The 60,948-nt window shown below is 40.9% G+C and overlaps 7 protein-coding genes and 1 long non-coding RNA gene across 14 annotated transcripts in view; 6 read left to right on the top strand and 2 right to left on the bottom strand.

Moving 5' to 3' along the window:
* The first annotated feature begins 1,000 nt into the window (after nt 1-1,000).
* On the top strand, nt 1,001-4,529 carry LOC140994046 (uncharacterized). 2 transcript variants are annotated; one of them, XM_073463642.1, is made up of 4 exons: nt 1,001-1,040; nt 2,315-2,448; nt 3,164-3,436; nt 3,698-4,529. In XM_073463642.1, exons 2-4 carry the CDS (start codon nt 2,331-2,333, stop codon nt 4,312-4,314), a joined length of 1,008 nt encoding a protein of 335 aa, XP_073319743.1. In that variant the 5' UTR covers nt 1,001-1,040; nt 2,315-2,330; the 3' UTR covers nt 4,315-4,529. The 2 variants fall into 2 exon arrangements, with proteins under 2 accessions (XP_073319743.1, XP_073319736.1); XM_073463635.1 differs by lacking the exon at nt 1,001-1,040 and adding an exon at nt 1,096-1,225.
* Nucleotides 4,530-5,586: 1,057 nt separating this feature from the next.
* LOC140994064 (uncharacterized) lies at nt 5,587-9,800 on the top strand. The gene is made up of 4 exons (XM_073463651.1): nt 5,587-5,634; nt 7,271-7,404; nt 7,540-7,809; nt 8,960-9,800. The coding sequence occupies exons 2-4, from the start codon at nt 7,287-7,289 to the stop codon at nt 9,577-9,579; spliced, it is 1,008 nt and encodes a 335-aa protein (XP_073319752.1). The 5' UTR covers nt 5,587-5,634; nt 7,271-7,286; the 3' UTR covers nt 9,580-9,800.
* An 833-nt stretch (nt 9,801-10,633) lies between these two features.
* Nucleotides 10,634-14,475, top strand: LOC140994075 (uncharacterized). 2 transcript variants are annotated; one of them, XM_073463660.1, is made up of 4 exons: nt 10,634-10,661; nt 11,753-11,883; nt 12,411-12,674; nt 13,515-14,475. In XM_073463660.1, the coding sequence occupies exons 2-4, from the start codon at nt 11,769-11,771 to the stop codon at nt 14,114-14,116; spliced, it is 981 nt and encodes a 326-aa protein (XP_073319761.1). In that variant the 5' UTR covers nt 10,634-10,661; nt 11,753-11,768; the 3' UTR covers nt 14,117-14,475. The 2 variants fall into 2 exon arrangements, with proteins under 2 accessions (XP_073319761.1, XP_073319757.1); XM_073463656.1 differs by having other exon boundaries at nt 12,408-12,674.
* A 505-nt stretch (nt 14,476-14,980) lies between these two features.
* LOC140994029 (uncharacterized) lies at nt 14,981-21,005 on the top strand. Of its 3 annotated transcripts, none has more exons than XM_073463605.1 (6): nt 14,981-15,212; nt 16,355-16,488; nt 16,797-17,749; nt 17,869-18,052; nt 18,164-18,292; nt 19,379-21,005. In XM_073463605.1, the coding sequence occupies exons 2-6, from the start codon at nt 16,371-16,373 to the stop codon at nt 20,074-20,076; spliced, it is 2,082 nt and encodes a 693-aa protein (XP_073319706.1). In that variant the 5' UTR covers nt 14,981-15,212; nt 16,355-16,370; the 3' UTR covers nt 20,077-21,005. The 3 variants fall into 3 exon arrangements, with proteins under 3 accessions (XP_073319706.1, XP_073319723.1, XP_073319715.1); XM_073463622.1 differs by having other exon boundaries at nt 15,012-15,033; XM_073463614.1 differs by lacking the exon at nt 14,981-15,212 and adding an exon at nt 15,247-15,603.
* A 945-nt stretch (nt 21,006-21,950) lies between these two features.
* Nucleotides 21,951-33,527, top strand: gaa2 (alpha glucosidase 2). The gene is made up of 21 exons (XM_073463552.1): nt 21,951-22,066; nt 22,857-22,980; nt 23,335-23,910; nt 24,848-24,993; nt 25,118-25,283; nt 25,945-26,041; nt 26,579-26,698; nt 27,071-27,189; nt 27,289-27,420; nt 27,509-27,619; nt 27,722-27,835; nt 28,109-28,193; nt 28,291-28,408; nt 28,518-28,651; nt 29,399-29,550; nt 29,658-29,806; nt 29,893-30,034; nt 30,138-30,236; nt 30,805-30,969; nt 31,193-31,339; nt 32,054-33,527. Exons 2-21 carry the CDS (start codon nt 22,888-22,890, stop codon nt 32,114-32,116), a joined length of 2,928 nt encoding a protein of 975 aa, XP_073319653.1. The 5' UTR covers nt 21,951-22,066; nt 22,857-22,887; the 3' UTR covers nt 32,117-33,527.
* Nucleotides 30,520-39,799, bottom strand: LOC140994015 (uncharacterized). The gene is made up of 3 exons (XR_012178702.1): nt 39,662-39,799; nt 31,168-31,323; nt 30,520-30,993 (listed from the first exon to the last, which is right to left on the bottom strand). It is a non-coding gene; the product is annotated as an uncharacterized lncRNA (long non-coding RNA).
* On the top strand, nt 39,479-56,103 carry LOC140993993 (MICAL-like protein 2). 3 transcript variants are annotated; one of them, XM_073463569.1, is made up of 16 exons: nt 39,479-39,825; nt 42,760-42,808; nt 44,412-44,553; nt 44,638-44,825; nt 45,040-45,167; nt 45,389-46,099; nt 47,213-47,418; nt 47,988-48,051; nt 48,854-48,981; nt 49,213-49,277; nt 49,983-50,106; nt 50,223-50,325; nt 51,647-51,720; nt 51,804-51,918; nt 52,327-52,373; nt 54,371-56,103. In XM_073463569.1, exons 1-16 carry the CDS (start codon nt 39,683-39,685, stop codon nt 54,445-54,447), a joined length of 2,364 nt encoding a protein of 787 aa, XP_073319670.1. In that variant the 5' UTR covers nt 39,479-39,682; the 3' UTR covers nt 54,448-56,103. The 3 variants fall into 3 exon arrangements, with proteins under 3 accessions (XP_073319670.1, XP_073319663.1, XP_073319677.1); XM_073463562.1 differs by having other exon boundaries at nt 47,985-48,051; XM_073463576.1 differs by lacking the exon at nt 39,479-39,825 and adding an exon at nt 42,596-42,639 and having other exon boundaries at nt 47,985-48,051.
* Nucleotides 56,104-59,069: 2,966 nt separating this feature from the next.
* LOC140997469 (uncharacterized) overlaps nt 59,070-60,948 on the bottom strand; it is a 4,051-nt gene continuing 2,172 nt past the window's right edge. The window contains exon 2 of the mRNA XM_073467389.1: nt 59,070-60,948. This exon is cut by the window's right edge and continues 504 nt beyond it. Coding sequence (XP_073323490.1) covers nt 60,613-60,948 — 336 coding nt within the window. The 3' untranslated portion in view covers nt 59,070-60,612.

Below are 60,948 nucleotides of genomic sequence, written 5' to 3'. Positions count from 1 at the left end.
TACTACAGAGAGGGCTTCAACAACCATAAGAAGACTCACAGTGCCAAACCCATAGGGCCCACCAGGCAGCTGGGGGGGAACCAGACAGCAGGGGAGTACCAGGAACTTCGAGCAGGCCAGGGAGAGCTCTGCCGGATTCAGATGGTGTGGACCTGAACTGGGATCCTTCTGACCTCGGTAGGTGTTTTGATCAGCTGACTTTACCATTGAAATCAGAGCCTGTGCCTATTACTCTCAAGGGTATTGTGCACATCTGAAGATTCATGAAGCCAAAACAAACGGGGAGACCAAAGTAGTGGTAAATAATCAATAACATCAGCAAACTCTTTGTTTTCATGAGTGAATAAACAAACTGACCTTAAAGGACAACACAATTTCATACTGTTCTACTTTGTTTATATGTGGCGGAGCCTGCCACCTTTCTAGCTTCAAACAGTGTTCTGCAGACCTCATTTTCCTCTGAGAACAGCTTGTTTATTCAGTTATGTAAAAAATAAATTTTTATGAGTTTGTATTATTGCCTTGTTAATATTTTAAATATTAGAATTTGAGTTTGAATTTCTTCTCCAAAACTACATAGTGCCCCTTTAATACATGAATATAAGCTGCTTTATGCATAGGATTATCAAGAACATGCAGCAGTCTAAACATTCCTTCTATAATTGTTGGGAATTTATGATTAAATTCAAATTACTTTGCCCTTATTTGGATGTATGTCTGTTTGCAAAAAAGCTGTCAGAAACCAGACTACAATGTAAAAGTGGGGGCTTTTATTGTGATAAGAGACAACCGGAAGTCCCGACACCACTGAAGAACGGGTGCTTGTTGAGTATTTTAATTAATGCAAGCATTATGTCACGTTATGTATGCGTGTGTGTGTGCTTTTGTGTGTCTATGTTTGTGTTTACAAAAAAAAACTGTAGAACACGAGGATACAATATAATTTTATATTAGTGGTGCTTTTATTGTGATTTTTTTTTGGTACATGCTAACCGGAAGTCCTGACACTACTGTACGTTGCAGCAGCTGCAGCTCGACAGGTAACCATCAGACCCAAAAGCTTATTGAACTTAACTCATTAGTTAGTTGGCATTAATATGTCACGTTTTGTGAATGTGGTGAGCATGAAAACGAGAGAGAGGTGAAAACTATACATCAAGGTCGTTTCAATAAACTTCTCCCGAGCGACTACTTTGTTTACATGAGGTGGAAAATCTGTGCTGAGGTTGGTCAAAATGTCTATTGTCTTGTTTTAAACGTTAGCTAGCTTAGTCGGCGAGGGTCGTGCGAGCGGAGGTGACATTTACAGCAGAGATGACGCATTTTTCTCACGCTTGGATTAATGTAAATGTATCGTAGCTGTTATTTGTTATTGTTTGTTAGCATCTGTAGATTTGAAAGGGAGGGGGGGCTACTCGCTCGCGTTAGCTTAATTGCCAAGATCAGCAGCTGTGTCAGTGGCTAGCCGGCTAATGACAGCGTGTCTGAAGGCAGAGGTGGTCGTGGTCACCACTGAGACGTCTCAATCCGAGGTCAAACACTGGTGTCTGGGCTGCAGGGTGCGTCTGCTCCTGGTGACACAGATATTATGAGACCAACAGGTTAGTCAGATAGGTTGCTGCTCAACTCACATCACAGTTAATGTTAGATTTATGTGAATGGAGCAAAAAATGTGTCTCATCAAACTAATGCTGAAATGAAAAAAAAAAAACATCCCCTGAATGAATCCTGGACTACTGTCATAGCTGATCACAACAATATGAGGTGAATCACTTACCTCTATATTGAATTCTTGCAATTATCTTATCTTTGTAGTGATTTACCATTAGATTTAGCCTTTTTTCCAACTCCTAAGAAACTAAAATTGATTTAAATCACTGTCTATCTACAGGCTGGAATATGTTTTTGAGACCACAGCCCTTTTAGCAAAAGTTTGCAGCATTAAATAAATCAAATTGTTGCCACAGACGCTCAATGAATATGGGACCAGAACAGTTAAATTGATTTGATGGTCCCTTATAGTCTTATTCAATAAAATTGTTTGTAATGTATTTCATTAATAGATAGAAAGTAAGGCTGGATGACCTCTTTTGAATTAATTATCATATTTTTTTAAGCACATCCAATGTTGATTATCCTTAGCCCCCCTCTAATGTACCATTGGTCCACAGAGCAACAGTGGTTGTTGCTTAGTTGTCTGCCACAGCTGTGAAGCTTTTGGCCATGTTTTGCTTCATATACTGTATATTCAGTCACTAAGCTATAACCTGTAAGTTGTCTGTATATTGACTCTTTGATTGTTCGCCTCTCCAAGGCTGTACATTTGAGGGATGGACTCCGAAAACTCAGACGACTATGGACCAGATGTGATCCTCATTGAGGATGATGAGCAAGAAATTGGATGCCTGATCAACTCTGATGGAGAAGAAGTGGATTACCCAGATCTCAGTAAGCATATAGATTGTAATGACAAAGTCTACAGTGAGTGACTGGAAATATAGAGCCCCATTTATGTTGTCATTCAATTCAATATAACAGTCGTGTAATAAATGCTCTATGCATTCCCAGCAAAGCTTGACAGGTCAGTCTTATATGTGGGTTTGAATACATGAAGGTACCTGAATTCATCATGTCTGACTTGCAAACAGAGCAGAGATTTCTACCACTTAGTTATTGACATAACACAGAATTTGTTCTTTGAGCTTTTAACTAAAATCTTGATTTTTTAAAACCTTTTATTTTAATGCAAACAAAGTAACAAACTGCTTAAAGCCGCACCAGTCAATTATTTGGAATAACTGTAGATAGGTGTTGCTTGTTGTGATGAAAACACAGAGAAGCATCTTTCAGCTCCTTGTTTTTGTTTTACTGTCTGCAGCTTTAATGTTATGGTGCCCCCATCGGCGCAGCAGCAGGCTATTTCAACGAAAAATCTCTGTAGCAACCATTTTAATTGAGATTTCTAGAAACACAACACAAAATTAATGCTGGATGTGTAAATTGGCAACCGTTTGCTACCAAATTTGTTCGGCATATTAACTTTTTGAATTTATAATATGTCAATATTGTGTTCACAGCTTGTTTCTGCAGTCCCAAAATGACAAATCAGACCCACTACTATTAGAGTTGCTTAATAAAATGTTACCGTATGCTTTCCTTTTAGAGGAAACTGGAAGAGAGCCAGAACCTGAACACAGCAGCTCTTATGAAGAGCCTCATTCAGAGCCTGAGCCTGAGGAGCCGAAACAAGACCAGGCCCCTCACAGACCCAAGAAGAAATATGAATGTCTGGCCTGTGGAAAGGTGTTCTCTCACAACACCCATCTGCGGCGGCACCTTGTGATTCATTCTGGGAAAAAACCTTACAAATGCTTCATATGCGGAAGAGGATTCACCCAGAGTGGAAACCTCAAAACACACATGAAAGTTCACAGAGGTCAGAGGCAACAAGAAGCTCCTTTGTCTTCACTTAGATGCTTATCAAAAGAGTTTAAAGGGACATATTTTCAACTGGTTATACCACCTTAATACCTTGTTGCTTAATAGTTTTTTATCCGATTAAATGACAGATGAGTCATGTAGATCTTATCTTGTACTTTCAGTACAGTTTCGTATGCCAAGAACTGGTTTTTTTTTAGATATATAGTAGGGTCAAAAAGTCAAAAACTGAAAATGAATGTCTCTGTTTTTCTCACAGGAGAGCTACCAAAGTGGACATTAGTTAAAGAGAAGAGTCCTCCTGAAGAAACTCCTGTAGTTCATCTGTGTGGAGAGTGTGGGATGGACTTCCCTCAGAAACAACAGCTGGAGGAACATCGCAAGAGTCACAAAAAGCCTTTCGAGTGTCCTGACTGTGACAAGACATTTAAAAACGAATATTATTTTAAACTGCATAAACGTGTTCACACGGGAGAGTCATCTTTCATCTGTTCACAGTGTGGAAAGAGTTGTGTCACAGCAGATTCCCTTAAAAAACACGAGTTGAGACACACTGGACAAAAGAACTTTCACTGTGATCAGTGCGGGAGGTCGTTTTCACAATCCTACAACCTGAATGTGCATCTCAAGACTCACACCGGAGAGCGGCCTCACCTCTGCTCGATCTGCGGTAAAAGTTACTCCCAAGCACGTGTTCTGAAAGTTCATCTGCGAGTTCACACTGGAGAGAAACCGTATACTTGTGAGAAATGTGGAAAGTGCTTCTATTACTCGCAAGGGTATCGAGCGCATCTGAAGATTCACGACAAGAAGCCAAAACCTCCAACAAAACAGCTGGGGAGACCAAAACAACAGCTGTTATTGGTAAATGATTAATAATGTCACCTGGGAATTAACAGTATTATAGTATTATATAAAGAGGAAAGTAAATATATCACAGATTGCTTCTCTATTACCATGTGAAATAAACATCTTTCAGGTGAAAGGCTAAGTGACTGGCTAAGCAATATTATAAGGTGTACAGTCAGCTCCATTATTGCATACATGTAGTGGACTACAGTATTTAAGAAAATAAATCATGATATTGTGAATTGTGGTTAATTGTACTTTTTTGTTTGTGTGTTTCTATTTGTGATTGAACATTAGTTTGGTACAAAGGAAAAAGCTTTTGCTGCGTTCTTGATGAAGGAACTAAACAAAGGTTGTAACACAATAAGTTATAACTTTGTATTTTCTTGTTATTTTGGTCAGAAGTTTTATTATATATATGGTTTATTTTTGTAGGTGATATATAAAATATAAGTTGCTGTATGCATTGGGTTATAATAAGCGTACAGCTGTATAATAGAGTCAACGTTACTTATACCATTACTTATACCTGTCATGCCCCTATTTGAAAGCTAAAAATTGTGAAATTATGAGCTTTCATCTCCCACATGTGGAAAAGAAATGAATTTTAAAGAACAGTAACAACAAAAGTTTGAATATTATTGATAATAACATTATCCAGAACATGCACATGTTTTCTTCACACCATCTTGTTAGCCAGCCTTGTTAATATCAGAGCATTATTGTTTGTTTTTGATGTTACATTTTTGTATTGTCATAGCAAAAAGAGTACAAATAGATGTAATGACATTCATTTTGGCTCTGGTCCAACAATTTTTTCAGATAATGCAATTTTGTTCCACCAGTATTTCAAAAAACTCAAAATGTCTGCTGTGTAAAAGGTCAGATTTTCAATTTGGTAACCAGTGAGTCTTTGAACATAATCCACCAGTGCATCAATGCTCAGTACTTTATTTGGTCTCAGTAAGCAGAGCGGCCCAGATGTTGTTTATTCTTCAGCCATATTTCAGGATGAAGCTGAAGCCAGCGCTGGCTGAACGGCTGTACCATTCCTGAAGGTAAATCCAATGCCTTTCCCTAAAACAGGTAAGTGATACGGTTAGCCTCTCACTAATAACCGAGTAGAAACCCTATCACACAAACTTACAATATAACATACATTTACAATCCTACCAAAACAGATGACACTGCTCTCAAGAATTTACTTAATCTTATTTACTCCCCCCCCGCCCCCCATACTTGGTCTAACCCAGTGATTTCACTGGTGATGTCACCCAGTGTATAACTGCCGGAAGTAGTCGGGTACCTCAGGTCGGATACGCCACAAACGCACGTATAGCGGGAATGGTAAGGAGCAAAGACAGAAACTTACAGATGTAGAAACTGAACCGATGAACAATAAGTAAACTTAATGTGGCAGCGCGGACATTAAAAGCGGCGTGAATGAACTGTGATGTGCAGACCATCACTTTTTCAAGTGGCGGTGGGCAAATCCATCGCAAATCTTTCTGTCTCTGTGATTGGATGAAGGCAACGCCAACATTCCATTGCTAATCCTTCCGCCTCTGCGATTGGCTATAGGCAGCGCGAGCGTTCCATTGCGTATCCGTCCTCCTCTGCCATTGGCTAGTTAGATGCTAGCTAAGTTTATTTGTATAGCACAGTTCAGACACAGGGCAACTAAAAAGTGCTTTACAAAGGGCATAAAATTACAATAAAGGACATTAAAAATGGCATTTTACAAGCAAAAAATGGCGCACACACTTTTTAAAATTAAAATTAAATATTGTCTGTGACATACACTGCTCAATTTTCTTTTATTTCAGCCATAATAATCACCCAACCAGGTGCCCAGCAGCCATTACTACATTACGAACTACTTGAGTACTTGAGACCACACCCATCTTCAAACTCTGTCTTCATTATGACTAATAACCTGTAAAGTAGCCGCTGGTAATTAATATTGCCTAGTGCGGGAATAATTGTCCATGTTTTACCCAGAAATGTTGATATGCTAACTGTAAGGGTAATGCAAAACTAGAGACCATTTTGCAATGGGATTACAGTAGCCACGGCTACTACTTAATAGTCATTTCTCCATCACTCCATTATTGGATTAGTACTCAGAGGTGGGACCAAACCCATCTTCGAAATCAGCCTTAATTTTGATCTCATCTCCACAACTGTAAAGTTTGACTCCATCAAAACAAACGTTACCCAGGGCCGTAATATAGGGGGGAGCCACGCCCCTACTTTCCAGCCCCTCGCTCAGACCACACCCATCTTCGACCTTGACTACACACCTTTTAAATTTCGTTACTGTTTCTTGCACAGTTGTGATGCTATCGTGATGACATAAATCTATCCACGGACAGAGACGTATGAAAACCTACCAAAGTACTCAAAACGGCTTCTTTTGCCTTGATGAAACACCCATACAGGCTCAAAAGGTGAAAACAATACCAGCCGACGCTGTCGTGGCTGGAAATAACTGTGTCTGCAAGTTACAGATCATTGATGCAACTATAGCTAAAACAAACAATTAACAGGCATTGTTAAATATACAGTATGAGTAATACTGCACTGATGGTAAAAATGGCTTGTTTTCAACACACATGTTGATAACCTCTCATGGTCACATAACCGGACATGCCAGATGGTTTGTTTTCACATGATCACTTGATATATACAGCCAAGTGGGCAAGTAATGTAAAAACAGTGTTATAATGAACTACTGTAGTGCTGCAGAGGTGTCCTGGCCTACAAATCTTGTTTTCCTGATGTAAGATAACATGTTTGTTCTTTGTACAGACCCCAACGAATCTCACATCATAATGATTTTAATATTTTTTTAGTGAAAATGAAAATTGTATTGCAATATTTTTCTCTTCCTCACCTGCCGTGTTTTGCTTTATGTATTCCATCATTAGCAATAACTTGTAAGTTGGTTGTTTACTGACTCTTGATTGTTTACCTCTACAAGGTTTTATATTTGAGATATGGACCCTGAAAACTCAGAGGACTTTGGACCAGATGTGATCCTCATCGAGGATGATGAACAAGAAATTGGAGGCCTGATCAACTCTGATGGAGAAGAAGTGGATTTCCCAGATTTCAGTAAGTAAATCTAACATGTCAGTGTTGTACTTACAGTTTGTTTCTGCTGAAGGGACAAATCTGAACTGCTGCTGTTTGAGTTGCATACTACATGTTCCTTAAAAAAACATTACCATGTGTGTGTTTTCTTTGTAGAAGAACCTGTTAGTGAGCCAGAACCTGAACAGAGCAGCTCCCATGAAGAGCCTCAGCAAAAGCCGCCTGAGGAGCCAAAACAAGACAGGGGGCCTCGCAGACCCAAAAAGAAATACGAATGTCCGACCTGTGGAAGATTTTTCCCTCACAACACCGCTCTGCAGCGACACCTCGTGGTTCACTCGGGAAAAAGACCTTTCAAGTGTTTCATATGTGGGAGAGGGTTCACCCAGAGTGGAAACCTTAAAACACACATGAAAGTTCACAGAGGTCAGTTTTTTGCTGAAATTGTTTGCTCTCAATTTTTTTTCTATAATTGAATACCAGATAGGTTATGTAGATCCTAACTTGTACTTTTACTGCAATCTTGTTATGCTAAAAACTACTTTTGTTTAATGCCTCTGCAACGGTGATAGCCAGTTCTATCTGCCTGTGCCATTCTTGTGAACTTGATATCGCAAGAACACCTGGAGAGATTGCATTATATCTGGCATAAACGTCCACCTGGACTCAAGGCTGAAGTGATCCGATTTTTGTGTTCAAAGGTCAGGGTCACTGTGACCTCAAAAAACACAGTTTTGGCCTCAAATGAAGAGTTCCAATGCTAATTATACAAAGTATTATACAAATGTTTAATAAGATAAATCGATGAAGTGATGACATTTTTTTCCAAAATGTCAAAGGTCAGTTTCCCTGTGACATAATCTTCTGCAAAAACACTTTTCTGGCCCATATTTAACACCATAACTTTGGTCAGATACTGATTTATGACAAGTATCTTGGCTGCCTTCCTTAAAATTGTGGTGATGGGACAGATTTTCTGTGCTGCTGGGTTGGAGATGTGTTCTATGTAAACCATAGACAGTATAAATACTGGACGGCGTTTATGGTCTGAAATGTGATGCCAATGCAGAAGTTCCTTAAACCTGCATTCTCTCTAATGGCCAGCAGAGGGAGACTCTTCAAAAAGAAGTCCAATATGTCCAGCAAGTAAGCTCATGAGAAAGTGACTCAACTATGATATTTTACCTCAGTAAACAGTTTCCTAATGAGTTTAATGTCTCAATCATTAGCCCAAAGTCTTCTTCAATAAAATATGATCTTTTGCCTAAAACAGACAATAAAGCCGGGAATGCTTTTGGGCATGGCTACCTTGTTATTGACAAGACACTACCATAGCTGGCCCCCGGGTTTTCAGTCAGATCCAATCTTGACCACCCTTTCATCTGAATATGGTCACTTATGGCTGCAACAAAACAAGATGGCGAGCTGCTAAAGAATGAGTCCTTGGCAGTTTGTGCAAATTTACTTTGCCCACGCAAGTCAAACCACTGATTACAGTGATTCTATTCATATTTTGTAGTGAAATTCAATGTTTTTGTGACTCTGCTTTGACAACTGTGTTTGTTTACTCTCACAGGAGAGCTACCGAAGTGGACATTAGTTCAAGAGAAGCGCCCTCCTGAAGAAACTCCTGTAGTTCACGTGTGTGGAGATTGTGGGATGGACTTCCCTCAGAAACAACAGCTGGAGGAACATCGCAAGAGTCACAAAAAGCCTTTTGCATGCCCTGACTGTGACAAAAGATTCAAAAACGAATATTATTTTCAATTGCATAAGCGAGTTCACTCAGGAGAGTCGCTGTTCATCTGTTCGGAGTGCGGAAAGAGTTTTGTTACAGTAGGTTCACTTAAAACACACGAGTTGACGCACACCGGAGAGAAGAATTTCCACTGTGATCAGTGTGGGAAGTCGTTTTCACAGTCCGCCCACCTCCGCTTGCACCTTGAGACTCACACCAGAGCACGGCCTCACCTCTGCTCAATCTGCGGTAAAAGTTACTCCAGAGCATTTGTTCTAAAAGTTCACCTGCGAGTTCACACTGGAGAGAAACCGTATACTTGTGAGAAATGTGGAAAGTGCTTCTATTACTGTCAAGGGTATCGAGCGCATCTGAAGATTCACGACAAGAAGCCAAAACCTCCAACAAAACCGCGAGGTAGACCAAAACAACTGATGTTAGTGGTAAATGACCAGTAATGGTGAAGTGTGAGAATATATAAAGGGTAAAAGTACATTGAGAACAGTTTGCTTCTCGATTACTATGTGAACTAAACATCTTCCATATGACTGAAGTGATTGGCAGAGCAGATAGTAATTACATGTATATGTATATAACATGGTGTATAGTTAGCTCCATTATTACAAAGTTGTATTGGACGTCAGTATTTAAGAAAATAAATCAGTATATTGTGAATCAATTTTAGTTGTATTTGTGTCTGTATTTGTGATCACTGTATAAATGGATGTATTACAAAGGAAGAAGCTTTTACTGCATTGATGGCGAAACCAAAAAAAAAACGAATAACTTAATATATTCATTAGGAAGCTAAAGAATTTTATTTTTTTTTAAAATAGCAATGTCAAGAACAAAACTTCATATTTGTGTCTTTTGTCTTTATAGAAGGCAGTTTGTTATGTAAAAACAGGAAAAGCACAGGTAGATGTAATAACAGCAATTATGGTTGCATCCATTCATGAATGCTCAGTATCATGGTTGTGTCTAAGCAGAGTAGCCCAGATGTTTTATTCCTCATCCATCTCCTTCAGTTCCTCCGGAATGATCCTGAGGCATCTCCTAGTCTGCTCTGTCCCTGAGCGTCTCACCAGTCCAACATGCCTGGAAAACCTTCAGATGGAGGGAGCTATGATCACTAATAAAATAAAAAGTTAGTTTTCTCTTAATGTTTTTGACCCAAGGAGTAAGTTGTCAGCTCAGATTTTCCCCATCAGAGGAGTGGCTCTTACTCCCAGCACTCCCATCAGCAGGAGTCCCTTCAGGCTGTACCACTCCTGCAGCTGAGTCCAATAACTTTTTTTGAAAACAGTTAAGTGATACATTCAGTCATTCTTACTAGCATCCAAGTATAAACCACTTTTATATAGGCTATCGTATGACATACATTTGCAATAATACATAAACAGATAACAATGCACATCAATTACTTGCCTAATCAATTTTATCCCCCCCCCATACTTGGTCTAACCCAGTGAGTTCTCGGATGATGCCGGAAGTAGTCGGATACCTCCCTGCCGGAATCGGACGGCGTATAACGGGTATGGTGAGTATCCAATAAAGAAACCTGTGGCACTGAACCGATAAACATTAAGTTGACTTAAAGTGGCAGAAAGCAACATGAACATTACAAACTGTGTGTGTGAAGTGTGACGTGCGGGCAACGTAAACACTCCATCGCAAATCCTTGCATCTCTGATGGCTAGTTAGACGCTAGCTAACTAGCTATTGGATTGTTTTTGATTCAGATAGTTTAAAAATAATATTAATACAAAAGGTGCAGGCGCTCACACATATGTGACCACACGTTTATTTATTTATTTATTTTTAAATATTGTCTGGCAGTGGTAATTTTTAATTTCCACCCAAATTATAATGAATAGATCATATTGCGAGCCCTTCACGTTCCGACCCATGACTTATCAGTAGTCCTTACTATGTTATTACATGAGTGCTTCGTCTCTACTACGTTATTACATGATCACGTTGATAAAAAATCTGTCCACAGACAGATGTACAGCCACTTCTGTAGTACCTCGATACAATAGGCATCTCCAGGACCATGAATGTTGGCCAGGGGTGTAAAGAAGAGGAGGTCATCATGTCCCCACTCCAGGCCCCTTTCCTCAGACTTAACAGATCACCTGTAAAGTCACAGCTGGTGACTGATATTGCCTGCTGCAAGAATACTTATCCATGTACTTTAACCAGTTGAAGTCATGTTAACTGTAAGCAAACATGATGCAAAACTAGAGACCATCCGGAAATGGGATCACACCAGCTGCAATGTCAACATGTTGACTTTCTCACACGACAGCTGTAGTCATTGCTACATTATTACGTGAGTACTCAGTACTTGGGGGTCAAACCACACTCATCTTCGAAATCAGCCTTCATTTTGATCTAAACTACACACCTGTACTATACAAATGCATATTTGTCCGCAAGTTACAGATTAATGATGGATCTATAGCTAAAACAAACAATTAACAAGCATGGCTAAAGTAATATTGTGCTGATGGTAAAAATGGGGACACATGGCATGTTCTCACACACATTGTCACATAGACACATTATAATCTCTCACGGTCACATAAGATTTCCGGTTACTGACTCTTGATTGTTTACCTCCACAAGGTTGTTTATTTGAGAGATGGACCCTGAAAACTCAGAGGACTCTGGATCAGATGTGATCCCTGAGGAGGAAGAAACGCATGAGATTGGAGGCTTGATCAACTCTGATGGAGAAGTGGATTTCCCAGATCTCAGTAAGCAAATAAATTGGAACAGAGTAAACAAAAAAAAGCAAGACACACAGAAAATATAAAACCCTGTTTATGTAATCTAATCTTGTAATAAATTCTAATGTTGTGGAACTGAATATAGAAAAACAAAACATCTAGTCTGAGTTACTTCTGTAGTTTTTTTTAATATATAGAATTATTATACAAAGTCAGCATAAACATCCAGCTTTATGTATTACCAGCATAGCTCAACAGGTCTTATATGATGATGAGAGCAGAGTTAAAGTCAGATTGCCAGAAACATGATTCAGAATAAACACTGCTGTTTCTCTCGTCACTGCTGCATGTGTAAATAAGCAACGTTTTGTTCACAACTTGTCTGCCATATTTACTTTATGAGGTCATAATATGCCAATGTTGTGCTTACAGCTTGTTTCTGCCCCCCAGAAGTGACAAAGCGGCCCTGCTAATATTTGAGTTGCTTACTAAATCTTCCTTAGAAAACATCACCATGTGTACACTACCCAATGTTTTTCATTTCTTTCTAGAAGAAACTGTAAGTAAGCCAGTACCTGAACACTGCATCCCTTATGAAGAGCCCCAGGAAGAGTCTGCGGAGCGAAAACAAGACCAGGGACCTCGCAGACCCAAAAAGAAATACGAATGTCCGACCTGTGGAAGATTTTTCCCTAACAACGCCTCTCTGCAGCGACACCTTGTGATTCACTCAGGGAAAAAACCTTTCAAGTGCTTCATATGTGGAAGAGGATTCACCCAGAGTGGAAACCTCAAAACACACATGAAAGTTCACAGAGGTCAGAGGCAACAAGAAGCTCCTTTGTCTTTAATTCTATGTTGTTGTTTTTTTAGTCAGATGCTTGTGGAAAGTGTTTGGTCAAAACTAATCTTGGCTGCCCAAGAGTTTAAGTTCCTTAAACCGGCATTCTTTCTAATGGCCAGCAGAGGGCGACTCTACTGGTTTCAGAAAAGAAGTCCATTGTATGTAAGCCTATGAGATAATGACCATACTTCTCACTTGATTTCCTCATGAGTTTCTCGTCTATTTAAATACAATATGATGTCGCTACAACAGTGTGTCCTCGGATTCTCTGTCAGATCCCCGGCTCCACCAACTCATCCTTAAATGGTCACTTTTTTCTCAAAAAAAAAAAAAAAAAGCGATCTACTATTTACTGTTAAATATTTCTCTGTCCTATTAAGTAAAGGCACGAAAAGTCCTTTCAAATTAAAAATGTGGTTGTCAAAGCTTGGTGACGCAGTGACTACTGTCAGGGCTACTTGTTAAACTACTGCATCAGGGGAGCGAGCTGTTAATGTGCTAGTTATACGATAATCGGTCACAGCAAAAGAGACATTTGTACTATCAACTCCTTTCTCATAATAATGTGTCAATCATGTCACTTTTGTGGAGCAGTTCATATGAGGACAGTAGTGGTTTGATAAAAGTGATGGTGCAACAAAGCCTAGAAGCAAAGTTTGTGGTAATGTATTTTGCCCTCGCAAGCCAATCCACTGATTGCAGTGATTCTATTCATTTATTCGATTTTGCTGTGAAATTCAATGCTTCAAATGCTTGTGTGACTGTGCTTTAAAATGCAAAACTGTCTGAGAACAACTGTCTTTGTTTTTCACAGGAGAGCTAACAAATTGGACATTGGTTCAAGAGAAGAGTCCTCCTAAAGAAACTCCTGTAGTCCATGTGTGTGGAGAGTGCGGGATGGACTTCCCTCAGAAACAACAGCTGGAGGAACACCGCCAGACTCACATAAAGCCTTTTGCATGCCCTGACTGCGACAAAAGATTCAAAAACGAATACTCTTTCAAACAACATAAGCGAGTTCACTCAGGAGAGTCGCTGTTCATCTGTTCGGAGTGCGGAAAGAGCTTTGGTTCAGTAGGTTCATTTAAAAAACACCAGTTGACACACACCGGAGAGAGGAATTTCCACTGTGATCAGTGTGGGAAGACGTTTGCACATTCCTACAACCTGAACCTACATCTCGAGACTCACACCGGAGCACGGCCTCACCTCTGCTCAATCTGTGGAAAAAGTTACTCCAGAGCATTTGTTCTGAAAGCTCACCTGCGAGTTCACACTGGAGAGAAACCGTATACTTGTGAGAAATGCGGAAAGGGCTTCTCTTACTGTCAAGGGTATCAAGCGCATCTGAAGATTCACGACAAGAAGCCAAAACCTCCAACAAAACCACTGGGGAGACCAAAACAACAGCTGTAGTGGTGAATAATCAATAATGTCACCTGGGAACTCACAGTAGTCTGAGAATATATGAAGGTTGAAAGTAAATATATTACGGTTGCGCCTCCATTTCCATGTGAAATAAAACATCTTTCATATGAGTGAATTGATTGACCAAGCAATATAATAGTAGTCACATAATATGATGTACAGTCAGCACTGTTATCACATACCTGTTTTAGATGTCAGTATTTAAGAAATTAAATCAGGATATTGTGAATCATTGTTTGCATTGTTTTCTGTTTCTGTTTGTGATCACTGGGTAAATGACCGTGCTACAAAGGAAAAAAGTGTATTTTAGCGAAAGAACTAAACGTAAACAAACGGCTGCAACGTGACTTCAGAAGATACTCATGTGACTTTAGTCAGACATTGTATTTGTATATCTTCATACATATATATAAGCTGCTTCATGCATTGGATTATATTGAGGACGCAGCATAATAAACAATGCAACAGATAATACTTCCATTAGTTACACCTGCATTTGATCACTCCGCCATGTTTTCTTGTACCTCTTTCCCCTCAGATTGGTAACTAATCAATCCATCACTGCTCAGGACTTGTTCAGTCTCAGTTACTCAGTATGATCCTGGACACTCAATCATAATAATAATATTAACACACACCAGTTAATTATTTTTATTGACAAGCAGTATTGGTATAATATAGCTGGATTATTATATATATTTGTATGTTTTAAGGAATAAGTGTTTGCTGAGTAGTTTTAATTAATGCGAGCATTATTTTATGTGATCTGTATGTGTTTACAAAAAGATGTAGAAAACGGAAGTGCAGTATGAGAGGTTAAATACGTGGGGCTTTTATTTTGAATATAAAAGCAGACCGGAAGTCCCGACGCTGGTGTGTGTTGCTAGCAGCTAAAGCTAGAAAAGGTTACCATCAGATCCAAACGCTTATTTAACTTAACTCACTAGTTAGTCGGCATTAATTCAACACATTGTTTGAACATATTGAGCACGAAAATGAGAGAGAGGTAGAAATATTGCCAAGTCGTTTCAATAAACTTCTCCCGAGCGACTACTTTTTACCTGAGGGGGAAATCTATGCCGAGGTTGGTCAAAATGTCTATTGTCTTGTTAAAACGTTAGCTAGCTAAGTTAGCGAGGGTCCGTGCGAGCGGAGGTGACATTTACAGCAGTGTTGTCTTTTTCACGTGGAGGCTCGGTGGTGAAATCTGTCGTATCTGTTATTTGTTATTGTTGTTGACCAGCGGCTGTAGCTTCGGGGGGGCTAATGTCAGCTAATTTGTAGCGTGTAAACGCCATGTCAGTGGCTAGCAGGCTAATAACACTTGTCTGGAGGCAGAGGTGGTCGGTGACCGAGGAGCTGGTCACCGCGTCACGACTGAGACATCTCAATCAGAGGTCAAACACTGGTGTCTGTGCTGCAGGGTGCGTTTGCTCCCGATGAAAGTGATATCGTGACACTATAGATGCCAACAGGTTAGTCGGTTAGGATGCTGCTCAACTCAAATTGCAAATATGGTTAAGACTGAAGTGGTTGGAGCAAAAAAAAAAAAAAAGGAGTCTCATCAAGCTAATGCTACTGAGCTAACCGGGCTCCTCAGTGCAGATGCACAGCTGCAGGTTTCCCCTGAGTGCTTCCCTTGACATTCAGATCACACTATAACCAGTTAAAAGCAGCTTATTTGTCCTTATAAGAAAATAGCATGGACAAGGTAGATGGTACATCAGGCCCAGCCAGGTTTAAGTCCCCCCCCATCACAACAAAGCATCACCCTGCTGAAGTGTCCTTGAGCAGGACAATGGATGTCTTCCAGGGTTGAGGCAACGTTATGTTGCTCATCCTCCCTGTAGAGGGGGACATGTGACAAGAAATACTTTCCCACAGAGAGCTGGTGCAGGATGAAATAAAAAGACACTCGCTGAATTAGTAAGTTGGGTGTCGTTGGGACCTTTTATAATGAAATCTCGTGATTTATTCACCTTTCGTGGTGATTTTCCATTTTGTAATTAGCCTCTCAGGTTCCTTCAGGAGCTAAGAAACCAAATCTAGAGCAATAAAGTGAAGTAGTTCAATTGGTTTGATTGAAGTCATTGTCTGTCTACAAGCTGGTATATGTTTTTTTGAGACCACAGCCCTATATTTTATATATACTGTATATATGTAAATTCAGTATTTTGCTATAAATTAATATTTGTTTATTGACTCTTGATTGTTCACCTCTACAAGGTTGCATATCTGAGAGATGGGCTCTGAAAACCCAGAGGACTTTGGACCAGCTGTGATCCTCGCTGAGGAAGATCAGCAAGAAATCGGAGGCTTGATCAACTCTGATGGAGAAGAAGTGGATTTCTCAGATCTCAGTGAGTGAATAAATTGTAAAAACTAATCCTACACTGAGAGATGGGAAAGATAAAGCCCCATTTACGCTGTAATGAAATCCAAAATAGCAGTCGTGTAATAAATACTAACGTGAAACTTAATCTTTTGAGTTGTTGACACCGAGAAATTTAAGTATGTGTTTGTGCTCTGTTTATGTAAATGACATTTCCAGTATTCTAGGATTACCTTCAAGTATAGTGTTGCCTTCTGTTGTTTTTGCTCAGGGATGAGCTGTTGAAATGTTTTGTTTTCCTAAATAAAATCCTTTCTCTTCTCTCTGTTCACACAGGAGAGAGTGCTATCCCTGGCATCGTACCCGCAGTCGTTCCCTCCAAGACATTTCATCAAGCCGAGAATGAAAAGCCACCGTCTCTGCACAGCTGCTCGGTGTGTGGGAAAGACTTCCCCTACGCCTCTAAACTTCAGCGTCACTTACGTACTCACTCAGGAGAGAGGCCTTTCCCCTGCTCGATGTGTGAGAAGAGATTTCCAGAAAAGGGGCTGCTCATGATCCACGAAAGGGTCCATACTGGGGAGAAGCCATTCCCATGCACTTTCTGTGAAAAGAGATTTGCTAGTCAGGGGGAGCTCAGGCTGCACAGGCGAACACACACTGGCGAGAGGCCGTATCACTGCTCCATCTGTCTGAAGAGCTTTTCCCGACACTGGCATCTGAAAACTCACTTGGAGGCGATGCACTCTGAGGTTGTTGCGGGCTTTACGAGGAAGAAGTTTCCGTGTTCGGACTGTGAAAAGAGCTGTAACTCAGCAGCTGAGCTAAGAGATCATCAGAGGACTCACACCGGAGAGAGGCCGTACCAGTGCTCTTTCTGTGACAAGCGATTTGCCTTGTCGGGTACACTTGTGAGACACGAGCGTCTCCATACTGGCATTACACCCTATCACTGCTCCGACTGCGGGAAGACATTTGCACAGCAGTGGACGCTGACGACACACATGCGGACTCACACAGGAGAAAAACCGTACAGCTGCACACAGTGTGATAAGTCTTTTGTGGCTCCAGGAGAGCTGCGGAGGCACACCAGGATTCACACGGGAGAAAAGCCGTACACATGCGCAGACTGTGGGAGGCACTTCTCACTGGCAGGAACTCTGAGAAACCACAAAAGGTCGTGTACACAGAACAAGAATGGATCAGTTACAGGTGTCGTCTCAGACCCGGTTCAAGCTGCAGTCGGTGAATCATCTCAGCAAGACGTGGTCAACAATGTCAGCTCTGAGGTAGTGACAATACACAGCAATTTCACACTAGAATCCTTGGGTTGATTTTTGTCTTCTGTTCGTTACAGCCGACTAACAGTATTGTTGCCTCCACTTGTTTTGTATTAACTGTTTTATAGGTGTCTGACAGTCGGAGTTTGCAGAGTGCAGTTGAGCCTCATTCCTCAGAAGGTCTCAACTGTGACAAAGCAGCTCAGTGTGAAAATAAAGAGAAGGAACCAGATGACCAACCAGTGGTCGTCGCTTCCAGTCCGCAAATGAATGTAATAGTGAAAGAGGAGGAAGAGGAGGAACCTTTGTGTGGTACATAAACATGAGATTCCAGATTGTTTTTGTTATACTGTTTATTAAAAATGAGTTTGATGATGATTTTTACAGTCACCTTTTTTTAACCACTTGTGTTTCTCCCACTAGAGGAAGCTCCTGACCAGCTGTCTGGTAGTGAGGATTGTACCACACCAGAGGAAACTGAAAAGCAGCAGCAGGAAAGCAACACAGAAATTAGGATTACAGTAAAGGAAGAAGAAGAGGATCTTGTCAATAGTAAGCAGAATGCTGTTATAAAACATTACTGGATTACTGGAGTAAATTTCAAAGTTTCCTGAACTAATAGGATCGTTTTTCCTCATGACTCATCTATCTTTGTTCACTCTTTCATTGTTTTACTCTCCGCTGTTTCTCTTGTGTGCAGTTTTATTTTTGACTGCAGCTATCATTAGTTATGGCCGGGCAGACACTGTATGGACGAAGCTAGATTTTAGTCCCAAGTTGGTGACCCTCAACTAACTTTAGGACGAATTTCTGCTACATAGGGCGCCATTTGATGTGCAGTTTGTGTTTGGTTGGCAGTCTTGCACTTTGAGCAGTTCCACTTTTAATGTGCTCATGTTTCTACTGTGTTTTGTCTGACAATCAAAGGTGGTTTATTATTATTTTGATATTTGAAATGATAGAAGATGGACTGTCTTTTTCAGTTCACTCTGACTGACTCTTGGTGTCTCTGACTGACTGGTTTGAAAATGAGAACCCTGCACTTGTGGTCAGTGTTGATTTTGTGTTTCTTCTAAAGGCTCCTCAGAATTTCAAATGAATCATAGATTCCTTTAGAAACTCAAAAGTAAACTGTTTAACATTGCTTCTGTCAAGGACCTGTGATGTATTTATTTCGATTCGGTCTAAACAGTCCTACGAATAAAAGGCAACATTTTACTTCGTCACTTTCTTCTAGTGTCAGGCCCATGCTTTAAAGAGAACAATACATTATTACATATAGAGATCGCTCATCAAGATGTGACTGAAGTGATTATTACTACTGTAGATATTTCTTCAGTTGTGGCAGGTGCCTGTCCTTAATGAGTTGAGATATTTAATGCAGCTTTTATTGTACGAGGTTAACCCAAATTCACATGCGCTTCACTGCTGGACTGCACAACGCTTTTTACAGCACACAAATGAATTGATGGTTGATAATTGGATTGTTTTTTTTCTGTCTTTCTCCTTTTATCACCTTTCAATCTTATATCATGTTGGATCCCACAATGAGCTGTGTCTTTAAAATTCAGATGGTTGATTGATATAATTGTATTGTCTAAAGAGAGGTGTTTGAACTTGCCATGTATTTTTCCACAGTGTCTGAAGAGGATCACGATCATGTGTCCGACAGTGAAAAAGACAGCCCTCTGGATTCACCGGTGCAGGACCAGCTTAATGACAATCTGACAAAGAGCTCTTACTGCTGTGGGCTCTGTGGAAGAGACTGTCACAAGATGTCTGCTCTTCAGATTCACATGCGAATTCACTCGGGAGAGAAACCTTACCAATGCACTCTGTGTGGGAAGCAGTTCACCCAGAAAGGTCAACTCAAAGGTCACTTGAAAGTCCACACAGGGGAGAAACCGTTCTCCTGCCCGGACTGCGGGAAGAGCTTCGCCCACTCGGGGGCCATGAACAGACACCGGCTCACGCACACAGGAGAGCGGCCCTACCACTGCTCTTTGTGCAACAGGAGCTTCAACCAGTCCGGACGCTTGAGGGAACACGAAAAAATCCATTTTGGAGAGAAGTATGACTGTCCAGAGTGTGACAAGAGTTTCACACGAGCTTCAAGCCTCAAGAACCATTTCAGGCTTCACACAGGAGAGAGGCCGTACGGCTGCGACATCTGCGGGAGAGGCTTCAGCCGCTCACAAAGCCTGAGGCTCCACAGACGGAAACACGAGCAGATTCAGACTGAGGACGAGTCTGCTTTCAGTGTGAGGAACGATGATTTATCACATAGTGACGACAACTCTCCAATTAATATGTGTATAACAGACAAAAATGACTGATAATGTATTTATATAAATGATAGAGATATGTACCAGTAGTAGTATTACAATTCAAGATGTAAGGCAGTAAAACATGAATTGTAAGAGGGAAAAGTAAGACTACCTCTGTGAATAAACCGTCATTAAACCTTTACGTGGTGGTTCACAAAAATGTATAAAAGCGACAATATTTAACACCCAGAGTGGTGCTGACAAATTAATAAACAGACGCGTCAGGTGATGTTCAGCAACTAACAACACATTCTCAGACAAAATGACCCAACAAATATTTACAACAAACACAACTTTTGTAAAATCTTGGAAAATGCTTAGATGATAAATTTTAGTGGTCATATTTATTCGCGTTTATCACTCTTACCTGTGTTAGTTGCATTGAAAGTATCGCGCTCACGTTAGTATTTATGGTAGTACAAATGAATCATTAAAGGTCTGTGATTTCACTTTTTCCATGCAGTATTTATCATTGAAACTAATCGTGTTTGTGGAAATTGGACTGAAGAAATATGATGTTTTTTGTATCAGACGTTATGAGGGCCAATGAGCAGTCTGGGAATCAGGTGAAACTAATTCATTCGTTGGGTACGAACTACTGAAATGTCAAACATTTAGCTGGTAATGAAGCAGTGGGGATCATCATGATATTTATCAGGTTCTTGCCAAAACCATTTTGCCTTTGTGGGGATTTTTTTTTTTTTTAAATCTCTTATTTTGAACAGCAGTTATTCAACGACCAAATAATGAATCAGACTCACCTGGTTTAGAAAACTCTTTAAGGCCAAGTAACCATTTTGAGTAAAGGTGTCATTCTCTAAGGCTGTGATAGAAAAGGTAATAACTTGAAACCGTGTAGATGGTAATATTTGCCCAGTGCTGCCTCTGTCTTATTGTATGGGACATGTTATACTGAACAATAAAAGTACTAAAGACTATTTTGCTTGGGGATTTGTGACTGCAGGACGAGAAATGGACGAGATATATGAATATATGTTTGAAAAGTCAAATATTTAAGATATACATTGTATATACAATATCTTTTACACTTAATAATACCAGAAAGAACTGACCAAATGAGTCCTGACATTGAAAATCAAGAGTGCATTAACAGAGAGCCAAACAGTATATTTAAAGAAGGCTTCTAGATAAAGTGATGCATCAAAAGTATATTTTCTATTAAATCTATAAAATGTATTCACTTTTCTTCAGGTAGCCTATACTTTGGACTACCATCGCACTTTGCAGTATGATTGACCAAACTTGTTCAAAGGTGGGTGGAAAAGGATACTAAAACATAATGTGGCAGAGATAGATTATTTTTGTCAAAACATATACACTGTAAACTAGTGTTTGAGCATTAATGATTTACCTCCTGGAGCCAGTGAGCTATTGGAGCTGCACACTTAATTGTTAACATGTGGGAAATATCTATGAAAATAGACTATTGAATATTCCCAGAAAATAAAATGTGACTTGTTTATATTTTATACAGTTATACTACTTTATACTAATGGTTATGTGTTCAACCATTGTACCATTTAAAGCACATTTACAGGAGTTCATACTTGACATGAGATCAGTGTTCGTCTACAGGTTTTACATGACCCAAAGCTGCTCCTGAAGGCAGCACAGCGGCAAGAAAACAAACTCTGCCCCCTGAAATTAAAAGAAATGAAGAAATTAAAGAAATTAAAAGAAATTAGCGCAATCTTTATTTAAATATAAACGTACCTTTAGTCTGATGTTTCATCGCATAACGCTGTTTACATTTGGAGTTTAGTTTTCGGACCTGGGATTCGTGGAGGAGCTCCTGAACCGGAAGTTTTCGGAATTACGAGGTGAACGTGAATGTGTCATGAGGATAAACAAACGCGCAACATGCACACGGTTGAGGTCATCGGCGTCACGAATAACTTAGCCGACATAACATTCACATAAAGGAAAAATTGTTCCTTATGCTGTATTTTATTCAGTCTGGAGAACTCGGGATATTTAGGTGAGTACCGGTGACGCTAGCGCTGTTGTCAGCTAACGTTAGCTCACGTTAGCTAAAGTTACTGCACTCTGCTGTTAAAGTTTGCGCTAGCTAATGCTAATAAACGCATTTCTACAATACACTCAGTCGGTTTCGGGCGAATAGTTATGTTTCTATAATTACCCGGGTGCAATCAAAACTGCAGTTCATTGAGTGGTCAAACGTCTCCCTGGTGAACTTTGACATTCACATGATTCTCTACGCATGGCTAGCTAAAGTTAGCAACAACATAGTGTCCTTTGGACAAAATGTGCAGCACTTCACGTCAGTGTGGGTGTTCACAGTACCTCAGGTTTAGTGAATTATAACGTGAGACGTCACTGGAGTGTTGTGTTTGAGACATTCACCAAGTCAAGATTAGCTTCTATTTAAAATTATAATGACTAAGATGCATGTGACCTCGATGCCACAGTTAAAGACACAGCATGATACTTATAATCTGATTATGAGCATTAAACTTGCACCTCCATGATAAGTTAATGTGTCCTGAAATGTGTGTGGTCTTCTTTACTGTCCAGCTTTTAACATGACAATTCATCATCATCATAGTTCCCATAATTTACACACAAAATCTGCTTCCTCTTATGATGAAACCCTTCAACTCAGCTGTCAAATCAAAGAAACTGTCATTTTCACTTCATCAGATCTAATAAACGCTTCTCTAAACAACTCCACACGGCAGGAAATTAGATTTTCCGTTGCACTGAACTTTGCTCTGCTGTCTCTGTCTCTCTTTCCCTCTTGTGTTCAGTCACTCACTTTGACAAACACACACTATCAGGATGGTGTCGTACAAGCGGTTGAACCCTGAAGATGTTCAGTTTTCCAGTGCGGTTTTGTCAGAAGAGCCTCGTCCCGTCCGTGAAGAAGTTCCAGTGAGTTCATGATGTATATTTATATATCATTTATGTATACTGCTTCCTCTGACTCAACCCGTATACTGTCAGGTTTAGAGGTTTAAAGGATTGGCTTCTTAAATAATAACTGCAGAAATTTGGTTGTTTTAAGGTGTCAGAGTAAATTGTTCCAGTGTAACCTTTTTTCTATGTTTTTAGTCTTGAGCCCTCAATAAGGCATCCCTGGTGAAATAAAAATAAAACCTCTCATTGTTTTCTTTGTTGATTACCCATACTGGAAAGCATCAGCAGTTTTTTTTAACAGTGTAGAGTAAAAGTCTGATTCCTCCTGATTGAATGCTTGCTGATGGGATTTCCTTGTTGTGTTTTAAGGTGCCAGACCCGGAGGAAGCCTCTTTGCTTCCACGGAGGCCGTCATGTTCTGTCACCACTGGCGTTTTGGTGATTGGCTGCCTGCTGCTGCTCCTCTGTGGAGGCTGGCTACTTGGCACCATGTTCTGGCTGCACAGGCCGTCCAAAGAACAGCCACATAGACCTCCGCCACCGGCACCTGCACAAATGCCAGACTCTGGTGCAAAAACAGGACTAAACGAAACTGCAGCCGCTGCCCGCCGGGAGGCTTGCAGTTTAATCCCTGAGGCGTGGAGGTTTGATTGTTACCCTGAAAGAGGGGTGGTTGTGACCAAAGAGCTGTGTGAGGCAAGGAACTGTTGCTTTATGCGTGCATCCTCTCCGTCCTCGTCTGCCACCCGCCCATCAGGGAGGAATGGTATCCCTTGGTGTTTCTATCCTCCGGATTTTCCTTCCTACTCGCTTGTGTCTTTAAACGACACATCCCTGGGGCAGAAAGCTAAGCTGGTGAGGGAGGTGAAGACCTACTACCCAGCAGACATCCTCACATTAGAGGCAGAGATACGTCATGAGACAGATACGCGGCTACGTGTCAGGGTAAGCAACCATTATATCCTTATATTTAATAGGTCACACAGATAATGTTTTTGTGTTAGAAGTTTAGACTTTATACAGATGCAGATGACTTATAGCATCTATATATTTAATAATGTAGTAATCTGACGTTATTGTGAAATAAAAGCTTTTGTTGCAGCTGCTTGTCAACGTCATAACAAAGGGCTTCCTGGGCAAAGCGCTTAAAGCTAAAGCTGGACTAAGTCAGTATTTTTATATTAACATGAATCAAATGTCTATGTGTGATGCAAACGGGTTCAGTCATAGGAAGGAGAAGCCTACAAGTCATTATCACCTGGCAGTTCCCCTCAGCTCTGTGGAGTGTTTAGCATCTTTCAACACAATGATTTGGTCTTCCAGCCCTCAGCTTTACTGTTTTGGTTCAGTGTCACCGCTCTTATCTACAACAAATAGGCACTGATAAACTACTTACCTTGCTCCAGAGTGCAGACAGACTTCTCGACTAGCGGGGGAAGGAAGCATAGCAAACTAGCTAAGACCCACTTATATTGTCCAAGAAGTGGTAGAAACCAAAATACGGGTGTTAATCCAAACCCGATTAAAAAAAAAAAAAGTCTAAACTTTGTGTAAATGTAACAAAAACTAATGATTAGCATATACCTGTTGACCTATCTTCAATTTAGTACAGTGCAAAGACAAGATATTTAATGTTCAAACCGATAAACGTAAATGTTTTTTGTAGATAAACATGCATGTTCATGAAAAAGGGTTAATCAGTCCGCACTCACAGCTCTATCCCTGTGGACTAATGTGTCGGTGAGATATGTGCCAATCTTTATTTAAATTAGGTTGGTCCAAAGGTACCGTCATAATCTTTATAGGTCAGTTGATATAGTTTTTATTACATTTTCTCTGGTCTGTAATTTGATTATTGTGTTTCTCTTGTTTCTCAATCTAGATCACTGACCCTAATAACTCACGCTTTGAAGTCCCAATATCTGTTCCCACCGCCACCAAGAAGGCAGAAAGTCCAGACTACATCGTAGAGATTTCAAAGCAGCCGTTTGGTCTCGTAGTGAAGAGGAAGTCAACAGGAGCAGTGCTGTAAGTTTAACAGGCTACATTAGGTGGTTTCTCAAGGCACATTCACTTATATAACCCACCGTGTGTTGTAATAAACTGATTAACAATACAAAACTGTGTCCCCCTTTCAACGGTTTCCTGTTAGTCTGAACACCACAGTGGCTCCTCTCTTCTACGCGGATCAGTTTCTCCAGATCTCCACATCCCTGCCGAGTCAGTTCATTTATGGCCTGGGCGAGCATCGCTCCACCTTTCTGCACGATGTCCACTGGAACACACTCACCATGTGGGCCAGAGATGTGCCTCCTACGGTATGGAAATTCCTCTTATTGTCATTGCTCTGTTTCTAGTTAAAACCAGTGGCCGATTTGAGCGGGGGGGTGACATCACTGTTGTTAGACTGCAGTTCCCCTCTTCGTCCTGTAGTAGTAGAGAGGGTGCAGGGGCAGAGGGGTTGTTTTGTTGAATGTTAATCTAGTCTGCCCGACTCATTGATCCTTTATCTGGTTTGTGCAGGTTAGAATCTCTGGTCCAAGTCACGGCTCTGAAATATCAGTAGTGTATCTTTGCTGTGTATCGACAAATCCATGGTGCTGTCCGTGGTGCTGAAGCAGCAGACAGCTTTGTCTTCACTGTCTCGCCCATCTCCTCTGTTAAAAATTAAGAAATAACCAACTAGTTGTAACATTTTAGCAACAGAAACAAAAATTAACTTTCAAGTAAATAACCATAGACATTTGACTCTTAGTACGACTGTTTTAACTAATATCATTAAAGGATAAGTTCACCTATAATTGCAACTTCAGTCATTATCTACTCGTCCTCATCTAACATCAATCAATCGGGGCTGTATTCTTCTTCGGGCAAGTCAGGACTTTTCTACTCTGGATTATGGCTTGATTAAATGTGCAGTTCAGTTGTATAAATAAGGTTAAAGTTTTTATAATATCCTTGTTTCTCTTCACATTGTAGGAACAGACAAACCTATACGGAGCCCATCCGTTTTACCTGGCTATGGAGGACGGAGGGAACGCACATGGCTTCTTCTTGCTGAACAGCAACGCAATGGGTCAGTCTGCAAGTCGCCCTGATACTTTCACTTCAGGTTTCACTGTGTGCAATAATACACATTAGTATCAGATTTTGTGGATTGAAGAGGTGGGAAAGATTCCTACAGTGTCCCATGACAACATTAAGCAATTTCCTCAAAACAGAGGTCCCACATGACCGTTTATCATCATGACTATCTGCAGTGTCAGAGCGGTGTGACTGCAGAGTCAGTAATTATCAAGTGTTTATAAAGGGGTCGCTCAGAGGTTATGTTGTAGTTCGACAGAGCATTGCAAACTGAAAGACTGAATTGGATCATAAACTCAATCTCCTCTTTGCCATCATCATGAAGAATGTTGTAAGTGTTTTTAATGTTATGATGCAGATCTTTTAATCAGCTGATACTGTACAGTCATTACACCCCAAGTACTTTCTTCATTTCTTTGCTGTCTAGCTTCGTAGTTGTGCATATCTCAGTGGTCCTAACTGTATCTTGCACAGAAGGATTTTCTCATAAACGACAAGTGTTTCATCAGAAGTCTTTCTGTTTCATCAGATGTGATCCTCCAGCCCGCCCCTGCCCTCACCTGGCGTACTATCGGTGGAATCCTTGACTTTTACGTTTTCCTCGGTCCCGATCCGGCTTCAGTGATTGAACAGTATGTGGAAGTCATAGGTCAGTATGAGTTGTCTTTGATGTGGCCATGCAGGAATGTTGAGATAATAGATATGAACAAACTTGTCTTCTTCCTCCTCCTCTTCTCTTATCCTAAAAAGAGATTATTCATCATGACACACAACCACAACGCCTAGATAAATGCTGTACATGAAATTTATTTGCTGACAGTGTATGAACAGAAAAGATTCAACACATCTTTCAGAAGATTTGTGGTGTCAAGAGTGAAAAATATGTGTACAGCCTGTTTCTGTGATCAAACACTGTACTGGATGTGATTCTGTTAGCCCGAGAGTTTGTTGAAGGTATTAACGGTAATATCCTCATGTTTTATTTACTCTCCTCTCTCTTCATCCCTCCTTGTGTTCACAGGCTACCCAGCGATGCCCATCTACTGGGCTTTAGGTTATCACCTCTGTCGCTGGGGCTACAACACTAGTGATTCTACCTGGGAGATCGTGAAGAGCATGAGAAACTATGGGATACCCCAGGTGAAGTTGCCACAGAAGACAGTTTATTCTGTTCGACTGTCAGTGTGGCTCGTTGAGTTCTTTATAAAATGTGTAATGTGTGTGTTGATTTGCTCGCAGGACGTCCAGTGGAATGATATCGACTACATGGAGCATTTTCTGGACTTCACTTTCGACTCAACAAAGTTCGCCACGCTGCCTGATCTGGTCAAGGACCTTCACGCACATGACCAGCGCTACGTCATGATCCTGGTACACGGGAGATTATATTTGCTTTCATATGTGTGTGCGTTGTGTCTGATGTGGCGTGTTTGTGTGACAGTTGTGTCTCAACCTGCAGGATCCAGGTATCAGCAGCTCACAGCCTGAGGGCTCATACTGGCCGTTCGATGAAGGGCTGAGGAGAGACATTTTTATTAAAGACGCTGAAGGAAAAACACTTATTGGGACGGTGAGACAATTGATCCTGTACTACTCTCCCCTCTGTCCTCTGCTGTCAAAAGGAAACCTTCAGGGTGTTTTAGTATTGAAATTTTTCCATCTCTCCCTCCAGGTGTGGCCTGGTCTGACAGCATATCCTGATTTCTCCAATGATGTGACGCATGAATGGTGGTACGACAACCTGAAGAGGTTTCACGACAAGGTGCCATTTGATGGAGTCTGGATTGTAAGTATGGGAATGGGAGATGCTTTTCAAACTAATCACCAACTATTTTGATAATGGGTGTTTAAATGTGAATATTTTCTGGTTTCTTTATTCCATTGTGACGGTAAACTGAAAATCTTTTGGTTGTGGACAAAACGAGACGTTTGAGGACGTCGTCTTGTGCTTTAAGAAGGACTTCATGCTTAATTGAGAAAATAATTAACAGATTAATTGATGATTAAAGCTCTCTCCATTCTATATCTACTACTTAAACTTTGTCTTGTTCGTTTTTAGGACATGAATGAGCCGTCAAATTTCCTGGATGGGTCGACCAAAGGCTGTCCATCGAACAGTCTTGAAAATCCTCCTTACACACCCGGTGGGAGATCTCATGCATATATCACACAACAAACATAACATGAACACGATTACAGAGTAGATACGATTATTGAAATGTTTTGTCTTTTACCTCTCAGGTATACTCGGAGGTTTGCTGAGAGCCAAAACTGTGTGCGCCACCGCACAGCAAAAGCTGTCCATACACTATAACATGCACAGCCTCTACGGACTCATGGAAGCAAAGGCATCTGCAAGGTCAACACCTATAACACTCACACTCACACACACAGAGATGCAAAACAAAGGTAAAATGCTGAACACATGAACAATCTTCTGTCTCTCCACTGTGTCCACTCCTGTGCAGCGCTCTGAAGCGTATCGTGGCAAAGAAACCGTTTGTCATCTCTCGTTCCACCTTCCCCAGTCAGGGGATGTACTCTGGTCACTGGCTGGGAGACAACAGGAGCCAGTGGAAAGACCTGTACACGTCTATAGCAGGTTGGATACCTTCAGATACATTTTTCAGCTGAATAAATGATTGCTATCCCCTTCATCGTAACTTTAAAAGCTCAATTTGTCATGTTTGTATGTCAACAATGAAATCGTTGTTTGTAATGTGAAAGCGGTCACTTGTGGCGATAAACCCACAAAGTATTTTCACCAACTCTTCTGAGCTTTTTGAACTCTTTCAGCCTCTTTAGAAATGTTTCGTCTCCTCATTTCACCGCAGGCAGATAATGTTGTTAAATAACTTTATTGGCTGATAACGTGTCCGCTTTGTGTCTGTAAGCTCGTTGTGTCTTCTGCTCCCCAAGTAGCCAAAATAAATTAATACAGCTTTAAGTGACAGTTACTTTATTGCCATGTTTTTCCTCAAGAGCCTGCGTATTTACAGGATTAATGACACACTTATGTTGTTGTACGACTGCTAATTTGAGGGTTGTGCTATTCTAAAGATCTTCATTATAGTTTCAAGTGGCAGCTACACATGTTTTATTGCACACTGCTCTGTAATTAGTCTGTCAACTACAGTAAAGTAAGGAGGAGCAGTAACACCCAGGCTGATGGGTTGTTATTAGACTTCCTAGAATTGTGTCTGAAATTGTCTGTTACTAGTTTAATAATGTTTCTCTGTCTCAGATCCTCAACTTGTTGTCACTTTAGTCTCTCTTAATGTCAATCTTGATCAAGTTTCTCATCAACATTTCATCCTGGTGTTGCCCACCTCTCTTTTGTCTCCTTCAGGTATCTTGACCTTTAACCTTCTGGGCATCCCGTTGGTGGGAGCAGACATCTGTGGCTTCAGCGAGGAGCCGCAGGAGGAACTCTGTGTCCGCTGGACGCAGCTGGGAGCTTTTTATCCCTTCACACGCAACCACAACGCCATCGACATGAGGGTGAGATCTCGATATCACTGCTCCAGTGTCACCAATGAGTAAAAAATACTCTAAGCATCGCAGTACCAACTGAAGTTATACCATATTTATTATGTTTAAATTTACAGCCTCAAGACCCGACGGCTTTCAGCCCTCTGGCTCGTACAGCCATGAAACAGGCTCTGCTGCTGCGTTACTCTCTCTTCCCTCTCCTCTACACTCTCTTCCATCACGCACACGTACACGGACACACTGTTGCACGGCCGATTATGTTTGAGTGAGTAATCCTGCTCGTTTTATCTCGATCTAATTTGTTGTTTTGGCTGCACTGGGGAGGATCTTTGACATATATCCTGTATGTAGGTTCCCAAAAGATATCAAAACCTATGGGATCGACAAACAGTTCCTGTGGGGGAAGAGTTTACTGGTGACACCAGTATTGGATCCTGGAGTGGACTATGTCGAAGGTTACTTCCCAGAGGGTCTGTGGTACGACTACTACGCGGTGAGACCTACTAGCGACATTCAGCCCCGTACAAAGCCCAGATTACAGAGTTTTAAACAGTTTACTAACAGTCTGTGGTCACATGTGTTCATCTGCTTCACAGGGCGACTCTGTGCGCAGTAAGGGTGAAGAACTTCGACTCGATGCTCCTCTAGATAAGATCAACCTGCATTTGCGTGAGGGCTCTGTTACACCAACACAGGTAAACTTTGTGCATTGTTGTTGAGTTATTCTAAATGTCCTCACCTACAGGCCCGTTTACACTGAACAACTTTGGGCCAGTGTCATGGCCAAAGCTTCTTTATCATCTTTCAAAGCCTGAGACGGTGATACAAGATGATGATGTGTCTGTGTTTGCATCTGTTTTTCTTATATTTACTTTGTGGTGCTATGATCCACCTGGCATTCATCAAAACATCAGACAAGCCTCAAAATCAGCAGTAACTTGAGAAGAGAGAGGAGCTTTGGATGTATTTAAGGTCTTTATTTAAAGTGTCAGTTTTCCTAAATTACACACATTTTCTTACTTTCCCTTAGAAGTATTTAGCAATGCATTGACTGTAGTTTTGGTCCCATGAGCTGAAGTTTCGAGATGCATCTTAAATTCCTATTTCCTCAAAAAAAACATAGTGAAGGATCATGTCTGTACCATAAGAAATTGATGATGATGTTTCTTGGGATGGCTCAATATTTTTCACACCTGACATTTATTTGACAGTCAGTAGTTTCTATTGTCACACATTTTTCACTCTTTATGTCTGTTTGTACAGGCGCCCAACCTGACGCTGTGGGTAAGCAGCGGTCAGCCGCTTCATCTGGTCTCGGCTCTCTCCGATGATGGTTCAGCCAGTGGAGATCTGTTCTGGGACGACGGAGAGAGCATCGACACCTACGAGAACAACCAGTACGCCTACATCGTCTTCAATGTCTCACAGGTGCTGATTTTCAACTAGTTTTGCCTCGAAAGAAAAAGAAAATCCACCCTCAGTATCTGCCTCATTCAGATTCTGATTCAGTTTGTGATTACCCACATTTCAAACAAACCTCTTACTCAACCACAACAGCAGTGCATCCTGTCGCATGTCTTGTTTTGAAGCAGTATTCATTCAGACACGTGCTGTGATGTAACTTACACTCATCCATCTGCCTATTATGTAGAACGTGATGACATCAGAGGTGCTCCGTACGCACGAGGAGGCCACATACATCACGGTGGAGACGGCCTCCTTCTATGGTGTGAAACAGAGGCCGAGCAAAGTGCTGGTGAACTCCCAAGATGCAACGTTCACCTACAGAGACAACCAGGTGAGGTTAGGGGTCAGAGGTGAACAGACAGACACAGAGAAACTATTGTTGTTTACACTGAGTCACTTGGGCTTGATATAGGGGGAGTTAGCCATTAAAAATAAAGTGGTAAACAACCGGTGACCGATCACATGCACCAAAACAACCAGAGACATGCTGAAGTTAATTAAAGGCCTGTCGCTGTGACTTCCAGGACTGTCAGAGAGATAAAATACGAAGTGGAAAGTAGAAGTACTCATTATACAGATCCATGGTCCTTGTCAATTATTATCACTGGATCATTCACACATTAACATGTAAGCAGTACTTCTTTATATACTTTTTGGTAGTTTAATCTAAAACAATTTGAAACATTTTCATATGATTTTATGCAAAATCTTAATCTGAAAAGTAACAAGTAGCTTTTAAGTCGATGCAGTGAGGTTAAAAGTATAATATCTGAATGTGGAATATGGAGGTATAGTAGAGGTATAAAGAAGCATAAAATGGAAATACTAAAAGTAAAAAACAAGTACTTCAAAATTGTACAAAGTTCTTGGATGTGACAGCAGTTTTAATACATACTTCCGAATCCACTTGGCTACAGTGGCTCAGTTTCAAGAAATGTATACTTTGTTGTTGGTGTTAAAAAGCTTCATATGTGGTACAGAAGTTTTATAGTTTTTATGTTAAAGTGTTTTTATTGTATCACAATGTTTTCTTTCCTCTCTGCAGGTGTTAACAGTTGCAGATCTCGGCCTCAGCCTCAGTCAGAACTTCACCATCAGCTGGATGTGATGAATCAGATGTTTTGTTTGGTTTTAATCAGTGGTTTTATTTGCTGTTAGCTTTTTTAAATCACAAGCTGGTGTGCGGTGCAGTTTATAAGTATCAGGACAGTGATGTTTCTACGTGTTGTGGCTCTGTGCTCCAGAACATTGTAGGTTAGAGAGAAGAATGACTGAGGTTAGAGTATTTTCATTAGGTGGACAGTGAAGACGTTTTTACCTTTTGGGAACTCTCTCATAAAAAGGGCCGTGATTCCAAACTGTTCATCTGATGTGGTTGCAAAAAAACATCAAATTAAAGCTGAGACTCAGCGCTATAACCTCAAAGTCATTGCTTCATTTCATAGCTAATGTTCTGGAGTACAGAGAGCGATAAACAGAGAAGAAAAAGTGCAGGTACTGTGGATTTACTGAGGTCAAAGGTCAAGTTTGTGTTAATCATATTTATAGTACGATGTTAAAAAAATGGACTTGAGCATTTCTGTGTAAGTAAACAACAATATGCAGCCGATGACCTACAGCTTTAAATATCTACAATGTAATTTAATGTCCAGTAACTTATAGCTGAACTGTGACTAAAACAAAAAGCTTGTCTCAGTCTTTTTTTAGAGCGGTTCATAGATCAAACCCCCATTTTTAAACAAAAATTCTCATCAGCAGAAAGATGAAGTGCAATAAGTGAAAGAGACAATGATCTGCCTTCCTAAAAAATGTGTCCGAATATAGTTCAAGATGTAAAATATCGTGCTTGAATGCTGTTTACAGCCTATTTTTGCACTAAACTGAAGTATTGTAAAGGTAGATACAGGTGCCTTATGATTCCTGTTTGTGTGTTTTTGAGCGCCTCTGAGTTTGTTCCAGATGATTCTTTGTTGAGCTTTAAGCCTGCTTTCAACGCTGAAGACCAGAGCACTGCTATGCACGAGGACTACTTGCATAACTAGAGTATAAAAGACCAGCCGTAAGCGTTCTGCAAACATTTTACTGTGAAGTTTCTCAGCACTGGTTTTCTGACACGTCTGATGGCAGAATTAAAACGAACTACAGATACATTTCATGAGCTGGTTGAGTGACAATTTCAATTAAAAGTTCTACCTGTATTTCTGCTTATATGTGCTTAAATAATATGACCGTGATGCTGTGAAAATCTGATTAGAATTTATTGTTTTGCACCTTTTTTAAGGCAGATTAACAAAACCCGTGTAATCTGTTGAAGAAGCCGTCGATGCATGTGTGCTGTAAAGCGAACTTGGCCAAACCCCCGAAATATTTTTGAGCTTTTAAAGACATCGGTGCAGACTATATATTTTACTGTTGTTTGTGTTCGGGTAACTGAAATTGTGCAGTACTTTACGATGAATTGTTGTGTCTATTTTTTGTGTAATTGCTTAAATTTAATTAAATGAACAATATGAAAACTACTGGAGTTGTACTGGATATTTTCTTTTTGGGCATCAACAGGTAAAGAAAATGGAAAACTGATGTGTTGACCCCAATATACGGTCACCTTTAAGATTTATGGCAAAGAAAATGCATGTTTTGTTTTTGTTTCTTTTTGTTTTTCTTCTTTTTTGAGTCCTTTTATGATCCACTGGTTTTATTTGTATACATTATATTCTGATGTGAGGTGCTGGAGCACGTGTGCCACTAGAGGACACACTTTCTCAATGCTGTAAGGATTGTTGTGGCTAAAAAGATGTGATGCTTTAATTGTTGAAAAGCAGTGTTTTTTCCAGGTCTGAGCTCCAAATTAGAAAGATTTGATAGAAATGTGAATAACAGATTATTTTCCCTGCCACCACAACTCTGATCAAAGCATCCTTGAACAACATATTTGATCAACAACAGGTCTGAACTACTTAGTAACCAAGAATTATCAAGAACCAGGTTAAACTACAGACAGTTTTACTGTAATATTCAAACATGGCCACCTTATCACTTAATACCTGTTTTTCTAGAGTGAATTACCTTTGTAGATTAAGAAATGGCAAAGTGTGGTTAATGTTTACCTTACTTTACTCTCAGAGCCATTAAGGTTGACATCCTTGTGTGGGAAAATGTGTTTCTCTTCTTGTCCCTACAGCTGACTGCAACGGTATGACATTTTCACGACACAATAACCAACTTAAAAACATTTTTTACAGCATTACGGGATTTTTTTTTAATAACGCTTACATGATAAGCCAATGTTCACGTTATGAAAACCGTCAGTTTTCATACCACTGTTAATACGACTATACTGCTGCAACCTGACTGTGCAGGATGATGAATGAGTGGAGTTTGACACTAGAAGGCTGTTTTTACATTCATTGCTGAGTGTAAGTTTTGTCTGTGCTCATTGATAATCTGATTATCATAGACCCAAATTGAAAATACTTTGGTAGCCAATCCTGGTCCAATATTCAACACACACAAGTGTGATGATAAAACTTGAAGCCTGTGCACACACACACTGAGAACAGACTTTACTGTGAAGTAGGAGACATATTTTGCCCATCAGTTTTTTTTTTCTTTTTGCAATAAAAGATAAATATTTGCATATAAATATTTTAAAGAAGACACATTATGCTCATTGCCAGGTTTCTCATTTTATTTAGCGTTACTACTGGAATAGGTTTACAGGCTTTAATGCTCAAAAAACTCATCCGTTTTCTCAAACTGTCCACTGCTGCAGCTCTGTATCCCTCCTCTGTCTGAAACGCTCTGTTTTAGCTCCTGAGCCAGCACAGTTAGCTTCACTTCTACTGTGAATATAGGCGTAAAGTATGCAAATGTGTGGCGTGGTGACAGAGTGTGATGTCACAAAGTCGCAGGATTAAAGGCCAGACTACTGACGAGGAGCTTCAGGAGCTTCAGGAGCTTCAGGAGCTTCAGGAGCAGTGTTTTTCTGTGGGAGAGAGGAACGGACTTTGGGCTTTTTAAATTTGCAAGACCTTTTACATGCACAAGAACCGACTGTTTATAACAAACTGAAGGAAAGGAACAAAATATGTCTCCTTTAATGTGAAAATTATACTTTCTTGCAGAAAAGGAAACCTATCAGACACACATTGTTCCTAACAGACTATTTGTAGCCTATTTATGTCTTTATTGATGTCATGAGGGCATCTTTAAAACTTATTTTTCATCACCTCTTCTTTCTCTTCTTTCTTCTCTGAGTGTTTTCCTGTAATCATCTCTCCCTTCCTCTGCAGCCTCTCTGTCTTTCTCTTTGTGTGTTTTACTGTCCACCATTTTAAACCCAGTGGTCACATAGATAGAGGAGTCTCAGGATGTCTGTCATTAAGATAGGAGGGGGGTCATCTGAGGACTGTGGAGATAAATGTTGCTTGCGTCTATAAAAAAATAAAAATACGCTTCTTAGTATGTGCTGCTCTCCTTAGAAACTAACCAGAAAACAAGCTGTAAACTGAAAGAAGCACTTCAGCCAGAAACTTTGACTGGATCTCATGAGTCATGACAGCAAACAAGTATTTGATTGTCCCCCAACCCACACACACACAAAGACACAAAGACACACACACACACACACTCCAGAAAGTGAAAGCAACCATAACTTGTCCTATATTCCCCCTCTGATATCACGGTTGAATTATCCTCCTCTACCGATGGACTCTATAGATAGACGTGTTTTTCTTGGCCCTGTGCGAACGTTCACAGCCTAACTGTTTCCAGATGGCAAGTTTTGTGGAGGGCACGTATATCATTCAGCGGAGGGGGGAGGAGAGAGCAGAGAGAGGGAGAAAGAGCAGCGGGGGTCTGTCAAAAGCATTCTGCTCTACTGACGAGGGCATTTCCTGTCTGGATTTGGGAGGATTAAGTATTTGTGCGTGGGGGGGGTGGTGGTGTTTGTATGGTCGGCATGTGGAGAGAGGGGGGGACAGAGTGCAGGACTTCATGGGACTTTTTGACGGGGGATTCTGGTTCATGTTTGATTTGAATAAACGCGCTCCAGTGGGATAGAAACAGGCGTATTAAAAGCAAAAAAAAAAAAGTGATTTATTCTCAGGGTTTACGTGTTCTTCTTGAGAAAAACCTGCCGTTGCCAGAAAGTGTTTCAGTCTGGGTTTTTCTGAGGTTGCTTGTTTTGTAAAGTTGAGTCATTATTTTTTGAAGCTTACTTCATACTTAAAGACTCATGTTGTGCTTCACGGAGCAAAAACAACAAAAAAATGAAATGTGTTGAATCATTTTTAACAGATGGTTGTTGTGCATGAGAGTCTCGGGGGTCATAAAAAGTTAAAAGCAGCTTCTTTGTTCCTTTGTCTTTCTTTTTCTGTCTGGGCGTTTTTAAAAAAATGAGTTTACGGTCTCAAGTCGATAAAAACACAACAACACGACAACTGCAGCTCCTCCTCAAGTGTGTGTGTGTTTGTGTGTGCTCCTTATTTATAATTTTGATGATTTATGAGGCATTTTTTGGCGATTTCTCACATCTTTGAGGATCTGTTTAGATTTTGGTAATGATTAAGTAAAGAAATGTCACGCGTGGATGATCCTCAGAGTTTTGCCTAAACTCGTTATCAAAAGGGAAAAACAGTCATCTTGAATAACAAGACTAAAGTTCAGCCAGGCCGGCAACTTTGAGGCTGTATTCAAGCACAGTGGCACTTCGAGCTACACGCTAACCTGCTAACATACTCACAGTGGCTATTTTTTTACCTTGTGGCAACCTCTGGGGCTGAAAAGAGAAGCCAACGTGGAAGTGCCAAAAACTGCAGTTCCTCAAACAGCCACTTGAGGCCGGCCTCCCAAAAACCCCCACCAGGCCCTGGAGGGTGACGCTCAGCCCTGCCTCCAATCAGGCACGGTGGCCACTAGTGGTATTGCAGCAAAACTCTACCGTGCATATTCAATGGACGCATAAACAGGAAGTAAACACAGGCGCCAGAAAACTTTTTTTGGTGTATGCCGAGCCCCCAGGAAGAGCGCCAGGCTTTGAAGGCATCTTTCCTAGTGGCCAAACCGTGTAATTACATCGTCACGTGATGCACTGGGGCCCAACAAGACATTGTGAAAGAAGCGTCTCTGAAACGGTGGATACATTTTTTGGAGCGTGGCTCTGTCTCCAGGGCTGTGTCCGGGTTTTAATCCATATAAATCCATGATCCCCGCTGACGGCCATCTTAAAATGCCAAACTTCACAGCAGAAGTAAACATGTTTACAGCCTTGTGCAAAATAAGGGGTTTAAATTATTTTAAGGCTTCTGGTTATGTATAATTTAGGGCGTGGGCGCTTTATGTGACAGCTGGCCACTCGCTGCCTGGCTAGCTGTAACCAGTGCCACGCTCCACCTCTGCCAATTCTGGATACGCCGGTAGTTTGGCGGTATTATATGCAAAGTCAGGCACCGTCTACTCTGATTTTGTTGGTTTGTTCTGACTCTGAGCTTCCTCGGGGAGACGACATCCATGTTTCATACAGTCTGTGACTCATCCTCAGGGGGATGTGATTATTTTAACCTAATTATTATAATAATATAATATAATATTGAGACCTCACGGCAGCTAGAGGAAAAGTCGGGATCAATTAATCTGCACCTTCTCTCTCTTATCTTGCAAAGATAAATCTAAAGTATTCTGCAGGTTGTTTTGTTTCACAATCACTGGTCTGTATTTACTCTCCACACCTACAGTTGTTTGACGGTCTTCCTCGAAAGGCGTGGTGACGTCTGCTGCTCCCTGACACGGCCGGTTAAATATTTACCCTGTTATCAGATTTTCTTTTCGCACTTTCCCTTTCTTTGGCTTTCTTCTCCTTCACATCAGCTTTAGTGTACGTGACCGCTAATCCAACTCTGGTTTTAAAAGTCGAGTACATTTCCCCTCAAGTGACAGATTCTCACGATGGTTTTAAGTTGTGTCCATCTGTGATTCAACGATGACCGTGTGACCAGTGTAAATATAGAAAAAAGCAGTTTGACCCCTGACACAGAGAGGAACATGACGGTTCAAAACATGTGGAGTAATGTGTGACTTTTAAAAAAACGGCACTGTCACTGTCTAAAGAGGAAGCTCATGCAAAGGGACAAACCATGACACAATCATGTTAACTAAACCCAGGGAGCTTACATCTCCACCAAGGACAGGACATCTACAGAAAGTATATAAAAGTTTACACACACATGATAAACAGGTTTTGAACCGCGGTAGTGACTTTATGGGATGTTTAAAGGTCTTAGTGTCCACTCAGCAGAAAAACCTCTTCAGTTTAAAGGCTTGGACACACCCAACAGTGATGTCATGACTGGTCAAAGTTCACCAAAGTTGAACTCCAAGATCTTAATTTGCTTCGCTACCAGATGTGTATGTTTTATTTGCCCCGTTGCGTGCACAGAATGGAAGTGAAGGGTTGAATTTCACGCATTTGGCTGGACAGGTTGGTAAAATGATAAGAAATAAGAAAAGGTGCGCCCTGCTCGCTCAGTTGGAAGAGCTCGTCCCATGGACAGAGGCTTTGTCCTGGCTGCAGTGACCCACCGGGGTCCGAGTCCGACCTGTGGCCCTTTGCTGCGTGTCATCCGCCCCCCGTCATCTCTCCAAGCTGTCCTATGGATAAAGTAATATAAAATATTATGTTGGTGGGAGTTTGCGGCCTTCAATATAAAGATCACACGGTGGTGTTAGAAGCACCAGAAACTAAAACTTTCTATCCTCGTCCCCACAAGGCCTCATTTTCCACCTAATTAACTTCAAATCTGCAGATTATTCTGCCAACACGCTGACATGTAACAGGCCCAGAGACAAACTGCAGTACTGCAGTACTTTGCAAGTGTGAGCCAGTAAAACCGTCTCTCTTGTCTCATGTGTGCAGGTGTCAGGTAGCTCGGTGAACAGAGACACCGCCCGCCTCCTTCGACACACCCTGCGGGACAGGACGGGACAGGCTGACTCACACAAGGAGCAACACCACACCTGGTGAACTGGTTTCACAGTTTATCCTCCACGAAGTAGCTCCTGAACATCACATATCACACATCAGCTGCAACATACGACACGCGCTCGCCTTTAGGGGTGACTCAGGACATACCTTCGGTTTCGCTTGTGTGTTTGGGTTTGTGAGGGGGAGTTTGTGATGACATGATCGCACACAAATTAGGCAATGTTGGGGTTTTTTTTTTGTGTGTGTGAGTGTCTCAAATCCGGCAAAAGAAAAACTGCAATGCAATCCCAGGAGGAGCTATAATTAAAAGTTTGGACTTGGATCTGACAGATCTTATCTCTGGTGGCACACACACAGAGGGTTAACAGACACACAAAGGCAAACTGAGCTCCACCCTTGCAGCGTCACTGTCGACCTTTCACAGGTGTCACATCCTCAAGAAAAGGTGATTCCCACACACACACACACACACAGACACACACACACTCCTGCTGCCTGTCTGTCACTTCCTGGATACAACGTGTGTCCAAGCTGCTGTGGAAACTTTTCACAAGTGTGTTGTTGCTGTTGGAGGAAGGGAAGGAGGGAGACACACACAGAGAGAGAGAGAGACAGAGAGAGAGAGGAGGGGGGCAGCTCTCAGTGAGGCTACAGCCGGTCAGCTGCACTCACGCTCGGATCAGTCCGGGGATCATGTCGGCCGTGAAGGCGCTGCAGCAGTGGTGCCGGCTCCGGTGCGACGGCTACCGGGACGTGTCCATCACCAACATGACCACGTCGTTCAGGGACGGCCTGGCTTTCTGCGCCCTCATACACCACCACAGACCCGAGCTCATGTGAGTATGTCCTGCCTGTTTCCTGCCTGTTTCCTGGCTGTTTATGGAAGAAGTAGTCTGGTGGTTTTGTTCCCGCAGCTCGGTTGGTTGTTTGATGAAGGGGAACAAACTTCAGCTTCGTGGGTCTGCAGGAAAATCAGGAGCAGGAGCTCGGCTGAGGACTGTGGAGCTCAGAGGCTGAAACATGAGCCCTCAGCACAGCTTATCTGACAAACGTGATGGTTTTCTTAATGTCTGTCAGCCCTGTTACTCTTTATTTATATTATATTATATTATCAAGTGCAGAGATGTAGAAAACAATATAAGAGAGCAAGGACACAACTAATTACAGCCTGATAATACATCGGTTGGACGATATTATATGTTGCAGTCATGAAAACTTGTCTTTGAATTGAACATAAAGCAGAAAAAGACGCTTAAAATAATTTATGATTGTTAAATTCACTGTTATTCGAATCGACAGCCCCCTCGAGCCGTTGTCAGCTGTCGCCCTAGCTAATGTTGCTAACGCCAGCTAGCAAACTGTAACGCTAACGCCTTTTTGCCGCCTTTTCAACTTGTCAAAAAACACAAATTTTATTCATTAATTAAAATTATTAAAAATTAATTTGTAGGTTGATATATAATGTCATTAATATGGAGCCATACAGGCTGTGAGCTGCTAATAAAAAGCTTTCGGGACTTGTGCGGCAAACTTAACATTGCTAATGCCAACGCTAAAGCTAGCTAGCAAACGTTAACGTCTTTTCAACTGTCTAAAATGCGGTTACAACATCAATGTGTCACAAAACACAAATTGTAGTAATTATTTTGATAATTTTGTTCATTTGCAGGTTAATATAAAATATTATTAATATGGAACCTGTCAATAAAACGCTTCCTCTTCTGTGGATTAATGTAAAATAAGACATTGTGTTTTCTGCAAGGACTTTTCGCGTTACAGCTTTGACTGCTCCGCACCATGACCTGTGTGGCAAACTTAACATTGCTAACGCTAGCTAGCTAGTCCTGGAGGGCAGTGCAGTATCCTGGGCTCATATTGTAAGTAGAAATGAGCCGTTTTTACGCCTTTTTTTCCACGATTCTTGATCGCTGACGAAACACAGATACCACCTGATACCAACGGTGTTATACTTTTGGCCCACAAAGTTTGTTAGAAGCTGGAACCAACCAGAATTCATACACAGACACAAACATTGCGAAAATGTTAATTCACAATCATAATAATGTTTTTTAATGAAAAAAGATACTTCTATTCTGCACCTTTCTACAAACTCTGTCGGTGTATTATTTTTAGATATGATTCGTCTAAATTGTTATCAATATGACCATTAAGTTTATTGTAAAACTTAAAAATATTACAAGTGTTAGATGTTCAAATTTAAGGGATCGTTGCAAAAAAGAAAAATGTGTATTATTGTAATATTTGTACCAGCGTTTGCCCCAAAAATCAGTCGGGCTCTTTAATTAATCGCCATTAAGATGTTAAACTTATAAATATCGGATACTTAATTGTCAAAATGAATCACTTCTGAAATCTCGGTATTAACATTCAGGTACCACTTCTATATTTATAACTGTGAGGAACCATCTGTCTGCCTGTATGTGGTCCGACCTGCTCCGTCACACTAAAATTAAAGATAGGAAGTAACAAGTTGTACATCTGTTCATCTGGATACGTGGCTAAGCGGTCGAGCCTGAATGGAATCAATCACCAATTTTTTGCTTCCAGAACAACCACATATTTTGCATACTTCACTAATAGGTTTCTACATCGAAAGACATCGGCCTCAGGCAAAGAAAGAGCAGAAAGAGTGCTCTTTATGTGTGTTTATCCTTGTAGTCATAAATCAAAGTTGCACAAACCTTAGCTGTTCGTAAGACCTCATCCTGTTTAGGGCTGCAACTAGCGATGTTTATCATTACTGAAGAATCTCTTGTAAGGAAAAATACTCAACACATGTTCCCAGAATCCACGGTGATGTCTTCACATCGCCTGTTTTGTCTTACGAAACCCAAAGAAATTTAATTTACATGATATGAAAAGGAGAATTGCAGCAAATCTTCACATTTAAGAAGCAGGAACTGGTGTTTGTTTGTAATCTTTGCTTGATAAACATCTAAAAGGAGTTATTAATGATCAGAATTCAGTTTATTGACAAATCAATTAATCAGCTAATCGTCTCAGCTCTTCCAATCTCTGTGCCCCCTGTTAGTTATTATTAGGATTGAAGTGTGTGTTCGTCTCCGGTGCCTTGATCAAGTGTTTGTTACTCAGTGTTTTACAGGAAACTAAAGAGAACATGCCTTTTGTTTTTTTCTGTGCCAGGACTTTTTGATAACTCCTGGGGAATTTCCACCAGGGAATAATGGTTAATATTTTGTACTTGACAGCTGCAAAAGTGGCGCAAGATGGTCTGATTAAGATCCGTCAGCGTCAGACTTTGGTTTAATTTCTTTAAATGTTCCAAAGAACTGACTCATCCTCTCTAGTTGAACATTGGCCAGTTTCACACAGAGACGCCTGGTTTTGTTCCAGAGAGGCACATTGTGGCACATAGTTTCAGTTTAAGAGGAGACGCAGCTGTTCCAGTCATTCCCATTCCAGTTTTTACCTGCAGCCATATTTCATGTGTACATGGGCTGAAGCACTAAATAAAGGTTAAAGGCCTCAGTTCACTAAATATAAACACTTGGTGGTGAATGCAGGCTGAGCTTTCTGTAAAGGTTTCAGTGTTGTGACGCGCTGACCGTAGACATGTGACACTGTGCGTAATGAATTTGACAAGTCATGCTGTCGCTGTCACGATATAGGTTGGTGTGCATGACTAAATAACACATGTCTGGCCTAGACTGTCTGTAAACAAACGGATGAGGAAGGGAAGTTGGATGTACACGTGTTGAGTTACTCATTTTTTATCTCTTCTGTTGCAGCGACTTCGACTCACTGAAGAAGGAAAATGTCTATGACAACAACAAACTGGTAAAACATGTTTACATTCTGCATTTTGACCTCTGAACTTTTTGAATTTTTTCATCCTGACTCAAACTCATGTTTCCTGTCTACACAAAGGATTTCAGTATAACAGATTTCTTAATACTGATCAGTATTAGATTTCAGATTTCTTAATACAGTTAACAAACCTTGCCAAGACTGAAATATTTCAACAGCTACAGGCTGTTTTTTCTTAGAAGACATGCAGGTTCCCCAGAGGATGAATCCTCATGATTAAAGGTTCCTTGTGCTGTTCTAGACGTCGCTATCCCACCGATCAACAGGTGGCGCTAACATGCTACAGTGCACCAGCATAGGTAGAGAAGAAGAAAACTACAAGCGAGCAAACATCGAAGTAACTTTTCATACTTGACACGATGCCGTTTACATAATCGTGGATTAAATATCAGTAAGCATGAACGTTCATTCTTGACCTGAGAGGCATTTTGATGAGCTCTGGGAGGTTTTTACAGACATGTTTATCTATTCTGACATTTTAAAGACTGATTGATAAATCAATCCAAACAAATAACCGATCTGATCTAATCGATGATGAAAGCAGCTGTTACCTGCTGCAGCTTGCAACGGCTTCAACGTGTCTGTTGGCTCTGGATATTGCTTCAGCAGCACATGTTGGGTAACAGGGAATTTGCAACATCTTAAAGCGTCACTGTTTGGACGTAAGTCATTGCCAAAGACGGAGTGTTTAAAATCTGGGCACTTTGACGTTGGCTGGTTTGTTGCATTCTTCACTTTCATTTTCTCCCTGGAGCTTTCGTTATTGGACTCTGAGCTCCGGGACTCACAAAAAGCTCAACATCACAAACTTTTTTTCAAGTAGAATAAAAACCTACATTAGCCGTGATTATGTGACACTGTTCATGTTCTTCACTGAAACAAAGCTGAAACCACAGGCTGGTAAATACATCAATAATCTGTAAGAGATTAAAGGGCCATAGGGCACAGCAAAGTAAACAGTGTTTTTATGGCTCTGTTCATCGTCTGATTACTGATTAAGGTCTGCCTCTGGTGCTCGTTGGCCTGTCTCTGCTTGTTTTGTTTCTTTCTGCTTCCATGGAATCGCTGAACGGGAATCGAGTTTGGAAATTCCTGACACCCAAACTACTCTTTAATCACACGAGGTGCAGATTCAATCTGTGCTCAGAAATACGAAAGTGCAAGCTCTTCAAAAGCAAGAGATGCACAATAGAAAACATGGGTAAGATGATCATCTAAAATCAAATAGAGAGGCCCTCAGTTAGAAAGAAAGTTAATACGAATGAAGACTTTAAAAAAGGATCAACATCTGTCGACACTCTTGTCTTCCTCAGCGTCAAAACATGCTGACTTTGGCTTAAACTCTCTCTCGAGAAATGTAACCTCGACTCTGGTAAAATAAATAAAGAAAACGCAACAGAAAACTTTCTCCGGGACACTCGCTGTTTCAAACATGCACTTGAATACTAACATCGAGCAGCAGAGTTGTTGCTTTAATGCAGAATGTTTTTCATTTGGGTCTCACAAAGTCAGACAGTAAAAATCCACCCTGAGTTTCTCCTGTTCTGTTGGATAAAGTTGATGCTATTTTCAGGCCTTCAAGGTTGCAGAGGAGCAGTTGGGAATCCCAGCTCTGTTGGACGCAGAAGACATGGTGGCTCTTAGGGTCCCCGACCGCCTCAGTATCCTGACATACGTCTCGCAGTATTACAACTACTTCCACGGACGCAACCCGAGTGAGTATCAGCGTGTCCCTGGCGTCTCTGCCTTTGTTCCTCTTCTCCCTGTTGCACCTGTCTAAACATTTATCCATGCTGCAGTTGGTGGTATGGCAGGTATAAAGCGCCCGGCTGAAGAGCCGACAGGGGAACCGTCTGGGAAGAAGAACCAGCCGGTGACGGCCAAGGTGTTTCCCTCGTCCAAACCTGCCAGAGAGAACAGTCCTCCCCCCTCATCCAACATCACAAGGCCCGCTCCTTCCCCAAAACAAACCAGAAATGTCAATCAGGTAACCTTTGCCGCCTGAATACTTTACACAAGCGGTATGAATCACATACAAGAGTCCAGAAAGTGTAGAAAAGGCTTGATTTTGGCTGTAAAGGTCTGTTGTTTCTGTACCAAACTGCTTTTACAAAACAAACAAATATAACCGACATTGTCTCAGATCAGCGACAGCAAGTAGCTGATGATGCCTTTCTCCTCCTCTCCTCCCCTTCTTCTAGGACGTGCTGGTTGAGAGGCCCAAAAAGACGGGCACCTTAATCAGCAAATGTGCGTCCTGTGACAAGCACGTTCACCTGGTGCAGCGACACCTAGTGGACGGGAAGCTCTATCACAGGAGCTGCGCAAAGTAAGGACCCACGAAAATTAATTTAATCACAGCTGAGCCACATAATCTATATGGAGTCGAGAGTGTGCCACCAGAGTGATTATAGCTGTTTTTAGTCTTTAATTAAAATCAGTGAATGGATTGATAAATCTGAAAAAGCAATTATGACTTGATTAATTAAATTAACTTTTAAATTATGCATTAAAGTGTACTCGGCACTAAGTTGTGCTTCTGTCTTTCAGGTTGATGTCGCCTACAAACACATCTGCACCTTTCAGAGATTTACCCACAAACACCCCAGTTCCCAGATTCACTTCTCCACCAGACTCCACAAAAACCAGCACCAGTACTTCCACAAGTACTCCCTCCAGACTGGGACCATCATGGCTGACGGGGAAACCCAGCACCCCTCCCAGCTTCTCCAGCACCTTTTCTACTCCCTCCCCGCCTGCTTCGAGTCTCTCTTCTGCTGCCAAAGACACTCCGACATCTTTAGTCTACAAACCCACACCTTCACCTTCACGGACTGCTGCTGAATCCAGCTTCACCACAACCACTACTGTCACCCCCAGGCCCACCCCTGCTCCTCGGTCCTCAACCACAGCGGCGAAGACGATGCAGAACAAGTTCAAGTTCTTCCAATCGGATAACAACGCTAACGATGGAGAGAAAAAGACCACAACCGCCAACATCGACGTAAATAAAGGGAGTGGTAAAGTCCAGCAGGCCACGGCAGGTCAGGCTGTGACTGTGGTGGTGAATGTTGGTGGCAGGAAGGAAGCGAATGTGAGCTCGAACACAGGTGGTGCAGGTGGAGATTCAGGAAAGGTGGGTGACAGCAGCAAGTCAAAAGCATCAGCAGCAGCCTTCATCTCCAAGAAACTGACTGAGGAGAACAACAACAACAACAGTAAGCCATCGTGGACAAATGTGGCGCTGAAGAAGACTGACAAGTAAGTAATCTGACTACACACAGACACTCAGGTGGACTTTATAAGAGCGGCTCTGCTGCCCTCTGCTGGTGATCAGTAGCATTTCAGTACACAACAGAAAGTAGGTTCATGGTCTGCTGGGATTGATTGCCACTGCTTATTGTTCAAGAGAATATGAAAGATTAGTTAAAAATGTTTTTAAAACGGTATCTATAATATTTTAGGAGCCATAATTCAAATGTGTTCGTTAAACTACAACAATTATGTCAGAAATAAAAATGTAAATCTGGGTGAAAGTACAAATCCGACTCGTCAGAGGATGTGAAATGTATTTTAATACTCTGTTTTCTTGGAATTAAATTTAATGAAAGTGTAGAATAGATACTTAGTACTCAGATCTTGTGCTTTAGTAAAATTAGCAAATACTCCCGTGTAGAAATACTCTGTTACTTGAACAAGTCCTGCATTTAATTTAGTACAAAAGTATTAGCATTAACATATACTCAAAGTACCAAAAATAAAAGTACTCATTATGTTGAACTGCATATTTCAGAGTAATGTATATTATATTATTGGATTATAATAATACTTTAATGTTGAAGCTGGTAAAGGTGGTTTAACTACTCTTTGGTGTATTTCTTTTTGGAGATGAATACATTTTTATGCTAATCTATGAAATTACTTCATGATTTATTTGTCAATTATATGTGTTAATATTAAACTAAAAAATTTAAAGTAACATGAAACTAAGGTTGTCAAATAATTAACATAAGTACCAATTTGCCTCTGAATTGTAGTGTGCTAGAAATATAAAGTAGCAGATAATAGAAATATTAAAGTAAAGTAAAACTACCTTAAAATTGTACTTAAGTATAGTGTAGTACTTCAGTAAGTGTACTTAGTTACCTTCATCACTGTACATTTTATGAAGGTAATTCAGACAATGTTGTATGTTTGTATGAATGAAGATGACAGTTATGTTTTTCTTCTGAAACCATGATTTCGATGGTTAATTCAGTGAGATGAGCTTGTTTTGTTTGTTGTGTTTATGTGGCTGTCGTGTGTGTAAAGGAGCTAATGCTGGTGCTAATGGAGATCGTAATAAAGAAATAATATGACTTCTCCTCTAATCAGACCTTCTGTAGTCGAGACTCCAAAGAGGGAGCCGGAGGCAGTCAGAGGGAGAGTGAAGCTGAAGGTGGACCCGTCGCTCCTCTCTGACCTGCACACTCCCAACACCAGGAAATCTTCTCCGAGCCCGGCCGGCAGGAGCGGACTGAGAGCCAGAACTCCAGAGAGAGGAGCCTCAAAGCCCGGCGCTGCTTCAACCAACACCTCAGGTAAAACTCAGCCACAACATTAAAACTACTGATGGCTATATTGATTATCTCATTAGACTGCAATGTTATGTTGGGAAACCTCCTGGCATTCATGTGGATGCCAACCGACACGCACCACCCACGTCAACGGCACTCGCCAACAGCAGGAAATCACGCCCTGCCACGCTGCAACAACTGCTCAGAGCTGGCCTCCAAACTTCCCAAACCACAATGTCCTGGAACAAGTGTGATCAATGGAGGCCCAGCAGCACATCGCAAAGCCTTTGTAGATCAATAAAGTCGTATTTAATTGAACTAAATTTAACTGAATTTAATTTAAAAGAAGAAATGTATGTGTAGAGGAGCTCCTTGTTCCTCTGGTGATTATTTTCCAGCTCGTCCATGAGATTTACTGTTGGAGTCAGAACACACAGCAGGTTGCAGCCAACATGAATCTTTATGTTCGACCTGCTGTTGGAAGCAAATCTCTTTATAGCAAAACAATAAAATAGGAACAGACATCGCTAGTCGATGGGAAGTTGAAAGTGAAAAACACTAAAGTTTAGTTTGATTTCTTTTTATCTCAGCAGCATCAGAAAATGAGTCTCCCGCAGACTGGAGATCGAAGCTGAAGCCCATCGGCAAAGACGCCAAGTAAGACCTTATTTATTGTGATTTTACTGACTTTGGCTTGTTCTGTTCTGTCTAATATTCTGTGTTTCCTGTTAAAGAAATAATCTATTGTCAGCTGAAACTATGACTCCTTGAGTGTTCGTTACCTAAGAATAAGTCTTTCTACAGCAGCCTAGAGAGGACAAACCAAACACTCGAAAAGAGGCCTTCAGATTTTTTTGTTTTTTTTTTAGCGTGGGGGAGTGTTAGACGAGGGGTGTTCAGCTAGTTACAATCTGCCACTTCTCCACTAGATGCCACTAAATCCTTCACACTGGACTTTTATTTCTTTACTGGCTCACTTCCTGGTTTCAAACCTCCAGCAGGGATAATCTGAACGTGGGCGAGCTCACAGCGCATCAACATCATCAAGCGTTAACTGTATGAGCGTTTTTTTTTTTTTCCTTCTCCCCGTCGTCCTGTCCATCCATCCATCCTTTGATCTTTCATCCATCTATCCAACCTCTCGTCCCGCAGGAAGCCTGTACCTGCTGCTCCTCCAAATGGCCCGGCCATCATTTGTAGTCGGAGCGTTCGGTCTCTCCTCTTCCGCCACATGCATGCGAGCCCCAAATGGTGTCAAGACGGAGTAGAGTCCTCCGTGGTGCAACATATGCTCCGTGCTCAGAGTTCCTTTCCCCAGATGACCTTCCCCTCCCGCTCTCATGAATCAGAACTGTAGCGAGACAGAAAAGGGACGACTCGTAGGAGCAGATAAATCGCCGTTAATTAAATTCTGCCTCTGTTTTTTTCTCTTTCCTGCTCGTCCTCCATCCATCTACAGACCGGCTGCTCCTTCACCCTGGGCTAATGGAGCTGGGAAGTCACAGACCTCAGAGCTTTCTGTTGGGCCTTCTCCCTCCCCTGGTCGCCCCAGCCCGAGCATTTCTGTCACTCCACCAGCACCAAAGGGTAAAATGGCTACCTGTGTTGTAATGTTGGTCTGTTTAAATACGATTTAAACAATAATACCTGCGTACGGCTATCTTGTTCCTTATTCATGAATATGTTTCTACAAGAAATGGTCTAAATATAGTGACCTAAATATTACCGACACCTCTCAGGGTTTCTTCCATCTTTTGTCTTTGTTTTGAAAACTATTTATATACATATTTTTATTAATTTTATCTCTTTCTATTTCAGGATTCCTGAATGGTCAGGAAGACCTAACTGCGAATGGTACCAAGTCAGAGTCAAAGATTTCCAAGGTAATAAACCTCAGATGGAAAATAAGTTTGCTTTAGCTTCTGTCACATCATTTTAAATTGAATCCTTTGAGGATGAAGTCATAATAATCATTTAGAAGATGACAGCTTGAGCCAGTGGATGTCAATCATCCATATACTGTGTTGTACAGTTTTACTGTGTAAACTCTTTACACAGTAACCAAAGCATTTTAGCCATCAAGTGTGAGGGATTCAGTCGCATCAAGCAAAAAAGGTTGCAGACTGCAAACAACTGAAGACTCCTCGTGTCACCCTCCCCACAGTCTCTCTGTTGCCAGTGTTTAGTTTGTCCATTCTGGGCTACTGTAGAAACATGGCCAAGTACTTTTCTTGCCTAAAAGTAAAAAGTACTTTGTCAGGTTTAACCAAACTGGGACCTTACATGGTCTGGTAACTCCCGTCACTGCAACAGACATTGCTTTGTTTTGGGAGTCACTGGCAATCGACCTAGTTAGAACATTAAAACCAACACATTTACCAAGTATACACTAATTAAACATAATGAATATTGTATTACATTTCTTCCAATCAAGTTTTCTATTTCTGCCCCTAAATCCCTCTAAATCCTACCCACTGGATCTTTTGCTGAAGCATTTATTCATTAATGTAATCACGTCATATTTGGGTCTCTGAGATCACTCAGTAATGTGCATCTGTGTTCTTGATCCGGTTGTGTTACGCGTTCAGACTAAACCAGACTACATTCACAAAGACGAGATCATGAAAGAACTGCAGGACATCGAAGACAATTTGAACGAGTTGGAGAAGAGAGGAGTCGAGATGGAGATGAGGCTCCGCAGCTGTGAAGAAGGTGAGATTAAAAACACACAGATATGAGCCTCATCTTTAATAAACAGTGAAAAACTGGCAGATTTTAGAAGATGGCGCGTATACAGGACTGACTGTGCGTGTGTGTGTGTGTGTCAGAGGGTGAAGATGACTCTCTCATGGACGGCCTCATGGTCGACTGGTTCAACTTGATCAGGAACAAGCAGGTGGCCATGCGCCGGGAGTCTGAACTGGTCTACATGTGAGTACACACACCCACACACACACACACACATACTTAGAGAAGGGGCATGCCACTATTTAGCGATTAGTGAAACAGACTTGTGGCCAGAAGGTTGACAGTTTGAATTCCCAGTGTCCTCCCACCTCCGTCCCACAGCAGGACGTCCTGGAACGAGACAGACTCTCTCCCCCCTGCAGGCTGCAGTGGACAGAGAAGTGTGAAGCAGGATGCTGCTTAACGGCTCAAATGCAATTATTCTTTTTAATAAATGAAATGTTTAACTCCTTCAACTAAGCCTGTCACGATAATAACATTACGGACTTATCGATGTATCTACATGACTTTGAACATTGGTGCTGACCTCGATATCGCCCGTTGTGTTCGCGATGTGTTCGCCAACATTTTTGCCAACACGATGCCAGAATAACTCGCAGGGTTTTCCCCGCCGTTATAGGACTTGAGAGCAGCACTTAACGGCTCCTTTTACATTTTATTTAGTGATTTGGTTGTAAGGTTTATTTTATCTATGTTTTATTTATTCAGAATATTGAAATATAGATTTCACATCCCAGTTCTAGTGTCTGAATATAAAGAATCAGAAGTCCACTGCTCTTTAAAAGGAGATACATGAATTATTAGACTATTAATGACAATATTAATGACAATAATACTGTTTATCGCAGTTGTTTATGGGATATATACAGCATATCGTCCTACAAAATGTAGTTATCATGACAGGCCTAATCTCAACCAAGGCAGAAGAAGAAAAATCTCTTTTAATAATAATGATTTGAATCCAGATCTACATTAAAATACACACATTGTGGGATTTATGGAGAAAAAGTTCACAGTAGAAGTGAGTCAGACGCCGAGCTCCCTCCACTGAGTTATGGGCTTTTTAAAGCTGCTCTAATTAATATTTTTTTATGTTAACAATGAATCAAACCCACAAAGAATTATCATCTGCCTCACATCAAACTGTTTTAGCGTCTTTCAGCTTATTGTTTTGGTTCACAGGAATGAGGAATGAGTCCTGAAGTCTGGAGATGAGTTGATCATTACTGCAGTGCTGAAAGGAAAAATCCCATTGGCCTTTTCTTTTTCTTTTCTTTTAACCTCCGGGTTAGCCTCATACAATAAATCATCTCTGCAGCTTATTTATTATGGCAAGGCTGAACATCTGTTAATATTTGATGAACCTTTATTTTTGTATTATTCACTTAATTTTGCCAGAGCTTTTAACTTTATCTCATGGAAAATGTGTTCAGGCAGTAATGAGAATAGCCCAAATAAAACTGCGGCAAAATAAAAATTGTCAATATGTTGTTTGTATGTGTAGCGGGAGGACCCAGGACCTGGAGGAACAGCAGCCCAGTGTGGAGCAGGAGCTCAGGAGACTGATGGACAAACCAGGTGAGGATTTGAGGGGAGAGAGCACATTCAACAAAACATGAATCAATCAACTAGGGGCTAAAAATGTGTTTGTGTTTGAGCAGATCGTCTGAAAACAAGCTGGGACCGCAAGAGAGAAGAGGAGCTGATGGCCAAACTGGTGGAGATCGTCAACGACAGGAACGCTATCGTGGAGGGTCTGGATGAGGACAGGCTCAGGTGTGTACGGCAGAGTGATTTGTTGTTTTTGAGGCAGATAACAGGATTCTGCTCGCACGAGCTCGACCGCACGTCGAGGGTATAAATAATATTTTTTCAAATGGATTTGGGATTGAGATCCGGCAAATTTAATGTGATTTTCCTCGGCCCGTGATCCGCCCCTCCGCGTAGTTTCGTGAAAATCGGGGCATTAGTTTCATCTGTAATCCTGCTGACAAACAGACAAAACAAACCACTTGAAAACGTAACGCCTTTGGTGTCGGTTAAAAATGATTCGAGAGTCAGAGTGAAGAGCCAACACCAAAATGTGTCACTGCCCCAGTACTTACAGATTGATCTACTGTCGGTGTAAATACGGTAAATGTACGAACTGCTGTTAATCTGTGTTCACTTTTTGTGTGTTCTCAGGGAGGAAGAGGAGGACGAGGAGCTAAACAAGATGATGAAGACTTTCAGTGAGTGTCTCCACCACCTCCACAGGCCGTCTGACCCTCCCGCCGCTCTGTTCATTAGTTATCTCAACCCCGGTGTCACTGCAACTTAGTTGGCTTATAAATTATCCAATTGAGGATTTCCATCATGGACGCCTCTAATTGAAGTAGATAGAATTCTCATTGTGGTTTATGCGAGTGTGTGTGTGTGTGTGTGTGTTTGTGTGTGTGTGTGTGTGTGTGAATGTGCTGCATTTTTAAGGGTGCCACTGGGCTGATGTTTTCATCTCATTTGATCTAATGACTGCTAATGGAAAAAGCATCAAACAAAATGCTCCCCCTCTTTTTGTCAGCAGCGTTTCCTATTAGACAAATGGATAATGTAGCTGGTTAATTTGACCCTCTGATAGAATAGAGTTAAAGCCGGCTTCATTTGCAATTCATGACCGGGAAAGCAGGGCTGAAATTGAGGAGATTTATTGAACTTCAGCGAAAAGGTCGTTATGCTACAGCGAATGAATGCCGACCGTGGGCTAAAGACTAGCCATTTCAATTTAATGTATTCATAAAGTTAATGCCAAAGTTTCACAGTTCATTTCCCGCTCTGAGTCCTGCGACGGTTTACACACATGTTGTATCACATGAGACAGACGCTACGCAGGAACACGACGTTTGGATTTGCTGGCAGCGATAACTCAGTCGTAGCTCCAGTCAACAGGTAAACTGACTCTGAATCAGTCCATTAATGACTTAAACTGCATTAAACTGTCATGGCAGCAGAGCTTCGGCTTTGTGAACTCCCACAGGTGAAACAGACCTAGCTCACGAGCTAAACCGGCTACAAACAAACTTTTGTACAGGCTTCTCTTTTCGCTTGTGATAAATAACTCTCATATAAATACAATAATACATGCAGAAGTGCACCACTGATATAAAAGATGGTCATTTTAAGAGAAAATGCATTTGGCTAGAACTGAAATTTTGACTGTTCGTGAAGCGCTAACTTCTCTGCGCGAGTGACTTTTTTTAAGAAAACAAACTTAGCTTCGATGTGAAGCGCTCCTGTAGTGATGTCATTGCCTCATAATTAAAGCTGCATTCATTATTTTTTGGGTCATTTTGGGGCAGAACTCCTCTACAAACTATAAATCATACTCGTTTTGAATATTATGTGCTAATAAAGACGACATGGCTAACATTTTTAGCAACCACCTGCATGCCTTTTTAGCTAGGCTACATATCCGATAGACACGAAGCAACATTAGGTCATATCTGTCACACAATGTGATTGGGTAGTAGCAGCGGGTAGCATCTGGTTACCATGGAGATGACTGAAACCTTCTGGCGAGGTATATATTGATAATGTTGCGCTGCTCTATACCACAAATCAGGCTTAATGCATTCAACAGAGCTGAGTGGAGCTGCAGAGTTGGATGATAATTAGATCCACTGTTGATATAAAAACATTGATCAGCTTTTCATTTTTTATTACTGTTGCAAGAGACGACTGGTCACGAGGCCCTCTTGTGACGTCGTAGCTCAGAAAATATTTCTGATTATAGAAAGTGTGGAGAAAGATGGGGAAAAAACACTGTATCGAACCCAACGTTTCAGGCACTTAGGCTCCCATAATATTTACATATATATATATTTCTTTTGTTTTCTTTTTTACTGGAATACTGTACTGTTTATTGCTAAGTAAATTGCACACTCACAGCGGAGTCCCCTGATCGACCTAAATGTCCAGGATCTATCAGAAAGCCGTCCACGACTATCTGTGGAAATTAAAGTTAAACTAGTAAACAGCTGATCAAGATCAACACAAACGTATGAAGCTTTTAGTGTTTGTGCTTTTTAAATTGATCCGAATATCTTGTTTTTTAATAAATCGAAAATGAAAAGATGTTATACACCTGTTATGTTTACCTGTGTGTCATCTTTTGACTAACCTGTCCTCCTACTCTCTCTCTCTCTGTCTGTCTCTCTGCCTGTCTGTCTCTGTCTCACTCTCCGTCTCTCAGACATAAAGAAAGACAAACCGAAGAAAAAGTCTCCGATGTCCAAACTGTTCGGCTGGGGGAACAAGAAGGAGGGATGATGCTCGGCGAAACACACAGCGCCGCCGCTCGCTTTGATGTTTTCTGCTGCTCTTGTTGTAGTCTTAATGTCAGTGTACTCAGCCTTGTGATTCATGGGATAACATGGATGTGTGTGTGTGTGTGTGTGTGTGTGTGTGTGTGTGTGTGTGTGTGTGTGTGTGTGTGTATACAGTATGTGTGAGTGAGTGTGTGTGATCTGTCATTTTAAGCGCTTATAGAAAAATGCCCTTCCCTCTGTCGACTGCATCACTCAAGATCTGACGTTACCCCTGCCTTTCCAGTGACACACACACACACACACACACACACACACACACACACACACACACACACACACACACACACACACACACACACACACACACAGAGAGACGATGCTGAGGGGTTAATGACTCACCAGCCGTGATGTGATTGGGTTCAGTGCTCCAGTTGTTAGTTTTAATACCCTTCTAGTCTTAATCTGTCTACTTAATGCTGTCAAACACACACACACACACACACACACACACACGCACACTCACACACTTCCTCTCCTTATACACAGCAATGCTAAGATGCTAATATGAGTTAAAGTTCAAAGGTCAGACAGCTGTTTTCTGCTCTCTGCTTATGTTTAAGTGCAGACTACATGTGTCTGGTGACTCTGAGGGTCGCTCTCTGACCCCGTTGTCGTGGATTACATGTTGAATGCATTTCTCTTTCAGTCTTAAAGGTCTCGCTCTGTAGTTTTCTGTCAAACACGGGGCTCATTTTTCTCAGACAACGGCAAGTTTACTCAGAGCGCTGCCCTTTGATAAGGTGACATGTATTGTTTTGTTTTACTTTTTAGACCAGTGGTTTCCAACCTGCGGTTCAGGAGGAAAAAAAACATTTTCTCTCATGAATTACAGGATAATTTAATATCTCCAGGCCTCAAATTAAGAGTCTGAGAGGGAATAATCCCTCTTAAGCTGAACTTGTCACAGCCTGCAGGTAAATACAACCTGCGATGAGTGTCGTAAGTACCGTAGGCAAAGCTTTGTAGTAAGAGCGCTGTGAGCCAAACAAGATTGGAAAACACTGTTGTAGACACACTCGTATGTACATAGAGCATCTGAGACCGTTGGGAACAGTAGAGCACGCTCAGAGCTTCACTTATTAATGATTTAGAGCTTTAAACAACACATGGAGGTCATTCAGAGCAGATGATCCTCTGGTATAAAGCTCCAAATCATTAGTAAGTGCACCGGTACCACTTAAAAATAACCTTTTTTTTAACATTAGACACTCACACAGGTTGAATCTTGTGTGTGTCGTTTGCTGGTCCATATTGGATCTGTATTTCTACATGTTTTAAATGCTTCCTGTTTAATTTGTGTGACACAATCTATTACTTTTTAAGTTTTAGTAATTTTTCACAGGCACTGAAGCAAACTTTAAAATCTCTGTGTTGGGACCAAACTGCTTAATTTCAACGCAACTAATTGGTACCGCACGTAATTTAACATTGTATATATGTTGATGTCATTGTCCCCTTTTATTCCCTGATATCTCAGCTGTATATATTGTACAAAGTTTACAACAGTGTGATCGTTAAATGGAGAAACAGGACTGGATTTTAACACAATAACTCTAATAAATGTACTCACATTTTAATAAAAAGGTGACATCCTTAATTGATCATGGTCCTCTATATTTACTCATATGGAAATAGAATAGTACATAACTTTAATGGCGAGTTAAATTATTGCTAACCTTAATTTAACGCACCTCACCTGCAGCAGCTCTCTCAGGAGGAGGGTTTGTTCTTTTATTTTGCCTTCCAGAAACTTAAATGAAAGATAAACTTGTGTTGTGATGGTTTTTATTCAGGCACGGCGATGTTTTGATCATCTTCAGGCCCAGCAGGATTTATCTTAAAACAAAACAGGGATGATGCATTTTCTCGGTGCCACCACTAGGAGGCAGCATGAGACTTTCCATGTCACTGGAGCTCCCGGTACATAGCCTACAACACTCAGCTCCTTCAGTGTGTTTGAAATGTAGAAGTGACAAATACACTAAAAGGTTTAAACCCTGATGTTGAACAAAAGACGCAGATTTTTTTTTAGTTTTGAATTTGTATTCTAGTTTTCAGCCTCTGATTTTTCTTCTATACTGAAAACTGCAGACAGACTTCACAAGCCTCTCTACAACCAAGTCTGTTTTGACCTCTCTAGTGAAATTATTACATAATACACATGTTGTCATGTATAATTCTTCTCTCTGAGTTTTTACGGCTGCAGATGCTGTTGAAACTCTTCATTCATCAAAGTGAGGACAATTACGCCAGTTTCACAGCCAGGTTTCATAAATCCTACCAGGCCAGTTTTTTTTATTTTATTTGTGAAGCTGAAAATTACAAATCACAAAATTGCCTCAAAGTGCTTTACAATGTGTACAGCATGCAACACCTCTGTGATATGTTTTAGTCCCTCAAGTTACGCTACAATGACAAGAAAAAGGTTAATATTTACTATATTTTCATTGTCAGTTAATCTGCTGATATTTTTCTCGATTAAATAATCCTTTATTCTATTAATTGTCAAAAAAACTGTTAAAAAATGCTCATCACAAGTGAAGACGTCCTCAAATTGCTTCTTTTGTCCAAAGACTCTTCATTTACCTTCATAAATGACAAAAGAAAAATAATATATTCTTATATTTGGAACTGGAACCAGCAAATGAATGATGAATTTTCTTTTGATCAGCTAACGGATTGATGGACTCACTGCTGCAGCTTTAATTTGTTAGAAGAATAAAGAGGTTATGATGCTGATTTGCTCATGTAAGTAAAAAAGTAAGTATGGACACTGACTAGAAGAGCATTTTTGTCTTTTTAGTATGTTTGTTTTCTCACCTTTTACTGTTGTTTCCTTTTTTTCTGCTGCAGCTGCAGGTCCCTACAATCACCACAACCCTTCACCTTACTAATGAGGGATTTGTAGATTGGTCATTTAATGAGAATAAAATTATAGGCCTAATTATTTTTAATGTTTGAGATTTCAAAGCAACAAAATGTAACTTCCTGGAGAAATATAGTTGATTGTTGAGTCTCATGCGGTCGTCATGGGTCAGATGTCAGTATTTAACGACCTGGGGATGAGGCGAGACAATCAGCTGTGTCTTCACAGGAAAAGGTTACATTGTGTTGCTTTAAGACACAGAGCAAATAACTGTATTTTATCCGCATCGTTTTCTTTTTGTTGTCAATTTCCTGTGAACGTCGGCATGTAATCAAAAGAGAAGTTCACGTGGAATATGTACACGTGCAGAAAAAGACAGTTTGGCTGCTAAAACAGCTGTTTCATTTATTGCAACAAGACCACAAGCACAGGGAGCTTCAAGAGACGAGGTCAAACACACACGATCGTACGAACACGAGAACAATTTCTCTCTGCCACAGTTAAAATATCCAGTAAAGAAGAGGAGAAAGAAAATAATACAATCAAAGAAGAAAAAGAGTCGGGAAATTGACTTTTAGCTCAAAGTTGTTGTTTTTTTTATATATATCTGTTGGTGTGAAAATACAAAACTGTAATCTTTCCCTCTCTAAAGCCGACATTTGTTCCTGTTGTTATGTGTGAAAGTGTTTGTTGATTCCTCCTTTAAAGCATGATAAAATGTTCCATCGCCGCGCCGCTGTGTGTCTGAATCAATCACGTCTCCGCTTGACTTTGGAACATGTTTATCTTTGGGGGTGAAAATGTGCCTTTACGTCGACTCAGCGAGGCTCATTTACAATGTGGGAGACTGGAGGTTTCGGCACAAGACTGGAAATATACCTTTGGGGCGGTTCATTTACATAACACAGTGGGGCCCTCGCACATCCTCCACACAGACTTTTAAACAGTTTAGTGAGTTTCGGCTCGGCTCGGCTCTGTTCTGACGGCTCGTATCTGTTTAATCCATGTCAAAATAGTGTAAAGTCCACATTAGCATACACTCAACCTGTTGGTATTGTTGTCTCACGCGCCTTTGTGTTTCTTTTTCCTCACTCTTTTTAAAGGTTTAAAAGGAAGCTGTGTTCATAATTTGACACGCTGCACACTTCTCACTGTTTTCTCTTCATCCCTTTACCGGCTGTGTTCAGCTCGGTCTTTTCACACCTCCAAGATTTTATGGTGTCTTTAAGTCAACTCAAGTGAACTTCCTCCTTTTTTTTGATGAATTTAGATGGCTAACAGCTTCTCCTTCCTCTTAGGGGTGGGTGAGTTGGCCAAAAAATAATGTAAATCTAATATCTATTACATCACAATCACGATCCACTGTCTATGGATGAAATGAGACTATAGCCAGATTTAAAATGGCCTATGAATTTCTCCATTTGCACCATTAAGACACAATATTACATTAAAGATTGAGATTAAGTTCCTCAGCTGCTCTGCTGCTAGCTGAACGTCACATTGCATTATTTATGTCACCCAAAGAGGAGCCACAGGAAGCATTGCCATCTAGTTGGCAACGTCACTCGAGTAGTTTGTTCATGCAGCGTGGATCTGCTTGTCCACGAGATTATCAATCAGTCGTATATCTGAAAGTTGCAAATTCTGATTGCATTGACCTCCATCTTTGTTATAAAGGAAAACACACATACAACTACTTACTTCATGATATTTATTAAACTACTGAGGGACATGGATGAATAAGGACCACCAAGTATATACACACACACATATATAAGAATGGATGACTGAATGAATGCACAAATGAAATTGTAAATAAGTTACTGCTGACAGAATGAATGAATTAAAAAATGAATATTCTATAAAATCACTTTCGCATCATGACGGCTGCTGAAGGTTCAGAGAAGCAGCTGGATGATGAATCCAGGCTCAGACTGTCTGAGGCCACAGAGGAGACACACAGCGTGTGTTCTTTGGTCTTATTGTGTTCAAAGTTGATACATGGAGCCAAAAAGTCTTAAAAGTAAAAAGTTAACTACATATAAAAAAAAAAAAGATAACAAAAAAACAAATGTATATACATATTTTCCATCCGGCAAACAACGGACTTGGCTTGTAGCTTTTAGGAACCTTTGCAGCCATTCTTCTCGGGTCAGGATTCATTTTGCAGCTTCGTTTAGCTTTTTGTGAAAGGGCGGCTTCATAAAAGTAAAAAAACCCAAAAAGTCTAAGAGACAACAACAGCAAAAACCAGAGGGCTAGCACGTGTTGTAAAGTTTTATAGTCTAGGAGGTGTGTTCTGGAAGAAAGAGGATCCTTGGTGCTCTTTTGAGGGAGCGTATTGATAATTTCTCTTTTGTGGAGAGCGAACTGGCCTCTTACTTTGAGGGAAATAATTTGGTTTCAATAGATTGATGTCAGGTAATGTGCTCACAAATCAGATACTCATTCTGTTGACAATATCTGTGACATATCCTGAGAACCAGTGGCAGCACAAAGAATTTGTAATATTGACTACAAAATGTAATTCCTGCTGAAATGCAGATGTTGCTTCACACTACCTTGCCAACAGTCAGGATTCATACTGGTGATCTTGTGGCCCAGTGCTTGGACCTGAGCTATATGCTCTAACCTCTTGGCCACTGAGCAGAATAGCATTGTCTTTATCACGGCCTTACTATGATTCACACTATTTGAAAACTTAATTTTTCGTGGAGCACATCTAAAACAATACATGATAATTTCTGTCAGATCATAACTGAATACTTCTGCTAGTTAATATCGAATACATTTATGTTGAATTGGCATTTTCTTACATCATTGTGTACAAATTCTTTACTAAAACTCATTAGATCTGACAGATCAAATATCCACATTTTAGTCGACAATTCTGACAATGTCCGACAACAAAAGTAGAGGAGCAGGGAGGACAAACCTCTGAGAGGATGCTAACAAAAGCAGTCTGTATCTGAAGAGAAAACAAAGTGGCTATTCCTCAGTGGGTGATAGGACGAGGGTGGATTTCTTAATTCTGTTCCATGTCTTTCCTCACGTTCTTCCCGTCTCTGATAGTATTTAGTTTACGCAGGGTCTGGGCAGCATAGTGTGTGATCTGGCAGGACTTTGCGCTGTGTGGGGGAAGATGAGTACGTAGCTGTAGCTATAAAAACATAGCCGTATACATGGTGTTAAAGGTGCAATATGTAAGAATTGGCCACCTCTGAGAAATTCATGCTCCAATCAAATAGTGGACGACGTGTCATCCAGAGTAACCACTAATTGCTTCTGTGAAATGTTCAGTGAGTTAGTGTGGGCGCATTTGTGAACTTTAAGCGAATAAAGATGAACGAAAGTTCTCTCACACTGGTCACATCGGTACGGTCTCTCTCCAGTGTGAATACGCCGGTGCTTTTTTAGATCACCTGAAGACGTGAAAGTTTTCTGACAGTAGTCACAACAGAAGGGTCTCTCTCCAGTATGGATACGTTGGTGAACAGTTAGCGCGTCTCCGTTAGCGAAAGCTTTCCCACACTGGTCGCACCAGTATGGTTTCTCTCCAGTGTGACCACGCTGATG

The sequence above is a fragment of the Pagrus major genome, chromosome 1, assembly GCF_040436345.1.
Source record: "Pagrus major chromosome 1, Pma_NU_1.0".
NCBI lineage: Eukaryota > Metazoa > Chordata > Actinopteri > Spariformes > Sparidae > Pagrus > Pagrus major.
This window is presented reverse-complemented; position numbering and strand designations above follow the sequence as displayed.

Coding starts and splice junctions, on each gene's coding strand:
- LOC140994064 (XM_073463651.1), top strand. CDS start 7,287: ATGGACCCTGAAAACTCAGAGGACTTTGGACCAGATGTGATCCTCATC. Junction 7,405..7,539: donor AGTGGATTTCCCAGATTTCA/GTAAGTAAATCT, acceptor TTTTCTTTGTAG/AAGAACCTGTTAGTGAGCCA. Junction 7,810..8,959: donor ACACATGAAAGTTCACAGAG/GTCAGTTTTTTG, acceptor TTACTCTCACAG/GAGAGCTACCGAAGTGGACA.
- LOC140994046 (XM_073463642.1), top strand. CDS start 2,331: ATGGACTCCGAAAACTCAGACGACTATGGACCAGATGTGATCCTCATT. Junction 2,449..3,163: donor AGTGGATTACCCAGATCTCA/GTAAGCATATAG, acceptor CTTTCCTTTTAG/AGGAAACTGGAAGAGAGCCA. Junction 3,437..3,697: donor ACACATGAAAGTTCACAGAG/GTCAGAGGCAAC, acceptor TTTTTCTCACAG/GAGAGCTACCAAAGTGGACA.
- LOC140994075 (XM_073463656.1), top strand. CDS start 11,769: ATGGACCCTGAAAACTCAGAGGACTCTGGATCAGATGTGATCCCTGAG. Junction 11,884..12,407: donor AGTGGATTTCCCAGATCTCA/GTAAGCAAATAA, acceptor ATTTCTTTCTAG/AAGAAACTGTAAGTAAGCCA. Junction 12,675..13,514: donor ACACATGAAAGTTCACAGAG/GTCAGAGGCAAC, acceptor TGTTTTTCACAG/GAGAGCTAACAAATTGGACA.
- LOC140994029 (XM_073463605.1), top strand. CDS start 16,371: ATGGGCTCTGAAAACCCAGAGGACTTTGGACCAGCTGTGATCCTCGCT. Junction 16,489..16,796: donor AGTGGATTTCTCAGATCTCA/GTGAGTGAATAA, acceptor CTGTTCACACAG/GAGAGAGTGCTATCCCTGGC. Junction 18,293..19,378: donor AGAAGAGGATCTTGTCAATA/GTAAGCAGAATG, acceptor ATTTTTCCACAG/TGTCTGAAGAGGATCACGAT.
- gaa2 (XM_073463552.1), top strand. CDS start 22,888: ATGGTGTCGTACAAGCGGTTGAACCCTGAAGATGTTCAGTTTTCCAGT. Junction 27,190..27,288: donor GAAACTATGGGATACCCCAG/GTGAAGTTGCCA, acceptor ATTTGCTCGCAG/GACGTCCAGTGGAATGATAT. Junction 29,807..29,892: donor GCACGGCCGATTATGTTTGA/GTGAGTAATCCT, acceptor TCCTGTATGTAG/GTTCCCAAAAGATATCAAAA.
- LOC140993993 (XM_073463562.1), top strand. CDS start 39,683: ATGTCGGCCGTGAAGGCGCTGCAGCAGTGGTGCCGGCTCCGGTGCGAC. Junction 48,052..48,853: donor CCCATCGGCAAAGACGCCAA/GTAAGACCTTAT, acceptor ATCCATCTACAG/ACCGGCTGCTCCTTCACCCT. Junction 51,721..51,803: donor GAGACTGATGGACAAACCAG/GTGAGGATTTGA, acceptor GTGTTTGAGCAG/ATCGTCTGAAAACAAGCTGG.